The 72,089-nt window shown below is 34.0% G+C and overlaps 5 protein-coding genes and 2 long non-coding RNA genes across 10 annotated transcripts; 2 read left to right on the forward strand and 5 right to left on the reverse strand.

Annotated features, from left to right (window-relative positions):
* The first annotated feature begins 6,269 nt into the window (after positions 1-6,269).
* LOC125656225 (ubiquitin-like modifier-activating enzyme ATG7) lies at positions 6,270-22,822 on the forward strand. 3 transcript variants are annotated; one of them, XM_048886837.2, is made up of 19 exons: positions 6,270-6,580; positions 6,898-6,952; positions 9,316-9,433; positions 10,145-10,222; positions 10,355-10,471; positions 11,096-11,236; positions 12,660-12,748; positions 14,059-14,180; positions 14,523-14,613; positions 14,727-14,871; positions 15,447-15,605; positions 16,966-17,017; positions 17,293-17,429; positions 17,755-17,919; positions 18,470-18,585; positions 20,161-20,245; positions 20,567-20,647; positions 21,687-21,806; positions 22,571-22,822. In XM_048886837.2, exons 1-19 carry the CDS (start codon positions 6,409-6,411, stop codon positions 22,619-22,621), a joined length of 2,094 nt encoding a protein of 697 aa, XP_048742794.2. In that variant the 5' UTR covers positions 6,270-6,408; the 3' UTR covers positions 22,622-22,822. The 3 variants fall into 3 exon arrangements, with proteins under 3 accessions (XP_048742794.2, XP_056000498.1, XP_048742795.2); XM_048886838.2 differs by having other exon boundaries at positions 6,446-6,585; XM_056144523.1 differs by lacking the exons at positions 20,161-20,245; positions 20,567-20,647; positions 21,687-21,806; positions 22,571-22,822 and adding an exon at positions 18,150-18,220.
* Positions 22,823-30,166: 7,344 nt separating this feature from the next.
* LOC125655863 (uncharacterized) lies at positions 30,167-31,910 on the reverse strand. 2 transcript variants are annotated; one of them, XR_008797017.1, is made up of 5 exons: positions 31,836-31,910; positions 31,533-31,632; positions 31,091-31,247; positions 30,714-30,947; positions 30,167-30,625 (listed from the first exon to the last, which is right to left on the reverse strand). XR_008797017.1 is itself a non-coding variant. In XM_056144524.1 (4 exons), the coding sequence occupies exons 1-4, from the start codon at positions 31,906-31,908 to the stop codon at positions 30,774-30,776; spliced, it is 504 nt and encodes a 167-aa protein (XP_056000499.1). In that variant the 5' UTR covers positions 31,909-31,910; the 3' UTR covers positions 30,167-30,773. The 2 variants fall into 2 exon arrangements, 1 of the variants encoding a protein (XP_056000499.1); XM_056144524.1 differs by having other exon boundaries at positions 30,167-30,947.
* Positions 31,911-36,516: 4,606 nt separating this feature from the next.
* On the reverse strand, positions 36,517-38,947 carry LOC125653689 (uncharacterized). The gene is made up of 4 exons (XM_056144525.1): positions 38,666-38,947; positions 38,323-38,410; positions 37,878-38,044; positions 36,517-37,715 (listed from the first exon to the last, which is right to left on the reverse strand). Exons 1-4 carry the CDS (start codon positions 38,727-38,729, stop codon positions 37,600-37,602), a joined length of 435 nt encoding a protein of 144 aa, XP_056000500.1. The 5' UTR covers positions 38,730-38,947; the 3' UTR covers positions 36,517-37,599.
* Positions 38,948-42,984: 4,037 nt separating this feature from the next.
* On the reverse strand, positions 42,985-46,631 carry LOC130048173 (uncharacterized). The gene is made up of 2 exons (XR_008797018.1): positions 46,240-46,631; positions 42,985-45,384 (listed from the first exon to the last, which is right to left on the reverse strand). It is a non-coding gene; the product is annotated as an uncharacterized LOC130048173 (long non-coding RNA).
* A 4,534-nt stretch (positions 46,632-51,165) lies between these two features.
* LOC130048174 (uncharacterized) lies at positions 51,166-56,311 on the forward strand. Its single transcript, XR_008797019.1, has 3 exons — positions 51,166-51,316; positions 55,394-55,449; positions 55,898-56,311. It is a non-coding gene; the product is annotated as an uncharacterized LOC130048174 (long non-coding RNA).
* LOC125653684 (uncharacterized) lies at positions 54,184-57,204 on the reverse strand. Its single transcript, XM_048883247.2, has 4 exons — positions 56,916-57,204; positions 56,595-56,688; positions 55,939-56,105; positions 54,184-55,768 (listed from the first exon to the last, which is right to left on the reverse strand). The coding sequence occupies exons 1-4, from the start codon at positions 56,983-56,985 to the stop codon at positions 55,458-55,460; spliced, it is 642 nt and encodes a 213-aa protein (XP_048739204.2). The 5' UTR covers positions 56,986-57,204; the 3' UTR covers positions 54,184-55,457.
* A 9,535-nt stretch (positions 57,205-66,739) lies between these two features.
* Positions 66,740-68,936, reverse strand: LOC125653685 (uncharacterized). Its single transcript, XM_048883249.2, has 4 exons — positions 68,788-68,936; positions 68,467-68,560; positions 67,825-67,991; positions 66,740-67,668 (listed from the first exon to the last, which is right to left on the reverse strand). Exons 1-4 carry the CDS (start codon positions 68,849-68,851, stop codon positions 67,358-67,360), a joined length of 636 nt encoding a protein of 211 aa, XP_048739206.2. The 5' UTR covers positions 68,852-68,936; the 3' UTR covers positions 66,740-67,357.
* Between the last annotated feature and the right edge of the window lie 3,153 nt (positions 68,937-72,089).

A 72,089-nucleotide genomic window follows, 5' to 3' on the forward strand; every position in this document is an offset into this window, starting at 1 on the left:
CCTCAGCATTCAAGAGAAAATGTTCAGCTGAAAAAAGGAACATTATATGAGCAAGAAATCGATGTAAGCTACTGACAAACAAGTGTATGTTAAATGGATTTTAACAGCACCATTTAAATTAAGCATTTTGCAAATTCTATGGTCGTTATAACGATCTAGTTTGCCATTACAACCTGTAATTGGGTCAAATGCTGTTTGGTGTGTGTCATACCAATTGTTGTGAATATTTAGGCTACAATTCTGAATAATAGTTTATAAGTTTCATACTTCATCGTTGATGAGCATATATGTTTGTAATGAATGACTTCTTATTCCTAATATAAAAGTAATGCGTGATCGTGATAGATGAATGACTGCATATCTATACAATTTATCGAGTTATGCATATCTGCTGCATATGTCCAACCAAGGATATACTTTTCTATTTTCATCACAGGCCGTACTGTCGAAATGATTGAACTTGGAGTTACGAGAGTGAATGACACATTACAGAAATTTATCAAGCCTGTTGGAAACATTTCCACAAAAGCCGCCAGCGTCCATGACAACCTTTTTGAGGAAGAAGGGGTAAGTGCTACCAACAGCAGATATTTGCATTCGATAAGTTTTCTACTTCTTTTGAACACAATGCACACCATTTTGACCCCCATCCAATTGTTAGTAAATATGTTTTATCATCAAACATTTCAACAGATGCTGTTAGTCGTGCGCATGCTTTTTAAAATATGTTTCACTTACAATTCTGGCAGGAATTTTTTCCTTAAAGGATACTTGAAGAGGGAATCTGAAATGCAATATGCAGGTCATTACTATTGTGCAATTGTATACTAGTAACTCTAAGATTTTACCAAAGCTTGTAGGCAAGGTGAAGATAACGAACAGTGATCAATCTCATAACTCCTACAAGCAATACAAAATAGATAGTTGGGCAAACACGGACCCCTGGACACACCAGAGGTGGGATCAGGTGCCTAGGAGGAGTAAGCATCCCTTGTTGACCGGTCACAACCGCCGTGAGCCCCATATTTCCACAATGTTACATCTGGCTATCATATACAGTCCAGTATTTCATACAGAGTATATCTACAGAAAAAAATCAAAGTCTTTACAAGTTTTGGTTCATGAAGATGTCATTTCTGATTTTATGGATAATAAAATTGTTGCATCATATTTGAATTATTGTCACTTACAACTAGATTATAAGAGGAATGGTAAAGATGATACAGAAAACTTGTTGGTGGAGAAGATCAATGGTAGAAATATTTGCAGTGTTCTGTTACTTCTAAAAGAAATCAAGATTTATTTCCCCTGAGAACTGTTCTTTTTTTTTTTCTTCTTTTTTTTTTTTTTTTTTTTTTTTTTTTTTTTTTTTAGATCTTTGGGTATTGTTATCTCTGTTAATTAGATTCATCTCCAATATGATGTATCATTGGTAAATATACACTTCGTATTTCGAAATCAAAATTATGTATAAATTCTGTCAATAAACTACATGTACGTATTTCATTTTATTCATATTTTCAAAGGAAGTGCAGTGAAAATGGTGGTACTTTCGAAAAAGAAATATATATGATGTTTTACAACACTAATATAATTTTATATTGTCAAATAGAATATTTAGCACACTTATTTTGCTTTTAAGTAAAAAGAAAATAAATCAGATATACAAATTGTATGAAAAAAATAATTCTCATAAAAGGCCAGCAGTATAGATAAAAAAAAATGCTTTTACTCAATTTTAATATTCATACTTAAATAATGCTTATTTTGCAACGTACAAAAAGATTTTGCTTAGTCTGTAGAGGGTTTCTTAGCACTTGCATAAAATAAGGAATCTATAATAATATATGAAATATCATCAATGTATCTACATGTTGAGTTGAAGGTCTCAGGAATATATTTCATCATATCGTATAGAAGGTTATTAAGTTTGGCATTGTCCAGGGGTCCGTGTTTGCCCAACTATCTAATTTGTATTGCTTGTGGGAGTTATGAGATTGATCACTGTTCGTTATCTTCACCTTGCATTGAAAGAGTATAAAAATGGTTAGCTAATACAGGTACACAATATGTGTCGATAGGAATTTCAACAGACTGGTGTAAGGTCTGATCTACAAACTCTCATATGTATTGTCATGTGGAACTCCCGATTGTTTTCTATCATAATCAGATCATTGCGTAGAATCAGAATGTCTTCGATAAAAACATGTTTTAATAACTAACTAAAAGATGTAGTTATCCCACAATTTCAAAAGTGGGACACCCTTTGTCTATTCTCTAAGAAAACATAGGCATTGAGTGTAACAAAACCGTACTTTTTGCAATTATTCATTAAAATTTATTAAGAAATCTTTGAAACTTTTGAAAATCCACATTCGAATGATATCACGTTTAGAATATGCTGTGGAACAGTACACATCTGATACTTCTCCTTCACGACAACTAGCACTATCCGTGTGAAGAAAAAATACAAAGACTAAGTGAAACATTTCCTTAATCCATTAATTAGTTTCTTGAAATCATAAAACAAGTGAAGGAACAGTGGTCAATGAAAGGTGGAAATAGAGAACAGGGATCAATCTCAAATTTACTATAAACAATATAAAATTAAAAGTAGGGCAAACACGAAACATTGGATATACCAGGAAGGAGTAAGATATCCAGGAGTAGAACGAATTCCCTATTGCAATCAGAAGATGTTTAGAAATGAGGGTAAATATATGGAATTGCAAATATCGTTCATTCAAAATGACGCCATCATCACTTGTCTGATGTATATTTATGATAATGGCACTAAGTCATAAATGTTCAAACCAAAAACGTCAACCTTCTCAATCCTACTAAGAATAATAAACCAGACAAAGGACAACAAACAAGAACCCCTGCACATAGTAAAGTTATCCACAAACACGGACCCCTGCACATAGTAAAGGTATCCACACACACGGACCCCTGCACATAGTAAAGGTATTCATAATTGCATAAAGAATGATCTAATCATATATGGATATCAATCACATGTTTAGGATTTCGAAGTTTTTCAGTTATCAATACTACATGTACCTATCATGCTTTAAAGATTTGAACATTTCTGATATGCTGCTGATATGATTGGTGCTAAACATTTGTTTTTAACTGGACCCCTTATCACATTGTGTTGCCGTGTTTTAGTCTGCATGTGGCTACCTGTGCCAAACTGTTCCATCATTTGAAACAAAACGTGGATTTAATATATATCTTACACCACCTTCTTTGTTGTGTGAATATTTGTCGCCTTCATTCATTTCATCTGATTCATTGAATGTATATGATTTAATATTGATAACGTAATCTGAATCAAATTCACTACTGTCATCATAATGTTCTGAAAAATCTTTATTATAATTTAAAATTGCATGTTTCTCTCAATCCTCCTCATATAAACTGACTAGCTAAATTTCAAACAAGTCATTTACACTACAATATTAATGGCAAAGCAAACGGTTGGTTATAAGTGCCCTCACAGTCTACTTGGAATATTGCTCTCCCTTTTCCGTCGAGTCGGAAAATACAGGATGTAATACATCACCATGTTGGGGATACTCTTTGTTAAATATGGCTGGTAAAATGTGTCGCCTGTCGTTTGCACGTTGTGTGGCACACTCTTGTTGTGTAATACACTGGTACTCGATTGACACCTGTGACGTGTAGAAGTTTTCATATCATATACCATTCGTTACCAACTAAACCAGGTTTAGTACATGTTTCACCTCTCCTACAAACGATCTTTTGGGTATACCAAATAATTTGGTACACCCCAAGTCCAAGCTTCACGGTTGGGTAACCGTGCCATTGTATTTATAATTATTAAATCGATAATTATCAATGATTGGTAACAATCAAGAAGGGCGTCGTGCTTTCTGAATACGGTGTGTAAGTTACCAGAATTGGTATGGAACATTAGATATTAAAACAAAAACGAAAAAATGTAGGTGGCTTGAGTGAGACCAACAGAAACAAGAGATCAGACATGCTCTATCTAAGATATTCTCTCTCTCTCTCTCTCTCTCTCTCTCTCTCTCTCTCTCTCTGACATATCTGTTATACCCAATCACTAACACTTCATGAAAATAGTATAGGATGTGTACTCACCATCGTGTGTGCAGGCTTCGGTCACAAAGCAATGCATCCAGCAATCTATCATTTGAAACAAATTCAAAAGACACAGGGAGTTTTATATCACTGTATTAGCATATCTGATCCGTTTTTGTTGGTCACCAAATATCCTGTTTTCAAGATCATTTTCAGAAATGATATCTAGGAAACGCATGGAAGTATTTTCTATCAAGACCGAAAATGTCCAAGAGAATAGTTTTAGTAAGTTCTTAACTTTAATCCATTTGAAAAGACATGGCAGACACTCTTGAAACATGGATGAAGATATATTGAATGTGAAACCTTATAATACTTGAAAATTACTCACTGTGCACCATCACCTGCATGGCTGTTGAATACAGGTAAACTCCCCTTGAGGGCTCAAATTATCAAACCCAGCCAATACAAAACTGCACCAATGAAGATAAATGTTGATGATCTTGATTAAAGGATAAAAAAATACGGAAGGGTTATGATAAATGAAATAGAGACCAAACTGAGTTTTCATTTCTCGTGTGAAACATGTGCTAAGTATGTTGTTAAATTTTTCTCTCGCCACTCGATTTGGTCCTTCGCTTCGCTTGGCACCAAATATCTTGGTACTCGAGAAAAGTTTACCAGCGTATACATAGTGAAAAATATAACCTTGCATGCTTGTTCTGCGTATGATCAGTTTATATACTGCCAAACAAGTTGATGTCACAAGGGTTTCAATAAACTAGTCTCGTTTAAAGTCAGCATTTCGCAAATTCTATGGTCGTTATAATGATCTATAGTTTGTCAATACAACCTATCATTAGGTCAAATGTTGTCTGACGTGTTTCATACCGATTGTTAGGCCGCTCTTGGCACACTGGTTTTGACTTCGGATTTCTCCGTTTACCTGATCAAGATATAGGGCTAATGGCGGGTGAGACCGATCGACAGGGCATGTTTACTCCTCCTTGGTCCCTGATCTCACGTCTGGTATATCCAGGGGTTCGAGTTTTCCCAACTCTCTATTTTGTGCTCCTTATAGGAGAATATAACATTCATCACTGTTCGTTATCTTCACCTTTCATGCTACAGGAAGGGATATATCTATGCATGGATGAAGGGATGTTTACTCGGCTAAAAAATATTACAGTACGTCGGTAGAAATGAAGGGATTTCAATTTCATGAGAGTTTTTATATATTGCTCCTACTGAGGGTACCATGCTGATTGGAATATATTTCATGTATCGGGTTAGATTTCATGTCAAAGTATACCGAATTGAAATTAATGTGAAACAAAGTCTAAATTGTGAGTACATAATCAAAGAATCCCTTTATTGAAGAGAAACGTAGGTGCCCAAGTAATCCGAGATTCCTCTGACTCTTAACCCCGCTTTTATTTTGTGACTTCTGCGGGGGAGAGTCAGAGCGGACTCCATGTATTGAAAAGTGGGAATTCAGCGACACCAGCTGGTGTCGCTGCTTTACCTACCTCTTACAACTTTATTTCGCGGACCCATCTTCCAAGACGCGAGGATTCAGTTATCGGAAGATTGTTCTACAAATACATCATGATTAATACGATGCTATCGCCGTTTAAACGACGGAATTTTGTGTTTACATGTGCTGACGTCATGCGCAAAGAAATCAAATGGCGAGGCGGCGACCTAATTCAAGTGACGCTCCATTTGTCGGTGTTAGGGCCGTTTAAACGGCGATAGCATCGTATTAATCATGATCTTTTTATAGATTTATCTTCCGTTAACTGAATTCTCACGTCTTGGAAGATAGATCCGCGAAATAAAGTTGTAAGAGGTAGGTAAATGTGGAGTCCGCTCTGACTCTCCCCCGCACATGTCAAATATAAAAGCGGGGGTAAGAGTCAGAGGAATCTCGGATTACCAAGCTGTTAATTTACTCGGGTAAGGATTACTAGATGCACTATAATTCCAGCTAGATCACAACTATTGGACATGCTATTAATACAGGAAATGCAAACAAAAGTTCCGGAAGGCGCCAACGCTCTATTTAAAGGAGAAGAGAAGCATCTATTTAAAGGGTCCTACCTTAGGGTACGAATTAATCCTTCTCCATAGGATTAAATATTGCCCACGTGTGACAGGTAGCATGCAAATTACTTATGTCGACAAGCAGCTTTTTTGTTGTTGTTAGAAATGCAACTTAATTAAGTTGACATGTATGCAAAATAGATCTTTATGTTGGCATCGTATCTGATTTATTGCAACTCGCCCGAAACATTGAATGTATGAACTGTTTAAAATTCCCAACGCAATCACGTGATGTACAAAATGTCGGCGCCCATGGAAGATAAAAAGGAACATAAACAACTCCAATTTGTGTCATTCAGTAGTTTTCTGGACTCTGGATTTTGGCATAAACTTTCGGAAAATAAACTTGATGTCTATGGCTTAGATGAGAGTGAGAAAGAGATCAAAGGATTTTACTACAATGGTAAAGTTAGTATAGGGTGATAGATTCGGATGGTTGATATTCGTGACTTCGGACCATCTGTAACTATCCTAATAAAGAAATATATAGCATGTAACCTAGGGTACAAAAGTATCATCTCAAAATGGAGTCCTACAGTTTAGCACTTGATAACGGTAGTAAAATAACGACAAAATATTTCTGTATGACGCTTTCCTTTAAGAACCCGTATGTTGTGACATACTTCATGTCATATGGTGCGAAGTGCACAGAGGTACATTTATAACAGCACTGTGATTTTTCTCGGATAGCCATAACTGAGCTGCGTTCCTTCTTTTCAGGAGATCCGGCGGGGATGCCTTGTAGAATGAATGTAGAATTTACAGCATTTGAAAAGTAAGACTTTAATATGCTCTATAGTAAAGTCTGCAGAATCTAAGCTCAATGCCTGGTCAGTGTTGTATGATTTGAAAACAGACTTAATCCTTAGCTTCTGACAATCAATGCTCTCTGTTACAATGCCTACATATACATAATTTGACAAGCTAAGGTCCATGGTGTGTCAAAGATTGAACATCATGAGGACTAAATATGATCTAAATAAAAAAATATATTGTCTGTTTCCCTTTTGTAACTCCTTTGCCAGTTTGATTTATGGGTAGGTAAGAAGGGAACATATCTATACCCTGTACATCATATGGTCAAGAGCAATGAGCATAAATGCATTTCAGTTATATGTATATTACCAAAAATCAAATTTATTTCAGCCAAGCTTCACATGAAAAAAAATATTCTTTAAAATGTTTGGCCGTAGGCCTTATGATGACAATTGGTTTGAATGAGAGAATAAGCCTTAAAAGATCTTTTTGTTTTAAGCGGGGTATTTTTCGGTATCAGGAGAAGTCGCACACAGGAGAACTTGTACCCAGACATTTGGGTACAAGTTCTTAAGAAGTCGTACCCGGTAATGACTTCTCCAGGAAAACTTTTAGTAGTCAGGTACGAGTTCTCTAAGAGCTAGTAAGAGAAGACGTACCCTTCAATATCTGGGTTATGGGTATGAGTTCTCTTGGAGAAAAACTTTGACATTTTAACAAATAGAAATGTGGATATGAGTTCTCCTAGAGAAAAAACTTTGTCAATTGTATTATAAAAATTTGGGTACAAGTTCATCCGGAGAAAAGGTCATTTTTTTTTCTCCAGGAGAACTTGTATTCAGGTTTCTATATGATGAAATGACAGTTTTTTCTCCAGGAGAACTCATACCTAGATTTTTATGACAGAAATGACAAAAAAAAATTTCCAAGAGAACTCGTACCAAAATATTGATGGGTATGACTTTTCTTGGAGAACTCGTGCCCAAGTACAAGTTCTCCTGAAGAAGTCGTACCCAGGTATGACTTCTCATGGAGAACTCGTATCCAATTTTTGGATACAAGTTCTCCAGAAGTCATTTTTTTCTTGGTTGGTAAAAAACGGACATAAAATTTGAATTCAAGCTAATGTTTTCAACATTTGCTTTAAATAAGGGGTCCCTTGGTATTTGTCATAATTTAATTCTCTTTATCTTGAATATGAAGTGATGCAATCATTCAGCTTGCATTAATTATCATTCAATTTCAAACTTTTTATTGCAAATTTTTTTTTAAACATACATACAGTATATGTAAATACATACATTCTACAAAGAAACTTGTACAAAATGTTTATAACAAGCTACCAAAGGTATATGTATATATTGTTTTTTGTTTGTTTGTTTTTTTGAGAGAGAGAGATGCATACAGTCATTATCTAATATATTAAAGGTACATATATATTGAAATTTATTTTCTTTTTTAAGAAAAAAAAACACTAAATTTTTGCAAAACTTACCACTTGTTCCTTTGTATGTGATAGACCTGATCCATACACATCCTAACCCACTCTAACTGGACAGTAGGGCTGGGACGATTCAGGTTCAGCTCAAATCGGTTCGGTTTCGATTCTGAACAGCATGGTTCGGTTATTTTCGATTCGGTCATGTTAGGTCCAATTTATCTAATGACAGCACAAAATTTAACAATTTTAATGAATAGCATTTTTGATTTGATTTGATTCAAGTTATATAACTATATGTCATCATTTGTAAACATCATATCTATTTATGATTGTATTTTATAACTTTGATAGAAAAAGGAAAACACTGACAGTCTATTAGAATTTGTTATATTAATGTGCTGCATAAGTTTTGGATTATTAACTGTCAAATCTGTGTCATTACCTACGATGTTGATTTCACTCCACCACTCGTCCACTGACAGAAATGCTATATGTCATGTAAAGATAAACTGCAATGATCTTACGGACCATATTCTGTTGGTATCTGAGTGGTGAAAATGCTAACTCTCAACACAGTAGTGATTTAAATCTCTGTTGCATAAAAAACCACATGTTCTGCACATCACTCGGACGCCATATTTGTTGTTTTGGTGTATGTAAAATCTTAACTGAACCAAACCGAAATCCGGAATTTGTAATCGGTGGATTGAATCGAATGGTATGAATCGCGGTGCACTGAAATTTTCGGTGCACCGCACAGCCCTACTGGACAGCTATTTCTTTTTATTATATTTGGAACTGTTCTGCACAGATCAAATGCACAAACATGATCTAATGCAATTACATTTGGTATAAAGTGTTTGAGAAAAATGCTACACTGACTTATAAAGGGGTTATCATTGAAACATCAATGAATGTGAAGAAAATATCTGTCGTTTCAGAGATGCAAAGACACCACATAAATGCTTGCCAATGCCTGGGATGCTACACAATACCAACACCATCGACAAATTCAAAGAATGTGATAAGAAAGATATGTTGAATCAGGCAGGGAAAGGGGTAAATTGTCTATCTTACTGTAAAAGCAGTGATTTTCATCGAATGTCTAAATTTCCTTCAGGTTTCATTGATCAAATGATAAACCAAAGCCCAGTATAAATTGAAAGGTAGCTGTTCATGAAACTGTCATTAGGCAAGAAAAAAAAAATGAAATTCAATCCTCACAATTTAAATCATAATGAAAGTAGAGTGTCACACAAAGTAATTCTCTCTCCATACAATATATGAAAATGAGACTGCAGGGAAGATAACTCTTGATCGCTTGTCTCATTCATGATATCTACACCCGAACACCATGCTTGTAAAAATTATGAAATTTAACAGCCCAAAAATAGGACTTTTAGAATGTGTAACAAGATCAATTCACAATCAATAAATAGCTATCAGTAAAACTAGGATCTATGATTAATATTGTAGTAGTTGGGAATATTTGGACTGTGGATATCGGCCTGGATAGCTCAGTAGTTAGAACACATGACTAGTAATGAAGGGATCCCGGCTTTGATTCTGGGTCCAGCCCAAAATGTTGTCCTTTCTTGTACATGTATATTACAACATCATCAGGGTGCGTGTGACCAGAGATCTGTTCAGTTTTCTTCCAGAGAGCTACATCTTTGCAGCTGTGATATTACATGAGCATGGGTATAGAAACAACACTGTCAAAGATTCACACAGATTCCCTTAAATCCTATGATCTGTTGTTTTTTCCAGATCTGGGATGCGATTGTCAGTGGAGAAGCATTGGAATCTCCTGAACTTCTCTCCAGATTCCTCCTCCTAACATTTGCTGTATGTTATATACAAATTTTCTTCTGTGTTACATATTTCATTGTATGTTTGATGGAAGTTTTGAATATTTCAGTGCTTATCTAATCATGTGATGACACACCTGAATCAATGAAACTACATGTTAAATTGTAGGATTTAAAAAAGTACCATTATTACTACTGGTTTTGTTTTCCCTGCCTGTGTACCCCAACTGATGTTACCTTGAACTCAGGGCCAATCAAAATCAAGGACAAATTCACTGCAGACCAGGTGCGATGTTTCTTGTCTAAGTTTGTTCTGTTGGTATATCGGGGTTTTAGTGACCCCTTTTTCTGTTGTATATACATGTATGTACTGTATGGGGGGAATAAATCGCGGTGGAAATTTTTGCTATATTCGCGGTCTAGACAAATCCACGGATTTAGGAAACCGTGAATATTTTTATTTTTATTATTCTGTAATACACAATGTGTATTATGGGGAGGGGGGGGGGGCTTATAGTGATTCAAATCCGTGAAATTATGAACCCACAAAGGTGTCTAAACTGAAAAAAAAAACGCAAAAATTATAACCCGTGAAATTATTCTCCCATACAGTATTATATTAAATGTATTATGATGTACATGTAATGATCGGTGTACATGTATATGGTATGTGTATGTTTTACACATTTTCTGTTGCACATGTAATGCTAAGTGTATGTGTTCTGTCATTGTAAACTGTGACTACACATTTTAACTTTATCATCTTTGAGATCTGGACATTCCTGTAGAAATTGATAGATTGTACATGTATAAGAATTTCGAGAAAAAAAGAAAAAAAACCACTCATACAAGGAGATCAGGGTATACTTATTCTTTGTGTTGTTAATGGTTATATGTTTATTTTTGGAAGGTTGGGATGTTTCTGCAAGCCTATGATGAATTCCAAGGTCAGCAAGAAACCTATCAGGGATATTTCATCACAGTTTATTCCCAGGGAGGATTTGTTATAGACAATGTAAAAAATATGATCCTATATAACAATACACACGAGGTACGTGTTTTTGTTAAACTCTTTTTTTTTGTTTTTTAATACATTGCATAGACATATGTAATTTACCATCTGTAATTTTATTACAAGTAATTTACCTCATGTAATTTACCACCTGTAATTTTATGCCATGCTATTTACCACATGGAATTTATCAAGGCATATGTAATTTTATCACATGCATTAACCTACCACTTAATTTTATTGCACGTTGTTTACCAAATTCAGTATAGTGCAACATGACTATGTATGTGTATATACATGTAGATGTGTGTGTGTGTTATCCTGAATTATTTATGATACCTGAAGCATAGAATCCAGAAATTTTTTCATTGGGGTGTCAACTGCTGACTGTAATTTTATCGGGAGGGGGGTGGGTGGGGGGTCGGCCTATACTAAGGGATTTATGCTAGAACTGCATAATAATAGGCAAAATAATGTATTTTGGTCCCATTACCCTGTGTAGCTTTGCTTGTGCTAGAAGTTGATTTTGTTTCATACATGATAGTAAGAATAGAATGGGTTTATTTTTCATTCAATTCCCAACATACCGGTAGACAAAATAAGAAAAATATTAACACATGAGAACATAAAATATCAAGGTATATACATGTATTTGCATTGAGTTAATTGATATAGCTCTGTATAAAAGTAGAATTTCAAACACTTTTTTCTATTTTCATCTGGGCGAGTGGTACTGAATGGTGGTAAACATAAAATTTAACTCCCCTTCTACTGCTCAAAGTGAATCTCTTTACCCTGTTTAATATCATCTGTCTGTATCACTAAATGTGTCCCGTCAACAGCCTGCAGGCCATACATCCTTTCATGTTGCCTTGTAGTTGTTTACTTTCAAAATTCCGCATGCAACGTCACATGATCATAAATATTTTGAAATGGGGTGTTCACTATCCGATTTGGAGAATACATAATTATAATGTAAATAGGAAATTAGCTTGGTTACTTTTTAATTTGATTGTGTTAAATTGCATCATTTGCACAAAGTGTATAACTTACATGTATATACACTGTAGCTTGATATAAAACACACGTTTTTTTATTCTTTCGGTGATATACAAAGAATAAGGCATCTATAATAACTTTAAAAGGAGGCACATCATCGTAATGGCTGACTTCCATTACAATATGAATATCAGCAATACTTGTATGTTCATTTTAATCTAAATGCCTAGCTGGGTAGCTCAATAGGTTTAAATGTCGATTGCTGATTTGTAGATCATGGGTTCGAGTCTGGCATGGGTGTTAAATATTTTTAGGTTACTTTCTTTAAAAAAAAAATTATAAATAAGGTTAATTTCATAAGTTTTCAATTTCAAAATATTTTTCTACATATGTATATGTGTCTTCCACTTTCCATTCAGATAAGACTGATCAGGAGTTATTCCTCCTTAATTGTTACTTACAGATATACTTTGGAGTGTGTGATCCCAGCACCATTGAAGATTATCCTGGTTGGCCACTCAGGAACTTTCTAGTTTTAATATCACATCACTGGTATGTTAGCGTTATGACATAATATTTACATTTCCGATATATATATCTTTGCCAGTTGAAATGAAAGCCATTTCCTCATGAATGTGAACAATGTGAATATGGATCTTAATAAATACAGTTCTACTATCTTAATGGCTGGGGATATTCCAACAGAAATGAAAAATAATGTAGTAGTTAAGGCTATATGGACCATGGATATTGGCTTGGGTAGCTCGGTGGTTAGAGCACCTGACTAGTACATATAATTCAGGGGGCCCAGATTCGATTCCAGGTTCAGCCATAAATTTTATCCTTTCCTGTATATTACATCTGGTGCCGTTTACCACACCGGGACTTGCAGGTTGTCCTGCAAGGGGCAACAGAATCTGGGTTGTGTGTTTTCAAGGACAAAGATTGTTTAAGGAAGGAGGAAAATGTAGTAGGTAGGGCCATATGTATGGACCAGAGATATTGACTGGCATAACTCAGTGGTAAGAGCACCTGACTAGTAATGCAGGGGTCCAGGGTTTGATTCTCATTTCAGCCATAAATTTTTCCTTTCCTATTTTACAAATGTAAAATACAAATTTATAAAAATGGATTTCATATTTGAAAATCCACGAGGGTATGACCAGCAACACTTCACGCCAGCGTACTTTTCGTGAAGTGCTAACACCCTCGATGAGGTCCTCTGGTGTAAAGCATCACAGTTCATGCACTCTTGTATTTTCAAAAAATGACTTTCATTTCTGAAACAAATCAAATTGATAAAAGACATCCACCCGATATCACATCGCTGGTGTGTTAGAGAGTTGTGATACAGTAAATCAAATTGATAAAAAAAACATCTTCCTAATATTAAATCACTTAAACTTAGGGAAAAATGATCTTTACCTAATACATGTGTTATTCCAGTCTTTGCTGCAATCATGTCGAAGTACAAGCCCATAAACAGTTTCCACCAGGCCAAAATAATATTCTACAGAGCAAGTTTACTAGCCTGACAAAAACTCTGGTACCCAGAGTCATTCGGCTAGTGGTACCAGTTTATCTCAATGACTGAACTTGCTGTCATAATGTCAAACTAATAAAAATATCTTGATGTAATATTTTTTAGTTGATGTGGATGTAGTGTTAACGAAGTAATTTATAATTATTTGAAATTGCTATGTTATATGATATCACTGATATTATATTTGAATTTTTTTAATGAACAGATTTATTAATGCATCTGTAATAAACCTTTTAACTAAAAAAAAAAATGATATAATTTTCCTAATTAGAATATAAGTAAGGCTGTTCATATATTGTATGACTTACTTTTTTTGCAGGAAAGGTGACTTGAAAAATGTAAATATATTGTGTATGCGAGATAGAACTCGAGATGGATCCCGAGATATCTCGCACAGTCTCGTACTGTCCATCAGTATTCCGGAAATGAAAAGTTTAAATGGTAAGAAATCAAGGCATATGATGCATTGGCTGAAAGTGAAAGTAAAAAACATGTAGTACCGTATATCATATAGGAGCGCATCATAACATGTTGAAAAACCTGCACATATGTGAATATGTACCTTTCCAATGTTTTTGCTTTTGATATTTTTACAAACTGTAACGATAGCCATTTCCTCATGAATTTGCTGAAGTTGTGAACAATACCCATATCAATCTTAATAAGTAAAGTACATCTATCTTAACGACTGGAAATCTGACAGAAATGAAAATAGAATGTAAATGTAAAGCTAATTTCATTTTTGAAAACACGTAGTACATTGTCTTTATCTGTTTTGTACAGAATGTCCAAAATGTGTAGGATGGGAGAAAAATGAAAAACAGAAACTAGCCCCAAGATTTGTGAACCTCAGTGCAACAATGGATCCCACTAGGTAAAACAATATTTGTTTATATCTATATATTGGAAAGAAGTACACACACACACACACACACAAACACATGGGATTCTCAGACAAAGGGGAGTAACTCATCCCTTTTCTGACAGGCTTGCTGCTTCAGCCGTCGACCTCAATCTGAAGTTGATGAGATGGAGACTACTACCGGAGCTGAATTTAGACCGAGTATCAGGGACCAGATGTCTACTGTTAGGAGCCGGCACTCTCGGATGCAATGTGGCAAGGTGTTTACTGGTATGCTTCAAACCAAGTTCTCACAACATGTGTTTTTTATAGACATTGCTGCTCTTCTAGGGTAAATAAATAAAACAACAACACACATAACATGAATACTGAACCCTTCGTTTCATCTCATTTACATGTATTTCCATACAAAATATGTGTATTATATTTGAAGGTGTAACAAGTTGTGCCTATTTTTCAGTAATCCATTATTAGTTATTGTGTATTTACTGACTGTCTATGGAAATGTATCGGGTTGGAAGCCCATAGATGGCAAGGCAAAGCCAAATTTATTTCAATAGACAGTCAGTACTACATTGTATTTCATTCTGTGGAAGACCATACCATGACAGACAATTGTGAGATATCTCATAGCTCTGTTGTAAATTTTCAACAGAGTCTGCCATATTACCTTCTTTATTTTTGCTACTCACTGGCTATAGAAGTATAGCTGACAATCATGTGACACATTTTATCCAATGACAGAGTGACATGCTAGTCTACATTAAAAAAGAAAAGGGTAAAAAAAAGAAGATTGATATCTTCGACTGTGAGTGAATAAAAGAAAAACATTTTTCTCAATGTAGGGTTGGGGAGTACGAAGCATAACTCTTGTTGACAATGGTAAGGTCTCATACTCCAACCCAGTACGCCAGACCTTATTTGTGTTTGAGGATTGTGTAAAGGGAGGTAAGCCAAAGGCGGAAGCAGCAGCTGAGGCACTGAAGAAAATATTTCCTGGGGTGGTGAGTTGTGAAGATTTTAAAATCTATAATGTAAGAGTAATAACCAGAAATATGAACATTGAGAAAAATGACCCGAATTTTAGCTCACCTGGGCTGAAAACTTGGGTAAGTTTATTCTGATGTCTGTTTGTCAACTGTCTGTAAACTTTTTTAATATTTTAAACTTCCTCTCAAGAACCACATGACCAAGTGTGTTGATTGAAAAATATCTTCCCAGAACCACGAACCCAGAAAAGCTAACATTTGAACAAGAGCTTCCTTACACATGTCTTAATAAACATGAAGATTCAGGTTTGTTCACAATGTGAAACCAGAGACAAAAGCACGGTCACAAAAGCAGCTTAAAAGTTTTACCTATTGTAGTAGTTAGAGCTATGGACCTGGGATATTGGCCTGGATAGCTCAGTGGTTAGAACACCAGACTAGTATTGCAGTAGTCTCCGGTTCAATTCTCGGTTCAGCCATAGATGTTCTCCTCTCCTTTATACTACAGTCGGTGCCATTAATCACTCCTTCACTGTAGGTTGTTCTGCCGTGGGGCAAAAGGAATTGGGGTTGTGTGTCTTCAAGGGCCAAGACAAATTAAAACAGGGAGGAATGTAGTAGATAGGGCTATACTGACTGTGGATATCGACCTGGATAACTCAGTGGTTAGAGCACCTGTATAGTAATGGAGGTCTCAGGTCAATTTACGCTCCAGCCAAAGATTTTCTCTCCTATACTCACCTAGGAGTAAAAATTCTTTATAGATCTTCTTATAAACCACAATGGTACAATATGTCAAATTGATGTGGATTTTTTCTCAATTATGTTCACAACATGACCCCTGAAATATGGATGGGACAACAAATAGGGTTTATATTTTTACCTGGAAATACATGGAACAGTTACAAGTGTATATTTAGAATCTTCTCAAAAGTCTGTGATTAAAATAAATATGTACGTTAAGCACTCTATGTAGTGTAGATTAATTCAAGTGTCAATTTTAATTTGCTCACACTGTGTCCTCCGGGGGCAGCCAGGGTCAGGGCCATAACTGTGATATGTCATACATGGGGAAATACAATTACTCAGGTGAGCGATGTGGCCCTTGAGCCTCTTATTTGATATTTTCCTGAGCCATAAGATGAAAAATTAATACAAACATGCAAACTTCTCGCCTGAGCTCAATAAAACATTTTGAATGGCTTCTTACATCATTGCTGCGTTTTAACCATATCAGTAAACTTTGTATTTACTCCTGTGAAGAATTTGTCATCTAATAACTCCTATTTGTTTGATTGTGATAAAACACTCAAAATATCAAACATGTATTTTTGTAAAGTATGTTCATGGAAATGCAGAATGTCCTAATTTTCAGGATGCCAAAGGAATAAGTCTGTCCATTCCAATGCCTGGCCATGCAGTTCCAGGTACTTACATTACAATGGTACTTGTAGTTAGTACAATGGTACTTGTTGTTAGTACATGTAGTTAGTACTAGTGACTTATAATCTATCTTCCATGGCTGTTTTCTATTGATTATGCATGTTGTGCATGGTACAGTTCACATTCTAATCGAAACGACTCCTGGGCAAATTACTAACAAAATTAAAATATAAGTGAAAATGACTGGAACACTGGAAGTTTTCCTGTGATATATTTAAATTTTTTAAATAAAATAAACATTTGTATGTGTTTTATATAGATAGTGCTATAGAAATTGTACAGAAGGATGTAAAAACACTCCAGGATTTGGTGAATTCCCATGATGCAATATTCTTACTACTGGACACAAGAGAAAGTCGATGGCTTCCTACACTAATGGCAGCTGAAAAGAAAAAGGTGAGCAGATATATGTACTTATCTTTTAAAATACTGTATACAGGGAATATTCCACTCCGTTTTATTTTCGTCCCTTTTGCCCGCATTGTCAGTGGGCAAATTTTAGATTGGGTGAACTTATCTCCCTTTTAATCAGCTGTGTCTGGGCAAATTCAAAATGGAGTGAAACTGTCAGCAAGTGTAGTAAGGCGAAAATAACACGGGGCAAAAATAACCCTGTATACAAGATGTTCGAAATAATACTTTTCCTTGTGTTATTTTGTCATTCATCCATATATGCTTGTATCACAAGTTCACTGTGATATGTTTTATGTTTGTGTTACAGATTGTGATATGTTCTGCCTTAGGGTTTGACACATACCTAGTCATGCGTCATGGAGTGAAGTCAGACGTTGAGGAGAGAGAACCAGCACCTCTTTCCTCCTACACCTCAATACCAGGGGACCAGCTAGGCTGTTATTTCTGTAATGATGTTGTGGCCCCGGGAAATGTGAGATTTGTCTTTTGTGTTTAACATGTGGTTATTGTAAAATCACTGATCAGGTACACCCAATACATGTATTCATTTTAGTTTTTCATTATATTCAATCCATTTGTGTGATTCTATCACTGATTGGATAACCTATAGCTTTATCCGACACAATCATTTCCTCTGATTTAATGTATGTATGTTCAGGACAGTTTACTTACACTTAACAGTGTCTGGACTTTGTATTGTAGTCTGTAAGGAACCGGACTCTGGATGTAAACATCATATAATATAACAATGTCAGGACTTTGTATTGTAGTCTGTAAGGAACCGGACTCTGGATGTAAACATAATATAACAGTGTCTGGACTTTGTATTGTAGTTGGTAAGAGACCGGACTCTGGATGTAAACATGATATAACAGTGTCTGGACTTTGTATTGTAGTCGGTAAGAGACCGGACTCTGGATGTAAACATAATATAACAGTGTCTGGACTTTGTATTGTAGTCGGTAAGAGCCCGGACTCTGGATGTAAACATCATATAACAGTGTCTGGACTTTGTATTGTAGTCGTTAAGGGACCGGACTCTGGACCAGCAGTGTACCGTTTCCCGGCCGGGGATTTCTTACATGGCTGCTGCTCTAGCTGTAGAACTTCTGGTGTCCATACTGCAACATCCACAACTGTAAGTCATACCGAGTTCTCATCCTTCGAGTTACGCAAGTTATACTGAGTTCTGAGATTGTGTAAGTCATACCGAGTTCTGATTCCTCGAGTTACGCAAATTGTACAGAGTTCTGAGATTGTGTAAGTCATACCAAGTTCTGATTCCTTGAGTTACGCAAGTTGTACAGATTTCTGAGATTGTGTAAGTCATACCGAGTTCTGATTCCTCGAGTTACGCAAGTTGTACCGAGTTCTGAGATTGTGTAAGTCATATCAAGTTCTGATTCCTCAAGTTACGCAAGTTGTACAGAGTTCTGAGATTGTGTAAGTCATATTAAGATTTATACATGTTCTGATTTCTGAGATCAGGGAAGTCATACTAAATTCTGAGATTGGCAAGTTATTTTGAGATATCAGACAAGTTATACTGAGTTTTGAGATCGGAAAAGTCATACCGAGTTCTTAGGTCAGACAAGTCATACTGAGGATGTCGGAAAAGTCATTCTGAGGGCTTTCTTTACCCACTACAGTTAGTTCCTTAACCTTCTATGTATTCTATACACAGATGTGGATAAGTCCTCAATGTATTCTATACATGGGTGTGGATAAGCTCTCAATGTATTATATACACAGATGTGGATAAGTCCTCAATGTATTCTATACATGGGTGTGGATAAGCCCTCTATGTATTCTATATATGGATGTGGATAAGTCCTCAATGTATTCTATACATGGTTGGGAATAAGTCCTCAATGTATTCTATACATGGATGTGGATAAGCCCTCAATGTATTCTATACATGGATGTGGATAAGCCCTTTATGTATTCTATACATGGGTGTGGATAAGTCCCCAATGCATTCTATACATAGATGTGGATAAGTCCTCAATGTATTCTATACATGGTTGTGGATAAGTCCTCAATTTTTTTCTATACATGGATGTGGATAAGCACTCTATGTATTCTATACATGGATGTGGATATCCCTCAATGTATTCTATACATGGATGTGGATAAGCCCTAAATGTATTCTATACATGGATGTGGATAAACCCTCTATGTATTTTATACATGGATGTGGATAAGCACTCTATGTATTCTATACATGGATATGGATAAGCCCTCTGTATTCTATACATGGGTTTGGATAAGTCCTCAATGTATTCTATACATGGATGTGGATAAGTCATCTATGTATTCTATACATGGATGTGGATAAGCCCTTTATGTATTCTATACATGGGTGTGGATAAGTCCTCAATGTATTCTATACATGGATGTGGATAAGTATTCAATGTATTCTATACATGGATGTGGATAAGCCCTCTATGTATTCTATACATTGGTGTGGATGAGTCCTCAATGTATTCTATACATGGATGTGGATAAGCCTTCAATGTATTCTATTCATGAATGTGGATAAGCCCTCTATGTATTTTATACATGGATGTGGATAAGCCCTCTATGTATTCTATCCATTAATGTGGATAAGCACAGTTGTAAGGGGAGGTTTCACTTTGTATGCTGCTGTTAGTTTTAGCTTTACATGTATTTTCTCTTTTTTATTTAAACATTTAACATTTTGATTAAACAGAGGAGAAGCCCCAGCAGACTCCAGCGCTAATGATGAGCACCTGAACAAGGAATTTGGCTGTTCACTCGGTCTAATTCCACACCAGGTAATATAAAATAAACACCATGCATGTTTGTCAGAAGATTGAATTGGTAAATATTGTCTTTTGAAGTAGATAAAGAAAAGTGTGAACCAACTTTACTTTCTTTTGATGTATATGTAATATCTGCTGATTTGTGCAATGTAACAACCCAATTTTAAAAAAAAACATGCAGGCTTTGAAAGAAGAAAAAACCCAATTCAAAGTACATTGAAAAATGTAAAAACATGTCATAATTTCTATTAAAGTACATTGTAAAGCAAAACTCCAAATCTGCATTATTTTCAAACTTCATATGTTAAAGTGAAAGACATAACTTTATTTCAGATTCGTTGCTTTATGTCCCGTTTTCAACAAATCCTTCCTGCCTGTAGAGCATTTGATAAATGTACTGCCTGTTCTAAAACTGTGAGTATAAGGCAGGAGCACATTGTGTTTAAACCCCTCAAATTTAACGTATGCATTTCTTCACCTCAAGTTTGATAATTTCATTTCTACACCTCAAGATTGATCATTACATTTATGCACCTCAAATTTGATGAATGCATTTCTACACCTCAAGATTGATCATTACATTTATACACCTCAGAGTTAAAAGGGCATTAGCTGCCATTTTGTTGCCTAATATTGAATTCAATGAAAATTCCTCTTTATCATATATTTCAGTAATAAGACCAGTATTTAATTATTGCAAACACTTTTTAACTTCAAAACAAGCAAATGTTAAACTTATCAATTTCAGATTATTATTGTACACATATCCTCTATTTTTTTTATCCATATCAAATTTCTCTGGTGTGTTATTCATCCTAAGTTATCATGGCTGGGGTTATACACCTCAAGTTTTATAATTTCATTTATATACATGTACATCTAATTTAATTGCATTCATACACCTCACATTTAGTATTTTATTAAATGTACCAATGCTAGGCTCACCAGTTACACAGTTTTATTAATGAATTTACTAATACATGTATCTCCATGACATTTGATAGTGTCTATGAAAGAAAACTTATGATTAAAGAAATAGTATAGCATAGTTTGGTGATTTTTTTCTCATCTCAAATCATATTCCTTTCTATTATTTTAAAAAGATAAATGAATGACATTTATCAACTTTAAAATGATTGGATGTTTGTAAAAAGTTACACTAGGAGCCAACTTATACATGTATAGCAGGTTGAATTTTTGTCCAGGAAACAAATTCAGGGGACATAATTTAAAGATTATAATTATTTTAAACTTGGAAATAAATACAGATGCATAAAACTGTTATTATTTACAGGTAGTGACTTGTATGAGTAATTTGGACTCTCTTTAATTCTTTACAAAAACTTGAAACAAAATGACCTTTACTATCCCTCTAAAGTATTTGAGAGTTATTGATGACATATATGAATAAATATCCATTATCATTCTCTTGGCATTCACAATTTAAATGTAGGTGATACAGCAATATAGGGAAGATGGCTTTACTTTTCTACGGAGAGCGTTTAACGAACCTTCCTATTTAGAGGATTTGACTGGACTGACTCAGATGCATCAGGAGACTCTAGATGCTGAGGTAAACACCAAAAAAATGAGGGATTAATTTTAAAAAAACCCAGAAAAATAAGGCAAAAAATTATAATTGATAGTTTCTCAGGCAAATTTTTTATTTTTTAAATTTTGATGAGGCAGCTCAGGTTTTTTTTTTTACTTGGCTGTAGCATGAGTTATCTTTCCTTTTTATGTGGACTGTAGCACAAGTTACTTTTTTATTTCTCATGGATATGTTTATATAGAGTAAGCATTGAAATTTTAATTTTATTTTTATATTCAAAAGAAAATATAGCTTCACATGACTTACTATTTATAAAGTGTATACTATTATTCTTAAACACTTGCACTTAAATGAGTATCCATTCAATAATTATTTCATCAAAAATATACTTACAATTTGATCAAAACCTTCTGAAAGTTCTACATAAATATCTGTAACACAAGAGTTACCTCATTTACATAAACGTTTAAAGAAAAAACAAATGTGGCGGTGCCTGAGAAACTATTGATTAATTTTTATTGGCCTAAAGGAGACATAAACGTTTAAATAAAAAACAAATGTGGCGGTGCCTGAGAAACTATTGATTAATTTTTATTGGCCTAAAGGAGAATTTGTCTCTCAGCTATTAATGAAACAGACAAACTTAACACATTCAAATTTCAATTGGTGGATTGATTTTCCAATGAGATATTTACGATATAGTAAAAATTATCAATCCTAGGTATGCCTGTAATCATCAAATTGTATTTTGTATTGCTGAATTTTCTTGTTTTTATACCTTGAAGGTTTGGGGATTCAGTGATGATGAGGAATGTAACATCATGGAGCTTTCTTGATGGTGGATAATGAACTGTTCTTTATGTTTTATTTAACATGTGTAGCCAATGTACAATTTGTCACTTATTTATTGCAAATTATTCTTTTATCCATATTTATGAATGAGAAAAATATACAGTGGTATAATAATAACTGTGTACTTGTGTTGCTTAGAAATTGAAAATGACATTTTATATTTATTATAGAAATGATCCAATGCTTCAATAGTGTTTTATTTCCCCATATTACAGACTGGACAGACATCTATTTCTGATACTTATATTGATTAATGATATAGATTTTAAGTTATTATATCAAGTTTAAAGTTCAAAGGTATTATCGAGAATTAAGGTAGCTCCACTCTCATATACATGTAGCATCATAGGTCTGCAAAATCTTCATTTCATTGAAGTATGTGCGTGATCAAAATATATCTTTTTGAGAAATTTTATACATTATGTGCTGGATATGATAAAACAAAATTGGTACACTATTTGAAGCTGAAAAATTTGTGTTTTTTAATAAAGAATCAATTTAATAACTTCATGCATTACAATTTAGAAAATGTTTTCAAGGGCAATAACTCCTATGCTGGGATGATATATGTATATTTTATAAATTAGCTGTTATTTGAAATATATATATATATATATATATACATACACACACACATCTGTGAATGTGTGTCTGACATCTTTATAAAGGTGGCAACATATACATTTTCTTTGGTTATCAATTCAATTAAAGTATATAAAATGGAAATTATTATATAGTTTTTTTTACTTTGAACCATTAATATTGATAAGTCACATGAGGATGGAGCTACCTTAAAGCTGTATGGGTCATGAAAAAAATGTGGAAATTGGTACGATTTTAACAGTTCCTTAAATTACTGACTTATTATTGGTGAATGTGAAAGTTTTGGATAACTTAAAAATATATAAAATGACAAATTAGTACTACATTGTAATATGTATGCTACAATATTGATTTAATTAGCTTTCTTTATCAATTGTCACACAGATGATGACATTCAGTTAATATTTTGTGTAAGGTACAGAAATTTTATCCTGCTTGCATACAGTATTTGATAGTTTTAATGGTCCCCTATACCCCAGAGTTATTTCCATCTGTAAGAGTTTTCGCATCTGAGATTTGGAGTACTGTCAATTTTTGGGGGATTCGAAGAGTATTTTTGATTTCTACATTGAAGGAGAATTAAGAAATAAATTATTGACAAAAAGACTGAATTTCTATGCAAAATTTCGAGTAAATTAATGTAGATTTTTTTTAAGAATTGGTATCTGTTTGGAAAAATATTAATAAATTACAACATTTGAAGTAGTTCCAAGTCCCGACTACTTGTATCATAGATTATAAAACTGAAATACATGTATAGGAGTATAAAAATAGAAGATATATTGGACAAAACAGAAACTTTGATATCATGCAGATTTAGAACTTTTTGATTAATCAATCCTTCCACCACAAAATTTAGTCCCTACCAAACAAACCCTTTCAAATTAAATTGGCACAAAATTTTTCACTTGGATAGGGTTCAGCAATAGATGTGTAATATATCTGCACCAATGGGATCAGTATTGAACCAGTGAATACTTCGTTGTAGCATCCTGCGCAGTTGTGCCGAAAAGCGCAGGAGCTAACTTCCTTAAGTGGTATGATTCATTGTTTTAAAAAAAAAATATGTCTGCATAAAAGGGTGGGGGAAGGGAACCCTTTTGTCCTATTTAGATCATTGACTGCTTGCCTCTAAGGCACTCCTCTCTTGCTTTAACATCTTGCGACTACCTGGTAGTACATACACATCCCCAAACTAAGAAAAGAGAAGGGGAATGTTAGCCCCACACGTCTTCTACAATTGTACTTTTTTCTGATGTCATTTTATCTTGATGATTTTCTTCAAAGATTTATGCTGGACTGTCTCCCTCTTTAAATTTCTGTATTCACTATGGTAATTATGCATGTAATAAGATCAGATTAGCTAAACTGCTCATTAGAGTTGTCTTCCCTTGGTGGTATTGAATGACCTGTAGAGTTTCTCTAACCTGGCCAAGTGGTCACTGGTCCCTCCCTATCAAGTGGTCACTGGTCCCTCCCTATCATGTGGTAACTTTTACCTCCTTATCAAGGCAGAGTGATAATTATACGAACTCTTGGTAACTTTTACCTCCTTATCAAGGCAGAGTGATAATTATACGAACTCTAAATCTGCCCCTACCCTCATGGGCAATGGTGGAATACCTACACAACCCCAGTTTGAGGGTTTCAAATCTTAGTCTGGGAGCTCTATCTCACCCCAGGGCCCCTTTCATTTGATCTACAAAGATTAGGGAAAGGTCATCAGGATCCATTTTAAAATCCTACAATGTCTATGTGATAAGAAAAATAGCAAAGTACCATGAACTTAGACTACTCACTGTCATCACAGACCTCCTACCTAAATGGGAGGGGATATCCCCTACCCCAAACAAGTGGCCCCTCGGTTTCCCCTCCCATGACAGAGTAGAGATGTGTTTTGACACCTTGGAGCCACCAGGTGATACCCCCGAAACCCCTAATCTTACAATATATCATGAATGTTAAACCTCTGTATAAGCTAAGGTGCTCTGATAAGTGTGATTCATTGAATAATTTGTTTCAAATCAAATATTGTTCAAAGTGTACCCAAACTTTTGATGGTTTTCCTTAGTAGCTTCTATTGGCTTATTGACTGATGGTGAGTGGCTGACCACTGGTTAGTGACTGCTAGCTTATTGACCGCTGGTTGTTGTTTTTTGTTTTGTTTTTTAATGATGCATGTTCATTTGATTAATAGGTCACTCGACAAGTGTCTTTGAAATTAGCTAGAAAAGAAATATATTTTTCATATTTTTTTTTTAGATATGGTGCCAAGGTTGGGGTCCCAGGATACTCAAATTATATATACCGATCCTTAAGTACATTAATGTAATAAGTACATTGTGAAATAAAAAGTCTATGTTCATTCCACAACTTTAAGAAAACGAAAGTACATGCAGTGTATGTACATCATCTCATGTCAGGAAAAAAAAGTTTGACTTTTTGTTGTTGTTTATTTTTATTTTATCTTTTTAGTTTGAAAAATCATAGGGAGTTCCCCGCTTTTTCTTGCTTGAACAAAGTTAATTCTATCCGCTATGGTATAAAGAAATCTGCTTTAGAATCGCATAATGTGCATGCTTCGTTGGAGGCACTTTAAACTTAATAAACTGTAAATGTGGGTGATTTAAAATTCAAATTGTAGGTGACATTGAGTCAACGGAGTTCTGCAGATTTTTAGACAGGATATGTGTGTCTCTTTATTTTCCCCCACACAGTGATGGAGTCAAAGTGATGCAACACCCCCCCCCCCCCCCTGGGTTAAACAGCGTTTTTTAAAATGTCTTTCTTGGCTCTTCAACCCTCCTTTTATGGAAGAAAAGGTAGACACTTCGGTCACTACCCCCTTTGACAATTTTTTGGATCCGCTCCTGCCGGATCCTCTAACAAAAAGATATTAGGAAAGATATATACAGTATATACCTGCCAGGGGCGGGGCTCTGACTAAGCCTCCTCTACGTATACATACTGACGCTCGTATTCTCTACAACACAGGGATATGAATATTATATTATTGTAAATATTCATAAAATAACAATGTACCTCATGAATTGCCATTTAAGGAGAGGGCTTAAATAGACTATGCCTGCTGCCCGATCCCATTCACTTTGTGAATAAAATATAGTTTGAATTAAATAAATTGCCAGTTGTCCCCTCATACAGTGATATGCATATATGTGCATTGAATATGTTTTAATACATAATTGGAAAACGTCAAGACATCCCTGTATGCTTCACATACTAGTAAATAAAATAAAACTGATAATATTATATACATTACACAGTAACACTTACTCTACAGTAAAACTCTAAGGGGTAACGCACCGCCAATCTAAAGTCTATAAATCGTGACCTATAGACACGTTCACCTATTACTTTACGTTCCTCAAATAGTGAGTATATTTTATTAGTGTTTGAAACTCGCTGTAAAATTAGCTAGATCTGCAGGGATGACTGCTTGTAAAAATTGAAAGCCCTGTCAAAGACCTACTAGCCCTGAGAAAATAATTGCCATTTTTGAAATTACTTTCGTCAATCACTATATCTTTTAATTAAAGCTATTAGGTGACTACATGACTCGGGTTTCCATAACTAAAAGCTCCTGTCAGATTATATATGATTTTATAATCCCCCATGTAATGGTTGGTGGTATTGATTGTATATTAGCCCCCCCCCCCCCTCCCCCCCCATCCCCCATCCCCCCGGAAAAATGGCTATACATGTATATACATAGTACATGTAGATCTTCCCCCACGGCAATGTAACTACATGTATATCGTATAGGTTTTTCCCCACAGCAATGTAACTATATCGTAGGTTTTCCCCCTTTTATAGCCAGATACCCCCCTCCCCCGGGAATCCTACTATATAGTAGATTTTCCCCTCGTATATCCTTCCAGTTACTTTTACGGCGGACAATTCCCATACATATTCTTTCCATTCTGAAATGAAATTAATCCGTCTCTGGCTATTCATTTTTTTATATTCTAAATGAAGACTCTGAGTTAATATCCAAATTCCCTTGATTGGGATTTTTGGAAATATTCATTTTTCAACAAATATAATTTCATTCAGTCGAATGTTATGTAAAACAATCATATACATGCATATCTAAAAATTTAAATGTAAAATCAGAATATTTCCTACTTGTAAAACAACACCTATTTAGGCAACTCAGAATTTTTAAAGTTAAACAGATACATGTAAGTATTTATCGTGCGAGGAATCAAAATTGTCTCTCTCCATTTGATTAATACAGAAACTTTTCTTACAGATAGTGGAGTAAAACTCTGTTGATTGCCTACCCCCTGATTCCACATTGCCGCTACCAAGGAATCAATTTTCTATAAAATTAGAGGTTTTTGAGAGGAGACTCCCTCCAACTGTTCTCGGGTCATTGGTTGATTAATAGATGTGAACATGTTATCGATATAATCGTAGATATTCCAGACGGAGCAACTCCCGGCTGTACTGTCAGTACTTTGATTCATACATGCATGTATTCGTTTAAACAATTTCTCAACAGCTGATTTATTTTTGAATCTGACAGATGGACAACGTCATATATCTTATTCCCATATACGAAGAATATTCTGGAAAAGTTTTGATTTTTAACATGTACTCCTATAACTTTTTTTTAGCTTCCCTGAGCTGAAAGTTTAAGTGAGCTTTTCTGATCACTTGTCCGTCGTCTGTCCGTCTGTAACCTTTCCACATTTTCGACTTCTCCAGAACCACTGGACCAATTTCAACCAAACTTGGCAGAAGACAACCTTGGGTACAGGGCATTTATGTTCGTTCAAATGAAGGACCAAGCCCCTCGACAAGTAGAGATAATAGAGAAAATACATGATGGACGACTTTTAAAAATATTCTTCTCCATATTCAAACAAAATGGAATTTGTTTAAATAAAGGGCCATATGACCTGTACAAGGGAAGATGATAATTACATCACATAACGAAGTTTTAGTTTTTACCTTTAATTTTTTTTTCCTGAATCAAAGTACTAGTAAAATGATACAATAAAAAAAGTCATGTACATTTGCTCAAGTTTGTTTAATTGCTAGGAACTACTGCTCAGGTGAGCTATGTGGTCCATGGGCCTCTTGATATTTTTAATTTTCATATAAACATTTTCAGAAATTGTGTGATAGAATCATTCAAATGTTAAACATGCAGTCCTGTAATTGCATCCATGTGGATTTCTCTCTGATTTGTGGATTCTATTTTGATAACATTCTTTTACAAAAATGAAAAAGCGACTATTCTTCAATGTTTCGAACTCATTTCTAGAACGCAACTGGAAATCCCAAGAATATTCATCGGAAGGTGAATATAAGAGATTCACCAACTTTCTGTCTAATCTTTCCCTTGTAAAATGTCAGTGCCTTGTTACTTGAGGAGCTGTGTTCGGAACATGAATTAAGTAACTGTTCTCCGATACGGTTTAAAGTATTAAATCCAAAATATTCTCATCCTTTGGTTAAAGTATTATAGTTATACAGCAAGGTGTACAGATAAAAAAAATCGAGTGTGCGTTTTGCAATATCATTTTTAAAGCTATTCTATGAAACACAAAACTTTCTTTCTTATAAAAATGGTGATACTGAATAATGTGATGCCCTTTGGAACAGATGGAACCAATTTTTTTCATCTCTCTCTCTCTCTCTCTCTCTCTCTCTCTCTCTCTCTGAAAGAAATAAACACCGTATATTATGAAGATACATGTATACCATGAACTATTTACAAAATGTTTGTTGAAAAATAATAATAATAATGATGATTTGAAACAAATAAAAATAGATAAACATATTGCTATTAGTCTGTGTCCATCGTCTGTCGTGCGTAACAACTTCTTCTCAAAAACTACTGGACCAATCTTTACCAAATTTGATATGTAGCATCTGTAAGAGAAGAGGACCAAAAATAAAAAATAAAAATCACAAACCCCACCCCCCATCCCAAGGGGCCTTAATGTTGAGGTAAAAACTGTAAAACTGATGCATTTTAAAAAAAAAAAAAACCCATCTCTACTCCTAGCCAAATACTAGACAAATTCAGTATATAGTAAATATGGGTAAGGAAGCCTCTTCCAAAATTGTAAATTTTATGATACTTGGGGCAGGACTGAAGTAATGCCTAGTTGCGGGAGGGGGTTGTAACATGCTTTTATTGTTAAAATACTTTTAGTATTTACAAATTCAAAATCTTGCTTTATTCTGAATGAAATTAAAAACATACATAGAAAGACCATAATTTATCTAACATATATGGGGGGGGGGGGGGGGGGGGCTGCTATACCACACTGGTATGATAAGTATATTTGATATTACTAAATATTGTTTTAATACGTCCAGTTGGGAATCTCTACAAAGTAATGTGTTCGCCCGCGACTAGATTTATGCTTCTCGGGCACAGGCAATTGTATCGCTTGGGGTCGAATAAATTACGGTGTGCTACTGAATCGACCCAAATTGATTCAATTACCAGTGGTCTCGGGTGGTTGAGCGCACGGTTATCTCAAACACTGATTTTATTTTAGAATTTTACAGAATTGTGTGAAATTACTTGTTAAATTGTTTATGGACCACATTCGAAAAAAAAATTGAAATTGAATATTCATGATACATGTACATGTAAATACAAAATAAGTAATAAAATGTATTTTAGCTACGCTACATGCATGTGTAGTACTTACTAAAACGCGATGGAAAGTGAAAATCCATTCAGAATGCTACATATGTATGCAAAATCTTGGCCACAAACTTGAAAATAATAATAAGAAAAATCATATAGAAATTGCATTACATAAGGTTGACATTTTTAACTGGAATTACAATGTTTTCAACTTGATCATCAATACTCTTGTTGTATGCACTACATGTACAGTGTGTACATTGACATTCCGAAATAAGAAAAACACTACTCAGGTTATAAATTTATATACCATTTTTTTTAATTTGCATAATACATTTTTAAACCCTTTGCTCAAATTATATACTGCATAAATGCTGGTTAAAAAAAGAGAATGCCACAATACTGTTTATGTTGGTAAGTAATGACTTAATACTCTCATTTTTCATATTCCAACTGAAAGCATTTAACCACAAACCAAGAAAGTTCATTTTCAAAAGGTTCCACCATACATCTCATTCACTGCGCACAAAGTTCTACACGTACATGCACGTGCTAAGTTACTGTTGACGAAGCTGAGGGTGATCCTGTTGGTCAGCTTGGGAATTTCTGTACACTTCACGCTGGTAAAACTACATGCAACCTTGTGTCCGTTAGGGGACAGTTACTGATCGCAAGGGATTCTTCAAGTACAAATGTCCACCAAGTTATATTCGCGCTGGTTTCCTCTTGCTTAAATCCATATCCAATGCTAACAATTTTAAAATCATTGTTACGGATTTATAAATTGTCATACAATCAAAATGTCATGAAGTTATAATGTAAGATCTTCGGTTCACCTTTCCAAGTTCCTAGAATATTGAGGAATATCATTGCACACCATTGGACCTCTTTTTTCTTCAGCGTTTACCTTGCAGCGCCCGCATGCTTTGAAGCTTTGCTGAGAAGCTCTTTGAAAAATGCTCTCTCGGTCGCCCGATGACGTTCGGCTGCCGGGTGGCTTGGTTGTAAGAAGGTGGATAGCCAGCCTGGGAACTCCTGGAACCGTTTATGCCATTCGTGAAATTTGGGGGCTGAAAACAGAATATTTCATTATATAATATCTCCAATTAATATACCCAAAGTCATTACCGTTGAGTATTTTGAAAATGTTACGAAATGTTTCATCAGACAATACGCGATATTAGAATGCACTAAACACTGATATGACAGGCACCCTCGGATCTATGTAAGACACTCCTGGTTGATCTGGCATGACAATCACTCGGTGGTGGTTCTTCCGCTTGCAGATTCTAATGTATACAAAGACCCCTATGAGTAGAAGAATGAAAAATCCCAACGAAGCCCCAACAACAATCCCACCTATCACAGAGCTGTAAAACAAATTCACAAAAAATATCAATTACAAATATATAAACTCCAAATCAGGAGTCAATTACAAATAAATAAACTCCAAATCAGGAGTCAATTCTGAGGCTTTTAAGAGATAAAACCCCGGATATTCCACTTGAAATGTGTTTATGATTTTGTGTATTTCTATTTTTATGAGACAAAAATTCAAGTACAGGCTATAGGATAATGAGAAAATTCAATTTCGGCATTGACATCCATTACTAAACAGCTGATTATCTCTGTAAATGAAAGGAAAACAATCTTACCTGCCACCGCTGCTGGAATTGGAGGAACTACTATATCGGTAATATGAGGACCTGTAGGAATAATAGTACCTATACCTCACACAGTGGACAGGGACACCACCTAAAAAGTATACGGATAACATTTAGTCAATAACATTACACATCGTAAAATCCAGAATATTGAAATGAGTGTATGTAAAACTTATACGGTACCAATTTTGATGCACCAGATGCGCATTTCGACAAATAATGTCTCTTATAAATATGTGTTTATTTCTATATACAACCAAATAAACAGTCTTTGTTGAGAGAGATAATACTTACATCCTATTATAAATAATATCAAAGTAGAAAACCATACAATTGTCTGTGTCTCGGAGCCCATTTTTATTGACATGAACTTCCAAAATGTACCTTAAAACCAAAACATCGATAGATATACTGGTAAATCGTATTTAAAAAATTGACACGGCATTTTAAATCCCTATTTCGCAACAGTTTTGCTGGAATGAATATTCATCCACTAATTCTATATTTAGGATAAGAACCTGAAACTTTTCCAATGCTTCTTTAAAAAATCCCCTTAATTCACATGTCTTTTATTATGCTGTTTATTGATCTGAGAAATTGCGTGATAATTGGAAGTGATTTGATTCAACACATGTAAAATGTAAACTATCATTTTGAAATGAATAGTCAGAAATCTGAAAAAAATGACTACATTATATTGCATTTAATGAAAACAATATTAGCGGGCATTTTGTTGTAAAATTGTGATTTACTATTGAAATGACAGATGAAATTGACGTTGATAAACTTTTGTTATTTATTAGAAAACCTATCCAGGGGTCTTAAGTGAAGCAAAATTAGATTATTGTTTTACTGAAGAAAAATTGATCTCTATATACTAGTAATGCTGTATATTCAATAGAACCAAAATCTTTATTTTGATAAAATCCTAAAGTTAGTTTTATTTTCATCAATGCCTTTGGTTAAGGTTACATACAAAACAACCATAATAGTATATTTTACAACATTGTTTTTCTCGATCGGATCTAGAGTTAAAATTGCATTAAATTTCAATGTTTTTGGTATTTCCCCCACATTTTTCATTTCGCCACAAAACGTTATGCAGATAGAGAATGTAAGCTCACAACTTTTTAATTAAATATTTTGATGAATAATTGCACAAATGTCATTTGATATTTTACTTTCTGGGGAAATGTAGATTTAGACTTCTGGAACTACCGCGACGATAAAAAGAAAATATAATATTATATGCGCATCGTGAATCAAGTACAATTTCAGTATCACATCACAGAAGCCACAACTGACTCCATTCTTTCATGCATGATGAATATTCATTAGTTACACAAATAACTTTCCATTGTTGAATTCTATCTAGAGGGGTTACGGGGGTCGCCCCTTCTTTGAATATTGATGGGGATTTCCCTTCACATTTTACAAATGTATATACTACAATGTTTGAGCATATGAACATGAACTCATGATACAATTTAAGGTATTTAATGGATCGTTTAAACACCTCTTATGAAGTATGATTTTACCCCCGAAAGAGTGATACAAGCTTTCAAGCATTTCATATGATTTTTTTTGTGATTGATCCCGGAATGATAAAAAAGGGTACTTTGTTTGCAAATACGGTTCTCTAGAGTCTAAATTTTCCTTTTGATTTGATGCTTATATGAATATTTGCCTAAGCGACTCAGATAGACGTTCTAATTTTGTAATTAAAAAAATGAAAATTTAAAATGTTATTTGCTCATATTTTTTTAAAATATATGGATCATTTTTTTTAAAAAGATGTCAATTAGAAAAGAAGGTATGTCAGAGAAACATATGTTTAAACTAGAAATTGAACTGAAATGGTCAAAATTCTGAAATATTAGGATTATTCAAATTGATAAAGGAAAATAATTTCTTGATGAACAGTACATACAGTTAGCAACAATATGAATATTTTCGTAATTTCTGTCAATTTTGATCGGGATCGGTACTTTTTTTTCTCGTTTGGATACAGTGGTTATATCTGAAATTTGATCATTTCGTTTCAATTTCTTTATATGATATATTTCTTCGATATATCTCTTTTCTAACTGACATGAGTTTAGAAGATTTCATCGAGAGATTAAAAAATATTAAGAAATGTTTTCAATATTCATAAATATTTTTTCTAAAAAAAAAATTAAAACGTTTATATTTGTTAATAACGAGACGAGTGTTGATTATGTACAGTGGTATAAGTAGCAGGACTTTATAGAGCAGTATAGATTCGGCCAGGGAACCATTGCTAGTAAACACTGTGCGATATCTAAGGCTAGGACGTGCTGATGTGCGGATGGAAAAAAAAAATCATTAAAACATGTAGTGGAAATCCCATTCAACACTCTTAGTCAGCTATTGGAAATATTCCATGGATATTATGACTGTAGGAGGCGCGCTTCGCAATATTCGGTTCTGTATTCTTGATACAAGCGCCATTTCAAGCTAAGACGTACGGTACGTGTTCCGTCACGAAAAGACAGATGTAACGAAGAATTTTGACTGAGATCGAAAACTTACCCGGGCATTAGACTTGAAGTGAAAGTCGCAATTCTTTTAGATATGACCTTGAAAATGGAGGCCACGTATTGCAATAAAGAGCCCTCATAAATGGTTGGCACGCTACCTATAGCTACATATATATGTACATGTAGATGGCGTGTTTTTAAAAGTCAGATATTTAGAAATAAATTTCATTTTTAAGTGAACTTCGACACTCGACACTTCAGGTTGGCATGCACATTGTTGTGGCCTTATATTGTTGTATTCTTGCATCACCGTCTCTAAAAACGAATAGATAATAATATGTAAAAAAAAAAAAAAAAAAAAAAAAAAAAAAAAAAAAAAACATCCTGGTGTATAAATTTTCTCTATAAATTTGTCCAAACATACTTCCAAACATTCATGAAAGCACTATGCGAAACAAAAATTCACAGCTTGATTTAAACGATTTTGCGTGTTGACCTAGCTATGTTAGTTAGCCAGTGCAGTTGCGAAACATATTGGGAATTTCTCTGGTCAGTCTCAGTATTTTCTCAGGATGTTACAGATCTACAGCTCTGGTCGCTCCCAATATTTTACCAAAGAAATCCGAGTCTGCAGCTTCTGAATGTATTGAACTTCATGTAAATTTATAAATAGATCACTGGTTCCGTCTATCATGTGTTTTAATATAGATATTTTCTCTGAGTATAAACTCTGATTTCATAATTGAAAATTATTCATTTAATTAATTTCTATAACTACTGTCTTCCCCGTGATGTTTTGAATTGATGCTCTACTATGAACGTTGTGTGAAGTGTGTAATTATATGTTTGGTCAAACTGTATATGGCCTCTGATATGATGGGTACATTTCCCCGAGAAGTTAGTTGAAGATTTGCGAAAAAATTCAATTAAATTCTTCATGACCTTTGAACGTTAAGCGAATTATTTATTACGAACACATACGGTGTACTAGACAATAACTCGAGCATGCATGGGTGGATAAAATATAAGTATTGCGAATTTGGAAGTAAACATCAGACACTAAAGTTTTGAAGTCTTAACTAGTTAAATATGGGAAGTACATGCATTGTTATTAATTACATGGGTATTTGTTATGATTTGTTTATGAAAATGGAAGTTGTATACTGAATAATGCATATAATTTTGTGATGTCTCCATTTAAGTGAAATGGTTTTGAAATCATATGCAGCTATCCTTTCATATTAAGACATCTCTTCAAATCATTGAACATATTCCTAAGCGCGTTGAAGATACATGTAGGCTAAATTCAATAATTAAATATAGATTAATTCAATTCAGAAATAATTTATGTTTTGTAATATTTGAACTTATTTTTGATTTGTTGGACCCAACTTCAAATTATTGAACACAAGTATAAGTAATCAAAGATAAATTTTGTTCAATAACATATTCATTGTATATAGCTTCAATTATACACATGTAATCGCAAGTTGATTCAATTACATGTAAGTAATATCAAGTGAATTATAGTTATGTCCGATTCAATTTCAGATGAGTTCAAATAGTGAAAAATTAAAGATGGTTTTATTTAATTCATAAGTAGATGCACTTTTGTGGATAGGTTATAAACTATAAACATCTAGTTTTAATTCAATCCCACTTACATGTATCTTTAATTCAATCAAAGGTAGGTGAAATCATTAGACCCGAAACACAGCAGGGGTTTGTACCAGCATTCCCAAAAACGTTGCAAAAGGAAAGAGTAGCAGATTCACAATGCCAATTCAGACATTTCTCGATCCTCAGAAGTGTCTTAAATGTACATTTCAATTAATATATCGACTTGTGTTAGGAAATTACCCTAAAGATGAAGTATAAATATATATATTGGATACTCCATGGCTTGTGGTTGGATATGATTTTTATCCAACGAGTTGTATTTTCTATCCCCGAACCTTGCTGTTCAACTTGCATTGAAGAATGATCTTTCCGTAAAATTTAACGGTGAACTAATAACTGATATTCAACAAAAATCACAACAAAGAGGAGTAACATGTATGTATATACATGTTGGTAAATGAGGAATCGCCGCGGAGTTGATAAATTCCTCGCGCTGATAGTGAATCGGGAGATTTTCTCATTCCATTGCATATGCCACTTTATATTTAAATTTTAGTAATGAAATAGAAACGTGTATATATCAATGAAATATTGGAAATGACCCAACACTAATTTGAATGTTTTTGTGATTTCTCCTTCCTTATAAATTGATAACAAATAATTTAACGAAAATGATGTATATGTGTTCTTTTAAATTACATGAAAAACGGAAAAAATAATCAATTTTGACAACTATTAAGTATATAACCATATGTCATAGATAGCCTTGCTTCAAAGGAGGATAAATCATAATTCACAGAATACATTTTTATTCTTAAAACTACGTAATTTAAAAATACAATCAACTTGTGATAGTAGTTTCAACATGATTTAATCAGTAAATAAATAATATCATTTTTCAACCACATGTGACTGGACCTTGTTAGCGAGTTCATTTGGTTACATAAGAAATGAATTCGTTATCCAGGCCCCAACAGGGATGTACCCCGAGTTGTATTCCACGGGTGTATTATATGTATATCACGTTTATTGAAACGATGGATCAGTCTCATTTAGATAAAACAATATCAAATTCAGTGCATTTGGAGAAGATGCGACACATTAGCAGAAAAAAGGCAAGCAGAGGCGTGTAGAATTTGTTTCAAATGGCAAACATTAAAATGAAATAATGCATGTCCCACCTAATTAATAGCAATTACATCAGCATAAACACAATCACATTCAACATTGTGATTACAGATTGCTTGTAATGTAAACCTACCATACATACAATTTTGAAACTGTAAGTATATCATAAATTGTATATCATCGAAACTAAGTGACCATGCAAAATGATACACTGTAGATGAATTAATTGTTTTCACCATAAACCATTGTTCCTTTGAAATGTCAAAATATTGCACATATACATTCCACTCTTCAACGGTACTGGATGTCATTCATATTTTCCCCTCCCTTTTCTAAACACTCTTACAAGATTGTTTCACGATTGCATGTAGTTAATCCGGATCCGCCAGGGTGCATTTCGCACCTCTTGTTCGATTGTCTGGGAGATAGAGTGCAGCTGAGGACTATCCTTTATGGTGAGGTAAGGTTTATCCTTAGTTTGGAGGTATTGGTTGTCTTTGATTATTAAATGAGATTTGTCCTCTGTTGGAAAATGTTTGTTGTTATTAACGGTGGTGAGAGGTCTGGTCTTAGTTGGAAAGTGTTGGTTGTCCTTGATTTTGAGATGAGATATCTCCTTGACTCGGATATGTGGTCTCTCCATGGCTTGTAAATGTGGGTTGTCCTTGATTTTGAGATGAAATCTGTCCATCACTGGAAAGTGTTGGTTGTCCTTGATTTTGAGATGACATTTGTCCTTGACTGGGAGATGAGATATCTCCTAGATTTTGAGATGAGAATTGTCCTTGGTGTACAGGTGTGGGCTGTCCTTAGTAGACATGATGCAACTCTTCTTCACCACGAATCGCGGGTTGTACCTGGATTGAAGGTGTGGAATGCAGTCGGGTTGAATTCGGGTCATGTTGACCAACAGTTAGACGTTGTGCTAAAAGAAAAATGTCGCTCACATTTATTGCTACGAATCCTTGTAAAAGAAATTAATTGAAACTCATTTACTTTGATTAATTTGTAGATGTTGTATACTCTTTGATCAAATTTGTAGAGGTTGGATTTATAGCAACGAATGAAAAGCGCATTTATTAAATACCTGCATCGATGTAGGAGACAGGTGGTTGAGCTGGCTGGATAACCATTCGTCCGTGGTTTGTTTTCTTGCAGACTTTAACTATTATTATCGTCACTGAGCACATTAAGATAGCAAATCCAGCAATCCCGCCGACTATACCACCAGCCATTTTCCCTATTAATTTAACACTGCAAGAAAGGATTTCGAAAACGTCATAAATCGTCCCCTGAACTCCAATGCACATATAAATCTTGATAAATATAGTACCGTTTTCCCGACAGAAATTAAGGCAACATATGAATATAGTAAACACATTTCAATTTGGAAAAACTTTTCATGAAACGCGAACATTCAAATGAAATTTAGTTCTTAACTGAATGATGGAAGGGTTTGACTAACAGGAAAAAGTTCAACATTCCCTGCAATACATGTACATCAATGAAAATGTAAAAGCACAACTACATACCTATCATAATACTGGGTATTTCCGTAGTAAGAGCAGTAGTAGGAACGAGAATAAGAGCAGTAACTACCACATCGAACCGGTACAAAACCTAAAAATTCAAATCACACAACAGAAATTAAATAGAAAAATAAGAATTAAAATCACACAACAGAATTTAAATGGAGAAAATTATCCCGCAAATATTTTTAAAATTTCTTTTTCAAAATAATTTTCACTAATTTAAAAATTCGAAGTATTTACTGAATGAACAACATAATAACAAATTATAGTTATCACCATTGCTATGAATGAGGATGATGATGATGATGATGATGATGAAGATGAGGAGGAGGAGGATGCTTACAGCTAATCACAGCCAACAATGTTATAGCGGAGATCCATCGTACATATACATTCTTGTTCTCCATAGCAATTCTTTTCAAAAGAACTTTTTAAAATGTCGCTTATTTCTATGACTGACGATCTAATTCGTCTTTCCAAAGTCATGTGGTAAAGTTACACGAGGATAAGTTTTATACCCGTATATGTAACCACCGTGTGCTGATTTAAACTCTCCATTGGTGTAAATGTAGGTAATGAATATTCATATTGCCAATATTGTGTTCGTGTAGATAAACTCTATAGAGTTAAAATATTCCAGAAGAAATTCCACGGAATCAGAATTGTCGGTGCTCTCAATGTCATTGCATATTGATCATGTCTATTTTCAGAATTCGATAATAAATTAACCAAGATTCTGTAATGATTATAAACACTATTGTGAAATGGAAGAGATAATGATTAAAACAATGCCTGTAAAGAAAAGTTCAGTTTACTCTGTTTACAATGTACAATATTTCATCATGTTTCCTAAGTGTGTACACTGTACGGTAATCAAAGTAATATAAATGTACAGTTAAGTATGTTCAATTCATCAATGCTGAAGCCACCACAGTTTTACTGTAGCAACGAAAAGGAACTGGGGATTTCTTTTTCTTCTTCCATAGCTTTCTGTGATCTTTTTCACGATGTCTGATGCCAAAAGTAATGACGCTTAATTCAAAATAATTTGCAATGTATCCTTATTAATGATTGAAGTTTAAACACACACATACACACACACACAAAAGAAAGAAAGAAAGAAAGGAAGCAATGTCTCAAAAAGTGCTAACTAGTATTCAATATACATATTTTACATCAGCCACAATGTTTTTAACATATACGCGCACACAAATTAAAAAATAACCTACTAAAGTCTCAAGGCTAAAATTGCGAACAATTCCTAAGTTTATGTGAATTATATTAATCGCTGTTTGGGGCATATTTACATTCTATTTAGAAACGCAATAAATGGCTGACAAACTGTACACTTTTATTTGAGTGTGTTAAAAGTTAAAATTCACTACATAATCAAAAAGAAAATATACACCTAGAGTGAAATGTATCTAATAAACATGGCGTGTACGACGCCTAATGACACAGAAACCAACCCGGAAGTTATTTCTCGTATCGATCAGTGTTCCGCTCTAAAAATTTATTTACACGATGTACTCTATTCAAACTGAATCAATTCAAACAATCCCACTCCGAATGTGAAGCTAGTTTATTTTCAATGGAACGTTTCTTTGATTATAGAATACATCGATGCATATTTGTTTATAAAAGGAAAGCTACGCTGCACATCGGTATTTAGAAACCGTCTGAATTTGTTTTTGCCAGAAGAATATAAAATAGGTCAAGCATATCGGCAAAACGGTGGTTCTAAAGTAGTTTCTTTAGACAATGTTTGTAAACAGGGTACTATGCTCATGCGCAGATGGAAAATTCCAAGCGGGGAAACCCCGATCTAAAACTGTACCCAATCGATTTCAGTGATTCACAATCGACATAATTATGTACACTTGAAAAGTGCAAAATTATTTACATTTTTGAAATAACTGCATGGAACTCTAATCTTCAAATAATATATATCACTAACAAATTAAAAATGATAAAAGAAGAATGTTGCGGTATTAATATTTTTTTTGGTTTATTATCAATTATATATATACATATACATTATATGTATACATATATACCTGTTATCAACGTCGGAAAATTGCAATTTTCCTTAAACAGCAGTATCAAATTTTCGCGGAAACTAATTAAAACGATATAATATTAATCATAACATTTTCATAAAACTGTTTCTTTAAAATAAAATATACAAATTGTTCGTGAAAAGTAAGGAAATCTATCACTGAAAACAGAGTTTGGATTCAATATTTTGAAACATATAATTGATTATTCATAAATAACTAAGACGTTTGAGATATACTATGGTTGAAAAGATTTATCACATTATCTATTGAAAAACATGACATTCTTCCGGTGAAGATATGATTATTTTCCAACCTATCTAAGTAAGCACAATTTCATGTGTTCGTATCATTATTCAAACTTAAAACCAACAGTAAAGTAACACTACACGTTCTTAAACCTTTCTGTGTATGTAGACAGTATCCAGGAAAAAGTAATCGCCAAAGCTTTGACCAGTGATCTGTACGGCGTACTTAGTGAAAATAGCACTTAACATTTATACGGGGAGTTATGCTTTGCCTGAAAAAAAAAAACATGAACCAACTGAAACATTACTGATCACCTATCGATCCCTAGGATCCAGAGAAGTCAGCTCCGAGTATACTGAAAATATGTTTGTTTGTTTGTTTGTTTTTTGTTTTTTTTTGTCGCTTCTATTAAAAACTATTGTGCAATATATCAAAAGGAAAATGCGAAACTTAAGTATGAACGTCTACTTCACAAATTGAATCCTGTCGAAGAACAGTTGACCCAAGATACGTCAGTGCGTGAAATGAATCAAACCTCAAAGCAAATCCTATAATACCAACAAAATAACAAAAGAAAATAAATCAGCGACTTGGTGCTTAAAACTAATTTGTTACAGAATTGGTACTGCTTATGTCAGTAAGAAGGCAACGTTGGAAGACCTTCAATTTTTAATGCTCAACGGAAGAAAAAGAGATTGTTCCCCAGCAGACATATTGACATTGTAATGACATTTATATATGGTTTATCATTTATGTTGATAATATTCAAGAAATATGTAGTGACCATAACTATATTTTTAATTCATGACTAAAATCCAAATGACAATGTGTCTAAATTGGGAAGAATTCTCCTGTTTGGTGTAAATAATTTTATAATTTATATTTTCTATTCTGTTTAGCAATTTTCCAATTTCTACCGTCTCTCAATATTTACAGTGTGGGGTAGAAATAATCGACATAATGGTATCAAAATTGACCAGTTTTGTGTTTGCGTTTAAGTGTAAGCCCTTGCCATTACATTATACTTTTCCCGACAGCGTACGGTAAGCGGATTTTTATGACCCCTCCAAGATGAATTCAACAATATACCCGTCTTGTGGGGATATCTCGTTGAGTAACTCTCCCAGGTAATTACTATTGGGGATATAACTTGTTAACAAATCATCCGACTTGCATTAGTCTAATAGATTAACGTCTGTATCGACGTACAACCCATTCTCTTATTATTTGTCGAGAAAGCTGTACGTTTTAAACCAAGCCCACGTAGTGGTAAAAGAATCTTAGAATATATTGGTTCATTGTCGAATGAAGTGAATAACGAGTTATTACTCCATTCTAAACAAAATACGTCACGTGAAACGACGTGGAAATTGCCAGGTACTATTGTGCGATCAAAGAGCATTTGAAAAAAAAAATCGGCTTCAGATTCGTGAAGGAACTTTGTCTTACACTGTTGCACGTCCAACCTTTGACAAACACTTTCCAAAATGCTGTTTAACAGAGTTTTGTTAAACATCGCAAACCTGGATTTTTTTTTCAATTTCATAATAACTAAAGTTACCTCCATACGAGTTAACTTCCGTTATGGAGATTAACAATTCACCTGGGCTTACTATGTGCAACGAAAGATAACTCGTGTATAGCGCGAAATTTGTGAGATGTTTAATATCTAGCCACCCCTACAGTGTCAACAAATCGTATCTGTGAGCCTTATAACTTGATCAGGTAAACGGACAATGATAGGCAATTTAGAATAAGGTTATCAAATAATCCAAACAATACCTGGGATTCCGTTGATGCAGAGCTGTGTCTGCTGTTCATACCCTTACCAAAATATAAGCCCTCTGGCACACAGTTGCTGCAAATTTGCAGCGCATTTGCGGCAAGTTTGCCGCAACTAGTTGCGGCACATTTGCCGCAAGTATACTTTTCGTATGCAAATTTTTCCTCTGGCACACAGTTTGTGGCATAGTTGCAGCACACACTTCCTGCACACTTCTGGCACAGTGTGCGGCATATTTGCCGCAAGTATACTTTTCGTATGCAAATTTTTCCTCTGGCACACAGTTTGCAGCAAACTTGCGGCACACACTTGCTGCACACTTTTGGCACACAGTGTGCGGCATATTTGCCGCAAGTATACTTTTCGTATGCAAATTTTTCCTCTGGCACACAGTTTGCGGCACGCTCTTGCTGCACACTTCTGGCACACAGTTTGCGGCAAACTTGCGACACGCTCTTGCTGCACACTTCTGGCACACAGTTTGCGGCAAACTTGCGGCACACTTTTGGCACTATCTGCTCGAAATTAAGGGATCCTATATAAACTGTCATATTACAAAACAAAAACACAATAATAATTCAATTAATATAATTTCAAGAACAATGACATATCAAGTAATTAACATATTCAAAAATACTAATTAAAAAAAAGAGAGATTCAAAAACAGAAATGACCAGGTTCTTGTAAAATATGTTATCTATCATAGGAACAACAGTAGAAACATACTGGAAAAATGACAAATTAAAGGTAGAATTTTTCAACAAAAAAAGAAAAAAAAAAAGAGAGAAACATTTTTAAAATGTTAGATGTAAATCTTCAATGTTTTTATAACATCTATAATGTACAGGGTTTGGAAAATGGTAAGTAAAAGCTGAGTTGGTTTACATAAAGTACCATGCTTAAAAAATGACTAAGTTCAACTTCACCATGCACATGTAAATTTTTCAAAGAATGCCTGATCACTTCCGAAAAGACACATGCACATTTACAATGCTTCCATAACAGCTGTTCAAGGTCTGAAGAATGTCAAATAAATGCTGTAAGAGGAGTTGATTACAAAAAATAGGTACCAACTATTCAGGAAATGCTTTAAAAAAATGACAAAGTTCAACTAAATGTAATTTTTTGAAAAAAGTCTGATCACTTTCAAAAAGACACATGCACATCTTCAATGTGTCCATAACTACTGTACAAAGTTTGAGGAATATCAATTTAGATGTGCACGAGTTGATCACACAAAATAGGTACCATCTATTCACGAAATGCATAAAAAATAACAAGTTCAACTACACGTAATTAAAAAAAAAAAAAAGTCTAATCATTTTCAAAAAGACACATGCACATCTTCAATGTGTTCATAACAACTGTACAAAGTTTAAGGAATGTCAAGTTAGAGGTGCATGAGGATTTGATTACACAAAATAGTTACCATCTATTCAAGAAATGCTTTAAAATGACTTAAGTTCAACTACATGTACATTTTTTTTTTAAATGTCTGATCACTTTCAAAAACACATATGCACATCTTCAATGTATTCATAACAACTGTACACAGTTTGAGGAATGTCAAATTAGAGGTATACGAGGAGTTGATTACACAAAATAGATACTGTCGATTAAAGAAATGCTTTAAAAATGAGGAAGTTTAACTACATGTAAATTTTTCAAAAAATGTCTGATCACTTTCAAAACGGTACACGCACATCTTCGATGTATCCCTAACAACTGTACAAAGTTTGAGGAACATCAAGTGAGAGGTGTGAAAGGAGTTGATTACACAAAGTAGGTACTACTAAAGGGACGCTATTGTCGCTTGCCCACCAGTCATTCAGCATTTTATAAACTGTTTGCACATTGTGCAACCCGACCAAAAATATAAAATATAATTATAACAAGATGTGAGAGAAAACTTAAAGAAACTGCAACAGCTTCTAATCCACAAATATTACATTGTGCAATGTTAAAAAGTTCTCGGTGAAGTCCTACCCTGGCCATGAGAGTACATTTTATTTGGAAACTGCTGCATAAAGAATTTCTTTCAAGATCGAAGAAAAAATATCAACCCACTGTGGCACTTTTCTGGCTTAAGGTCAGGTTGTGATTTAAATAGATTTGTGAATTTTGGCCGTTTTAGATCAATCATGTCAAATGAAAGTTTTTAAAAAATAAAATCCTTATTAAACTAGCAAGTGCTATACAAATGATGCTATAAATGCTAGAATTGTATATACAATTAAGACAAAGGAGTTGACATGATCTTAAGGACATGTAATTAAAAAGGAGGTCTATCATTTGCATAACATGACTATGTGCATCAATAACAGGTTTCAGCAACATTTGCAGACAAGAATGAAATATATTCAAAATTCACACATGTGAACTATGCACTTTTCCTCAGAAAAATCTGGAGACAATCTACATGAATTTTAAAGTCAGTACTTCTGAGTACTGTGAAGGACTTTATATTCTGATAAATTAATACAGACTTGTGGGCCCTTGTTAGGGAGAACACTGTAAACATTTACACAAGTTTCTCCATCATAGATGAATGGGAGAATAATATGACTATCTCCATGCTGTCTGCGCCTTAGAATCAAAAACATGATTGAATTCTGGACCTTCTTCTAATCTTCCACTTGTTCAGTACTTGGTCATCACAATCACATATTGTCCGCAACAACTCTACTGTCCCATCCATTTGTTGTGATAAACTGTAAATAGTTTTTCGGTTAAGACAGAGTGCCTTTACTCACAAATACATGTAGCAGTGTCATCAGATTCACTTGGCAAGTGTGTATAAATTGAAATGTCATTCTTTTTTTTAAAACTAAATAACACTAAGTAACTTCATTAGTGATTTATACACATTAATCCAGGCCTGCATGTTGGAACTCTCAGATATGGCAAGTTGAAGACAGCCTATCAACACACCATCACAACTTCTGTATCTTCACGACTATCATGAAATATATTCTGAAAAAGATATAAAATTGTAAATAATTACGAGACACCATTGGCCATCCTATATACAAGTTTGCAAGGCGTCTAACATAGGAGGAATCATTCAGGGGTGTGTACATGTAATTACCGTCGCCCGACACCTGGGGCCACCGATTTTCAAAGCCGAGAAATAATCAATGTTGCTTTATAGCCCATTGGGCTAATAAATGCAATATTTAATGTACAACTGTTAATATCATGCTGACCAGACTTTACGTACAAATTAACTTTATTGCCAAGACAAGATCTTCAATCCATTTTAATAACGTATATGCATTGATGGAGTGACAAAATTGAGATTCTGGAGGTCACATCCCTGATCATAATGCAGTTTAACTTTTCTAACTGGACATCTGGGTTCAAATCATAAGCATTTGAATAAAAAAAATAATCAACCATTCATTAAAAAACACCATTTACTGAATAAACTATTCAGTTTTGCAAATATAACCCGAGTAGAAAGTAAACAAAAAATAGCATAATTATTACGGAAATAGGCCTAATTATTTGTTTGTTTTTCGGCCTTTTCCCCTCTCTCCATTTTTTTTAAGTGCCTATATGGTCCTGTCCAAATGTATAAGAAAAAAAAATCCGCGATGGCTACGATAATGCAACTAGAAGGAGTATAATCTATTCTCATACAAAGGAAATTAAAAAAAAAAAATAAATTCCACATAATTTCAAAGAATTGAATGAAGAATGTAAATTTATAAACGTAAACACTGACTTAAGATTTGACGCAACAACATACAATGAGCGATGGTCAGTTTCGTTTTGAACAATATATTACAGAGTTTATAACTATAAGATAGACAGTAAATCACTTACTCAATGATTGGAAGATTCTCCTCAGAATATCTGCATCAACTCCTGTTCTCGATTCATGTTCAAGATGTTTACCGGTATAACATCATGGCGTCTGTTGATATCAACTTTCGCGCTCAGCATATAATATTGAGTGAATCCCACACCCGACGCATTGAACCCGATCTCTATTTGCGATGCATAGAACCGTAAAGCTCCATGAAGACCTACTTTGGTATACAGCTTAGATTATTCTAACTTAGTATCAATTAGCATTCCACACACCAGAATAACGTACCTGGATAAATTATACGATATAAAGGTGAATTTTTACCACTCTCATTTGATTAATTTCAACTCACAAATCCAGTATCTGAATTGTAATCAGTGTTCAGATATACATGTAAATAAAGAAAAGAAAAGAAATGTCTCTCTCTCTCTCTCTCTCTCTCTCTCTCTCTCTCTCTCTCTCTCTCTCTCTCTCTCTCCCATTGATTTAGATATAGATATTTTTTCTTCACTTTTTTTTTAAATTAGATTAAAATTCAGATAACTGTGCACTTACTTATTTTAAAGGGGCATTAGCTGTGAAAGTGATGACAACCATTTTCTTTTTTTCAAAATCTCTCGATGATATTGAAATACATATTGATGACTAGTAAGAACATTTATTTTTTATTATGTACAAAAACAAGAGAATTAACCCTAATAAAACTACGTTAGATAACCGCTTTTAATGTAAAGAAATATATACGAAAGATGTATTCACTGCACCCAAATCAAATCATTTCTCAAATAAAAACAAAAACAGCATTTACATTTTGCTGACAGAATGCAAAGGTAACTAAAGAATAATTATACTGTCTTGCAAGACAATAATATTCAATCACCAAAATCACATATTCATTTAGAGGTTAAAAGGTGTTTGAAATAATTAAATACAAGTGTAATTATTACTTTAATATATATTAACTATTATAGGGCAACTTTCATTGAATTCAATATTTGGTGACAAAATGACCGCTAATTCCCATTAAGACAAGAAGATGGAAGGGGTACGCAAGAAATGTTGCATATATGTTCTATTATAGAAAATGTTGTGATGGATATATTGAAATGGCTCTTTTATTCTAAATATTCAAGAAAAGTCGTGAACTTTGGTGCCCTTGCTGTTTCAGTTCTAAAATTTTAAGGAAAAAGTTGTGAACTTCCGGCACACGATTCTGAATACCAAAGAAAAAGTTGTGGTGCACTTCTGGCACACAGTTTTGATTCTGAATACTAAAGAAAAAGTTGTGGTGCACTTCTGGCACACAGTTTTGATTCTGAATACCAAAGAAAAAGTTGTGGTGCACTTCTGGCACACTGTTTCATTTAGGAAAAGTTGTGGCGCACTTCTGGCACACTGTGCCACTAGTGGCACACTGTGTGCTGCTAGTGGCACACTGTATGCCGCTAGCGGCATTAGCTGCACACTTCTGGCAAACAGCTCTGGCACACTGATTTGTTTGCCGCAAACTTGCGGCAAATTTGCAGCAAACTTTACATTTTGGTAAGGGTATCCAATGAAAGTCAAAACTCCTCACACAATCCAACCTAATTATAGACCACCAGCACATGTGCAAGTATTGCAACAAATGTCACCTAAGAAGTCATTGTTGGGTAAAGCTAAGTACTACTTCTCCTATAGCCTCTAGTCAAAACCTTAAGTATACACTCAACATTCAACCTATACAAACATTAAGTCAGGAATTGATTGATTGTTTTTAATTGCTTAACGTCCTTCTCGAGAATTGTTCACTCATAGGAAGACGTCATCATTGCCGATGAAGGACTGAAAACTTTAGACCAATGTTCGGGGCTTACGACCTTGGGCAGGTAGGGATCTTTGTCGTGCCGCACCTCCTGTGACATGGGTTCTCGGTTTTAGTTGTATAATACGAAAGACCGCCCCATTAAATCACCACTTACGACAAACAAAGGGTACCGTATAGCGGGTTTATTCCGTGGGTCTAAAATTTGGCGATTTGCTGGCTGAAAGGTATGCTAATAATTTTAGCGGAATAAATTTTGGCAGACAGGGAAATTTTCGCGCTTTTAAATACTGAAGCCACAATTAAGTGTATATTTAACGATAGGAATTTTGGCGGAAAGCTATTTAATCGCTAATAAAACCAAAATTATAACCCCGCAGAAAAGCCGTTATACGGTACTAAATCAGATCTCCACGGGAGGAACAGCAATTGATCAACGTTAATGAGTCCTTTAATTCTACCAATCAATATCTTGTTTGAACTCGAAACGGTTGACAGGGGATGGTTACTCCTCTTGGGCACCCGATCCCACATCCAGTGTGTCAAGGGGTCCGTGTTTGCATAGCTATCTATTTTGTGTTGCTCGTGGGAGTTGTCAGATTGATAAATGTTCGTCACCTTTCATAAAATACACCACAGAGTTCTCAACATCTGTTTCGTATTTAGATATTTCATTTCATACCCAGATCAGGAGTCATGTCCCTCGTCATGTTTAGAGATGGAGTTCACCAAACTGATATTGCCCACGTTTTTTTGAATGCCTTGCAAGGGGGTCTTTACACTATTTTTAGACAAAGCGCAGAACACTTTTCATAACGAACATTTAATTAAGATCAACTGATTACTTAATTGGAAATTTGTCAAGATATTGGACTTTGCAGCATGCGGCGGATGCCTTCTTACATATTTCTCTACAGCAGGTACTTGTTGACGAATGGTCGAAGTTTGATATCTGAAGTTCGCCCTAAACTTATGCTGATTTTCAGTATCTTAGTATCAGGGGCCTATAATGAGTCTTCTGTCATTTGATCACTTTATATGAACTTGCTACACCATCCACTTCTGAGAATATCGATGTTGATCATCGGCATTGTACGAGCAACCATTTGATTCAGACTCATCAAAATGCAAAAATCACAATGTCAAATATTTTTTCCACTTCATAGTGTATACACTCGCTTATTCTAACTATTGATATCATTGTTCAGTGAATCATTTGATTAATATGTAACGCCATGACAAAACTGCCAAACAGGCTTAGCGATTTATGGTGTCAGCATCATTGGATTGGTTTTTCTCTTTTTCTTTGTATTTGTTATCGTATTTCCATTTGGCTTCGTCCATAACGCATTCGAGCGGAAATCCTGAAGGCTGCTTCATTTTGAAGAACATGTAAACATACTGAATACCCCCCCCCCCCCCTCATACGACTCGACGTCGTATTTCTCGATAAATTGATAGATTCCACAAACTTTTTAAAATGTTGTACACCATTGACGTTGCTATTTGAATTTTGGAAGCACACCTGATGACCTGTGGTTGATCTATGTTTTACAGACCATGCAAACACACTTTGAATCTTATTGTTCACTCATGTTTTACACACTTACAAGAAGTTAATTTTTTCAATTTGAATAAGAAATCAATGGGTGATAAAATTGTGTCAAGGGATTGATTTGAACTGTGTTGTCCATGATGATGGTGGGATGATCGCCTGGGTAGGGAAATACTTTCTCGTCCATGGATAGAGACTGTTAAAGTCGTGATACTCTATGGTTTCGTCTTCTACGGCTTTGTATTGTAATTTGATGGCATTAGTTAAACCACTGGAAAAACTTTGATTTTTTTTCAAATGAGAAGTAAAGATGGTATGAATTTTCAACCAAATAAATATCAGTGAAAAAGCCTCTAGCGGGACGTTAAACAATAAAAATACAACCAACCATCAACTCCAATTCATGAAATGACGAGCAAAAAGGAATAGGCTCCATCATAAGACAAAGAAAATAGTTTGGGCGAACTTGAAATAGTTATCATTGTAATGAGGAATTCTAGACATGATCGCAGAATCAAATTAATTATCCAACTGATTGATAAATTTGTATCCCCTTGTAAATCATGACATATTGCTAAATGTATTTCAAAAGAAAGAAACAAAAGGGCGGAAATCTCACATGCCGAATACACCAGGGGCCCGTTTTACAAAACACCTTACGAAAAAAGTCGCAAATCTCGAAATGTATTACATAGGTATTAGTTTAAATGAATGAATTAAAAGGTTCCTGTTACTGAATTTTCAGAGTTATTTTTTCACTACTTTACATTGGAGTAAATGATCTGACAATAAACAAGAAAATTCTAGTATGTAAAGTCGTAAGTTCTTTTGTAAAACGAACCCATGACTTGCGAGACCATGTACCTTGGCCCCCTAGATCAATGACTTGAAGCATTCATTATCAACAAGGAAAAGGTCCGTGATCAGTCAAGTGTATTAGACTCATACAAAACACCTGGTGTTGATGATATAAGTCCTTGGATTCTAAAAGCAGCACTCCCATTTCTTTACAAACCATCAAAACTAATCAACTCATCTTTTAAAACATAACCGTCTTCCACATATTTGAAAACAAAGCACGTATGAACTGAATCTCCTTTTTTTGAAAATAAAGAGTCCCCTAATCATAACAAGCCATTATCATTGACATCAGGTGTCTATAGATATTCTAAAATATTTATTCAATTTTGTTGTTGATAACAATTTATTGTCTGAATTTCAATAAGAGTTTTAACCAATGGAGTCAACAGTTAATTAACATACGGAGTTTTATGACAAAATGATATCAAATCTTGACAAACACAATGATTTGTGACATATTCAGAGCATTTGATAGGATATGGCATAAAGGTCTGATACATAAACGTAAAATATATTGTATATTAGGCAATATATTAGACTGGATTGAAAATTATTTAACTTATGGACAACAAAGAGTTCATATTGAGGGATTCTCATCTACCTTTAAAACTATTGATGCAAGGGTCAGTTATATATAACAGAGCAACAAAATAGTCATGCAAACCTAGCACTCCAATTTCATTCTAATGGCACCTGGTGTAATCAAAATACACCTATACAAGGCAGAGACTCACTGATTGAATAATATTCTTTTATTTTTTAACCTGTTTTAGAATATGGTGTTATTGTATGGGACAGATGCACATAGGAATATACAGACTTATTGGAAAAACTTCAACAAGAAGCAGTCCGTATAACTACGTGTCAAAGGGTGAATTCTTCTCTAACAGCTTTGTATAATGAATTGAAATGAGAAGCATTATCTTCCAGATCTGCTAAATATTAACAATCTCAATATACAAAATCATAAATGGCTTGGTACTGAATGAGTGAAAGAAATGTTACATCCCTTTTCTCTAGTTCAGTAATCTACATTTTTAAGGTAGTCCCTTCCATCTACTGTGCACAATAAAGCCATACTATGATAGCTTCATCCCATCGACAGTATAATATTATGAAGTTTACTCAGTGCAGATATAAAACATTTATCATCTTTCGCAATTCATAAATAAAACCTAAAACATTGCAATGTAAGAAAATGCCAAAAATATTTTAAGTAATGTAGTAGGATAACAAATAGCCACGGTAAGCTACATCACTTAACGAGCAGGAAGCTCTCATAGGACTAAGACGCACCCTAAGTATGTCTTTGGAGACGTCTTAATCTTAAATCAGTTTCTTGAAGCTTTCCTAAACCAAGGTCTTGCCATAAGTTCGTCCTAACTTTTGGACAGCCTTACCATTGTCCTAATATCACCATAAGTTTGTATAAACATGGATGTAGTCTATATGTTGATGCAAAGAGCTCATAGATATCATACCATGAAATAATGTTTATCTAATGTGTTTCATACCCATTGCCAGACCGTTTCTGCACACTGATTTTGACTGCGGATAACTTCGTTATAGTATAAGACATTGACAACTTGCTACAGTCCTTGAATTTCTCCAGTTGAAGAATTCTGGTTCCTCTTCCTACTCATGATAATACACCAATGAGCACATTGACAAATCAAATTCAGATTGGGTTAACTTGTGTTGGACAGTGGCATTGCGTTTCTAATTGGTTTTGCATTGTATTCATTGTAAAAAAGAATATTATATAATAGCATTTGAAACACACTTGCATGGGTTCAAGTATCAGAATATTCGTTCACTTTTTAAAATTCATCCTAAGAAAAGTGAAAATGACGAGCCGTGATGAATCTCATAACTCCTATAAGCAGTACAAAATAGAGAGTTTGGCAAACACAAACCCCAGGATAAACCAGAGGTGGGGTCAGATAGCTAGAAGGAGTAAGCATATTTGTCGACCGGTCACACCCACCGTGAGCCCTTTATCTTGATGAGGTAAACCGACTTATCTGTAGTCAAAATCAGTGTACCAAGAACGGCCTACATGTAACAATTGATATGAAACACGTCAGATAGCGTTTGGTCCATTGATAGGTTGCATTGACAAACTAGATCGTTATGACGGCCATGAAATTTGCGAAATGCTGATTTTAAACGAGAGTGTTGAAACACTTGACTCTTTGTAATTAACCACTTGATGAAAGGTGAAGATAATGAACAGTGATAAATCTGATAACTCCTACAAGCAAAACAAAATAGATAGTTGCGCAAACACGGACCCCTGGACACACCAGAGGTGGGATCAGGTGCATAGGAAGAGTAAGCATCCCCTGTCGACCGGTCACACCCGCCGTGAACCCTATATCCTGTTCAGATACAACACGTAGAATACTCCACAGAATGTCATACCGGTATTTTTTTTACAAGTTGAATGATACCAACTCAAAAGTTAGGGAATATGGATCAGAACCACCCACACCCCACTCTCTAAGATGAAAATACACTTTCAGTAGACATAATCTATCCATATTGCGTGAAGTTAGAAACCAAAATAAAGAAAAATAAAATGAAATTGAATAAAAAGGAAATCCCGCTAAGTTGATAGGCAACAAAACAAACAAAATATCAAACAAATACGTATAGATATTTTATTTACTGACATTAGAATTGAAGTTAGTTTATTTTCAAAATTGAATCCATCCACGAACCAAACGTAAATTATTAGATTTTATTAATACAGAATGAAGGTATTGTTTCTATAATATCTATTAATTCGTAATATATTTATTTTTAGGAATGTGATTACACAAAGAAATCGATTAAAGTTGTCATTGCTAAAATATCTTCGAAAATCTAGCGGCGTATTGATACCTGGTGTCATTTATGTATATCATGAGAATCTCAAAATAGTGCAATAACATATATTTATTATACCTCAGTATGAGAATTCTATGCAACGCGTAATCTGATTGGTCTAGACGGTCACATGCCAGGGATGACAAAACTTCATATCTCCCTCTCAAACATCATATTTCCCTATAATATTTACCCCCTGGGCAGCCTCGTGTATTTTCCATAAATTTAACGTCAAGGTAGACGAAGGGTATTGTGACGTCACAATAAGTCCGAGTCATTCTATTTTCATAGTTCGTAAGGCACAAAATATGCGGGTCTCTGATACACAGTTGAATGCATGGTTTTAGTTGATACAAAAACAAGCAAGTAAATCGGCATTCAAGGAGAATGGAAATACAAAAACTGGTTATCACTTCACTGTATTTCGTTGTTTGTACCTTCTACCGTAATACGTTGATGGCACGGTGCTACCGTTAGAACGATCTCAGCTATATAGATGAGCGGACTCCAATTTCAAATGCACTTTTGAGTCTTGCTTTGTTTCGGTATAATAAACAATTTATTGCATGAATGTTCGGGAGATATGAAGATTTATTCACCCAAGAAAAATCATATTCCCCTCAGGCGTTGCCCTCGGGGAATATGATTTTTCTTGGGTGAATAAATCTTCATATCTCCCTCACTATCATGCAATAAATGTATAATGTAAAAGAGGAAACCCAAGAGTTGACAGAATTTCACGCCCCGATACTTGCTCATTCGTTATGTTGCCAATGGGAATATTTTTTGCGATTTCTCCTTTCTTATAAAGTGATAGTATATATTTTCAAGACAAGGATGTGTTCTTGATTGCATGGAAAATGAATGCTCGATATAGACAACGTTTAATTACACAATCATGTCATGAATGATCTGAAATTATAATTCCAAGAATTCATTTTCATTCTGAAAACTGCGTAATTTATTAATACAAGCTACTCAAAACAGTAGTTTAATTAGTAATTGTTGATCACACATGGGACCTAGATAATTAATTCATATGGTTATATATTGAATAAATGCAGTACTCATACCCGATCAGGGATTTTCAAGGATTTACCCCGAGTTGTAGTTCATCAGTGTAATACATTTATATCACGTTTTTAAAACGATGAACTAGTCTCATGTACATAAAACATCAAATTCAATGAATTTAGACAAGATGCGACAGATTAGCAGAAAGGAAATTCCAGCATTTGAGTGTTTGTCTGGAATTTGTTTCAAATGGAAAAATGTAGAATTGAAATAATGCATATTATACCTAATCAAAAGCAAATTCATCGACATAAACACAATAAGATTCAACATCGTGTTTACACAGTGGTGGTATAGGAGAAGTAAAATACATCCAATTCTGAAACTGTATGTGTATACAATCGAAACACGCTCTCGAAACCTGCAAAATGGTAAATAAACTGATCGTTTTCATTATAAATCATTGTTGTTTGAAATATCGAAATATTGGAAATATTGGAACTATACACCCTACTCTACAATGGTTCCTGGTTCTATTTTAATTCTTTCGCCCCTCCTCTTATAGAAACGTTTTAAAAGGTTTGTTTAAAATTGCATGCAATTAATTCGGGAATCTAGAATGCACCTCACATCTTTTCAATTCAATATCTAGAAACTAGTCGAATGACAACTACTCGGGTCTTCTCAGCAAGCTCAGGGAAGGTGTTGTGACTGTATCACGTTCACCGCAAGCATATTATATAGAACGTTTGTGCAAAATGGATACTTCCAGTCACATTGTAATAAGATTTTCTTAAACTGAAAATGGGGATATCTCATCGTTTCTAGCATACATTTATTGTAAAAAAAAAGGACCGTAAATATTTCCATAGTGGTAGTTTGATTTGATATAAAAATGGAAACTAACATAATTTATTCGAAGTTGTTTTCCGCTTGCCGGAAAGACCCAAGAATATGCGAGTGGGAACTTCTCTTGTCTGAAAGATGGAGTTGAGCTAATGGCCATCTTTTAACATCATTTTAGATATGTATTACTCCGGAGATTTTTTCCTTGATTTTTCAGATTACATTTAGATGTGTCCCTTGGGGAGTGTTGGTTGCCATTAACTGTGGTGTGAGGTCAGTTCTTAGTTGGAAAGTATTAATTGTCCTGGGGTTTGAAGTGAGATCTCTCCGTGACTGGGAGATGTGGTCTGTCCATGGTTTGTAAATATGGCTTGTCCTTGATTTTGAGGAGAAATCTCCTCTTGAGTGGGAGATGTAATCTGTCCTTGTTGGGCAGGTGAGGGCTGTCCTTGGTAGAAATGATGCAACTCTTCTTGACCATGAAGCACTGGTTGTACCTGGATTGAAGGTGTGTGATTTAGTCGGGTTGAATTTGGGTAATGTTGACCAGCGGCCAAACGTTGTCCTTCAGATTCACTAGATGTGTTTTGTGCTGAAAGAAAAATGTTCTTCACATTTATTGCTATGAATTTGTAAAAAAAAAATTACCTTGAGAATCATTTTCTTTGATCAAATTTGTAAATGTTGTATATTCTTCAAATAAACAATTCATTTTTTATAGATGGTGTGTTCATAGCAAGGAATCATAAGCGCATTGAATACCTGTGTTGATGTGAAAGACAGGCGGTTGAGCTGGGTGGACAATCGTTCGTTCGTGGTTTGTTTTCTTGCAGACTTTAACTATCATTATTGTCATTGAGCACATGAAGATAGCAAGTCCAGCAACCCCGCCGACTACACCACCAACTATTTTTCCTATGAATTCAACACTGCAAGAAAGTGTTTTGAAAAGCGGTCATGAACCGTTCTCTAAACTCGACCCAGAATGAAAATTAATTACGGGTTACGTTCTGCATTACCAGATTTAAGTAAATGATACCTGAATGTGAGTTGAATGTATAATCTAGTACACAATATCTATATTTCCAATGCTTTTACCTTCGATATCATTATCAATTAAAGTGACAGCCGTTTTCATATGTGTGCGTATGGATCTTGATACATATACTATGAGATTTTAACGGTTGAGAATTCCAACAGAAATTAAAGCAAACTGTACATGAAAAAAAGAATTCTGACAATACTTGAGAGTATGAACAGCAATGCTTCACCAGCATACGTTTTATGAAGCGCTAATCCGTAAATGACATTTATTTCTTAAACGAATGAAATTATGACTAACACGAAAACAAATCCCAGCATTCCCTGCAATACATGTACATGCATACTAGTAAAGGTGTAAAACAACAACTACTTACTGATCATAATAATGATGGGTATCGGCGTAGTAAAAGCAATAGTAGTAACCAGAAGAATAATAACAGTAACTACCACATCGAACTGGAACAAGACCTAAAAATTTAAATCATCAACAGAAATTAATGTAAAAAATATCACACAATTCTTTATTTTTTTTTTTTTGAAAGATAATTTTAATTTAGAAATTCAAAGTATTGTCCGAATGAACCCCATAATAACAAAATACTGTTATCATCATTGTTATTCATGATGAGGATGATGATTATGATAATGATGAAAATGATGAGGATAAAGATTATATTGATGATGATGATGCTTACAGCCGATCACAATAAAGAATGTCATAGCGGAGATCCATCGTACATATAAATCCTTGTTCTCCGTCGCCATTCTTATCAAAAGAACAAATTTAAAAAATGTCCCTTAGTTTCTTATGACCGAGAATCTTCGTCTTTGTACAGACATGTGGTAAAGCTACAGGAGAAGACGTTTTATGCACGTACATTTAGCTACCGTATTTTGATTGATATTGAGATAAATATCCCCATTGGTGTAAATGTAGGTAATGAATATTCATATTACCTATATTATTGTCTTCGCAAAAATAAACTCTGAAAGGTTTTAAAGCATCCCAGACTTAGAATTGTCGGTCTGCTGAATTTCATCACATATTGCTTGTGTCCATTTTCAGAATTGGATGATGCATTAAGCAAGATTTAATTAAAGGTTGACTTTGATTCTGGGGGCATATTATACAAGCTTAACCTTGTTTGAGTCAGCTTACGCATTATAAAAACGCGTAAACTGGCCCAAACCATGTTTTACTCGTACAATATGCCCTGAATTAAAGTAAGTCATTATAATTTATTACAAAAGACAAAAGCAATAATCTTCTTTTATTAAAATGTACATGAAGTTTGAAAAACACAAGTCACTTGAGCCGCACAATGACTCACGTCCATGTAGCAACCACGACGAAACGTCTAGCTGTAATGACAATCATCTTAGTTCTACCGACCCTATTTATCAAAATTGTAAGCGAGTTGTGAATTTATCATGCCAGAGAGTATGTGTAGACTATGTATGCAATGCGTATTTTGTTATCCTTTAAAGATTGACTTTTTAGTCGCTCATCTCCGACAGATTGAGAAATTATGGAAAATTGTATTCTTTAAGTTTACCGAAAATAAGTCTTCACATATAAGAAAACACAATGATTTTCGGCTTTCAATTCTATGAAAATATCTAAATGAAAACTTACTATTGCATGCAACATTGTCGCTAATAGTAAATACGACACAAGAAAATATCTATAACCAAGTGGAAAATCGCCATGTATATGACATCATATGATACAATGTGACACTTGATTTTTTGGCGGATCAAGCAATAAACAAATTCTCCCAGTTTCCTTAGTGAGAAATGTTTTTCAAAATGTTACGGGCAATGGTTGCATGGTGGATAATTAATTCGAATATACTATCTTTGATTTAATTATTTATTCCACCATCATACAGAGAAAGATGTTTTAAAACTGTGAATTGCGTACAAGTAGATTATATACATCTTGCTTGACAACGGGAAAACAATCTGTGTAACAGACCTAAGTATATTTTTGTACACCTTGACTTTCTATTCCATAGAAGACTGAGAACGGTGCTGTGATGTCAATATTGATAAAAAATTCCAATAATTACAAAGATATGTTATGTTTACTATGTTCAAAATTTATAATATTCCATCATCTTTCATGTCACGACTGCATGTTTATCAAAGTCATGCAAATATACAGTTAATCATTTTCAATACATTAACACTGTGTCAAAGGCAAAACAGTTTTACTATAGCGACGGATAATAATTGGAAATTTCTCTTTCATTTTTTCATATTTTCGTCTTATTGATGATGTCTGATGACAAAAATAATAACCTTTTTATTCAACATAATTTTCAAAATATTATTACTAATAATTGGAATTTAAACAAAATAATCTAAATTCTCAAATGTGTCGTAAGTTACATGTACGTGCTAGTTAGTATGCAACCCTGTTTCAATGGAAATACAGATTGTGCATATCCTGCAATGTTTCAAAAACCAGACACACTCCATAACACATTCGCCCGGAAATCCCGAAACCTTCTTGATTTTCAAGATATTCCAAGAACCTCACACGATTCAACGTCGTATTTTGACTCCTCGGTAAATTGATAGACTCCCTAAAGTTTAAAGTGTTATACCCCATGGACGTTGCTATTTGAATTTTGGAAGTACCCCTGATGACCTGGCGTTGCTCTCTGTTCTACAGAACATGCAAATACACTTTGATTTTGATTGTCCACTCATGTTTTACAAAATAAAAACTTTATTTTTCCATTTGAATGATAAGAAAGCAATGGGTGATGACATTGTCTAAAGAGAATGGTTTGAACTGTGACATGTCCACAATGTTGTGACAAGTCCTGAAAGTGTTCCGTGGGTTCCCCCGGATTGGGAAAATACTTGTTTGTCGATGTATACAGATTGGTAAAGTCGTAATACTCTATGGTTTCGTCTTCTGAGTCTTTGTACTGTAATTTAATAGTATTAGTTAGATCACTGGAAAAACCTGGAAAGGCGTTTTTAATTGAGAAGAAAACATCGTATGAATTTTTTCGCAACAAAATATGAGTGAAAAACCCTCTAGCGGTACGTTAAACAATATACAACAAAGCATCAACTCCAATTTGTAACCATCAACACCAATTCATAAAAATGACGAGGAAAAAAGGAATAGGCTCCATCATAAGACAAAGGAAATAATTCATATCACTGGGAATAGTTTGGGCGAATATAAAATAGTTATCATTGTTGTGAGAAAATCTAGAAATGATCGCAGAGTCAAATCAATTACCCAAATGATTGACAAAGAACTAGAGCCACTAAGTACCAAAATTGACTCTTTTGCCAAAATAAGTGAGACTTTCGCAGTTGATGCTTTAAGTGTGATAGGTTATATAACAGTTTATTTTATAACAATATCTTTTCTAGTTTTCGTTTTACAGTCGTTTAAACTTTGTTGTATTTCAGCGTGAAAACTATATAACGTCATGATGCTAACGTTATGAGAATTAATGCATACAAATGGGCGCATAGATTAAAGATACTTTTGGATTTATTCTTGTTGTAAATTACAACTGTTAAATTCTTAAAATATTAGGAAGTTCTATATTTTCTATGATGCTCATATTTGAGATAGATTTGCTCTTTCCTACATAACACTAAACAAAGTTTGCCCACTGTATTAATTGCATCATTTTAGAACAAAAGGTAGTGTAATTAAGAATATTTAATTATATGACACTTAAATTAGAATTATCAATCATTGCATAATGCATTCAACTTTGCATTATACAAAATTTGCATGATCAAGAGAGAGACTTTACCACATCACTAGAAAAGTTAGCTCACTAGCGAGGCAGTAAAAGTTCCCCATTTACTATCTGCTGCCCAAATTTTTAAATATGTGGATGAAAAATGCATTCAGTCCTTTATTCATTTTACTTTTATAGACATAAAAAGTAGTCTTCATTTTCATCATTCATTTAAACAAAGTTTATAGTAAGTGGCCTCAAATGAACCAAAACCAAAACGTATCTTTCAAATTCTCAAAAATTCTCAACAATTAAGCAATTTTATGATGTGCCAAAGTTAATTAATAAGCAAGGTATCATTTTAAAATATTTATCGGAATATAAATACGGATTGGTCACTGATCAAATTCCATAAAGCCTGAAGGGCTATATGGAAAATTTGATCACGTACCAATCCGTATTTACATGTATATTCCTATAAATGTTTTAAAATTATACCTTATTACTTATATTTTTGATCGGTAACATTGCTGAATTGTGTTAACAACATGTTTCCATAAATTTCACATTGTTGACCTGCACAACGAAGCATCATGTATGTTCAAAATGACGAAAACACAAAACAAAGTTTCATGAAATGAAGAACTGTTTTAATTATTAAGACGTTAAAAAGCAAGTATATCAACATATACATTAACTAAGGAGTATGAAACGCGAAGACTTCCTAGGCACCCGATTCCATCCCTGGTGTGTCCAGGGGTCCGTGTTTGCCCAACTATCTACTTTGTATTTCTTATAGGATTTATGAGATTGATAACTGTTCGTTATATTCATGGCTAATTTTAGGGGGGAGGGGTATGATTTAAACGGGGGTACGCAAGGTTACACTTACAGTTTTGATGCGCTTTCACTTTTGAAAAGTGAAGATGTTGAAGACCGACTTAGTAAGATATTATGTGGATATTACAAAGTTAACAGGAGACTGAGGTGGAGGAACATGAAGAACAGGGTGACCGTCGTCAGGTGTAGGCAAATCTTTTATAGACAGGACAAAAGAACGCAGCTCTGATGAATCTCCAGAAAGAACTGTACATCGCAGAAAATGTGGAAGTGCACCAAGGTTAGGGACGGTTTGGTTTTTTTTCAATATATAATTGTAGACAAACATGAACTCACTGAACGCTTCTTTTGACTCGATAACTTTTTGTAAAAGATTTTTAACGACGCCTCGCTTCAATGTCCCGACATAAACTTGGAAACCGACTTCAATAATTTTATGGCTGCTGTGGCTCGGAGGCAGCGCGGTGTGTAGGTCGTAATGGACTTTGAAGACTTATCGGCCATACATCCTGTGATTGAACGTTTTGCTAAAGCCTTATGTCATCGTCTAGCAGAAGCTACAATTCCGCATCAACGATGACCAGGGTGAAGTTGTAGCAGACATCATTTTAGACATACATTAGTAACTAAAGACATTGTTTACAGAAATGCTTTTATGAATTATTGATGAAAGTCCACTGCTTGGAATACAATTAAAACCATAAATACATTTTGTGATTTTGATTCATCTATTGATAGACTTCTGTAGTAAGTTAGAGCGATTGCTAGATGTGTATTGCCTTAGTAAAAGTAATACTTGTTACCTACTGTTAACAAATGTTCATACGCACTGCCATGACCTCTGTTGACCGCGTAGTGGATTTATGTAGTGCTTAATACGTATTGCTCGTATTAGTGTTATATAGGAGAATACAGTTGAAAATGATGATAATAATTATGATGTAATGGTGTTCTATAATAGATTTTACTTGATATTGAATTGATTCCTTCCAAACATACTTTAACTAAATATTATCATAAAATTACAAGTATTCATTTAATATGTACGTTTGAATAAATGAAATAAGTATATTATTCCCCCCTCCCCCCAAAGCATTGTTGTAAGTAATAATAAAGCTTGAAAAGGTATTTCCTTAATAATATTTCTAAAAGAAGTATGTTGTACATATTTCTTTTTGTCACAGAATAGAAAACCAAATGCCAGTTTAAATAAACACGACAGTGACTTAGATCTCTAACATTTTCGTTTAACTTAAAATGAAAAATAGAAATAGTGCTCACAGCTCGCCCTAAAATATTTTTGCAAATATGGGCAAATTAAAAGGTGTACATTATAAAAATACTTTGAATATTTAGGGCGAGATGAAACTAGTATGGCAAAAACTTTGAAAAATAACTAGTTTATGGTGAAAACAAATGACGAAAATACAGTACCATATCCGGTTCTAGTATGTATACAGCTTTAATTGTGCCCATAATTTCAATATCTAACATGTATTTGTAAACTCCGGATTCTGATACGTATTTATGACACCTATACTCTTATTCAACATTTACTTTTATTTCTATATATTTTAAGGGCCATATGTTGGGGTTAAGTTCCTTGTTTCGCCTTCTAAATTATGACATATTGCTAAATGGTTTTCAAAAATAAAGAAACAAAACTCTCCTTCCCATTCTTAAAATCTTAGTATGACAAACTTCTCATATACCGAATAAAGCATGGACCAGTTTAAAAAAAACTTAGGAAAAAGGGATGCTTCTTAAACTGTTGGTTTAAATGAATGAATAAAGACGTTTTTGTTACTTAATTATCCGCATTATTTTTTCACTATTTTACATTGGAGTGAATTACCTTACAATCAACGAAAAAATTCCAATATGTAAAGGTGGTTGTAAGTGGTAAGTTCTTTTGTAAAACGAACCCACGACTTACGAGAACATGTACCTTGTCCTTCAGATCAAATACTTGAAGCATTCATTATCATTGAGAAAAAAGTCCTATATCAATCAAGTATATTGAACGCATATAAAACGCCTGGTGCTGATGGTACAAGTCCTTGAATTTTACAAGCAACATGCCCATCTGTTTACAAACCAACAAAACTAATCATTACACCCTTTAAAAGACAACCGTCTTCACATATTTGGAAACAAAGCACATATAAACTAAATCTCCTATTTTTGAAAATAAAGAGCCCCCTAATCATAACAAGCCATTATCCTTGACACCAGATGTTTATAAATATTCTAAAGATATCTATTTAATTTTGTTATTGATAACAATTTGTCTGAATTTTAATCAGTGTTTTTTTATATATTAATACAAAATAATATCAAATCTTGACAAACGCAAGGATTTGTGGCATATCCAAATCATTTGATATAATGTGGCGTAAAGGTCAAATACATAAACGTAAAAAAAAAATGGTATATTGGGCAATATGTTAGACTGCATTGAAAATTATTTAAATGATAAACAACAGAAACTTTATATTGAGGGATTCTCAAATACCTTTAAAAGTATTGATGCGAGGGTCAGTTATGTATAAAAGAGCATGCAAACCCAGCACTCCAAATTCATTCTGACAGCAACTGGTCTAATCCTAATACACCTATACAAGGCAAAAACCCACTGATTGTATTTTATATTGATTTTGTTCAACTTGTTTTAGAGTATGGTGTTATTGTACCGGGCAGATGCACATAGGAATATACATAATTATTAGAAAAAACTTCCAGTATAACCATTGGTCTAAGGGTGAATTCTTCTATAACAGCTTTTTATAATAAATTGGATTGAGAAACATTATCTTCCAGATGGGCTAAATATTAATTATCTCATTATACAAAATCATAAATGGCTTGGTACTGAATGAGTGAATTTTTTTTAGATCCCTTTTCTCTAGTTCAAAATTCCTACAATTGTTTGAAAGGTAATCCCCTTCATCCATTGCGCACAACAAGGCCATACTATAATAGCTTCATCCCATCGACAGTATCAAATTATGAAGTTCACAGTGCAGATATGAAACATTTATCATCTTTCTCAATATCTAAATCAAAACTAAAGCTTGCAATACCAACATGCCAACAATATTCCACGCAATGTCGTAGGATAGAAAGCATCCACTGTCAGCTAAATCTTTAAACCAACAGGAAGCTATGGTAGGACTAAGACGAGCCCTAAGCATGTTTTTGGAGACGTCTTAGTCTTAAATCAGTTTCCTGAAGCTATTCTAAACTAGGGTCTCGCCATAAATTCGTCCTTTGGAGCAATTTAACTATTGTCCTGATATCACCATACGTTTTTAAGATCATGGCGGTAGTCTTTATGTTGATGCAAAGAGCTCACATATACCATGAAATAATATTTATCTGACATGTTTCATACCGATTGTTCGACAGTTTTTGCACACTTATTTTGACGACGGATAACTCCGTTATAATATAATTCATTTAGAGACATTGACAACTTTCTACATTACTTAAGTTTATCCAGTTGAAAATTTGGTTCCTCTTCTTACTCACGATGATGCACTAATAAGCATATTCACAAATCAAATTCATATTGTTTTGACTTGTGTTGGATATGATATTGATATTGCGTTTGTAAGTGGTTTTCCATTGTATTCATTGTAAAAAGAACATTATATAATAGCATATGAAACACACTTGCATGAGTTCGAGTATAACAATATTCGTTAATTATTTAACATTTATCTTACGAAAGATGAAGATAACGATAGTGATCAATTTCATAACTGCTATAAGCAATACAAATTACAGAGTTTGGCAAACACAGACCCCAGGATCAACCAGAGGTGGGGTCAAACCGCTAGAAGGAATAAGCATATCTGTCGAACGGTCACATCCACCGTGAGCCCTTTTTTTTTTGATCAGATAAACCGAGTTATCTGTAGTCAAAATCAGTGAGCCAAAACGGCCTACATGTAACAATCAATATGAAAACGTCAGATAGCAGTTGACCCATTGATAGGTTATATTGGCAAACTAGATTGCGAAATGCTGAGTTTAAACGAGACTGTTGTCGCGATTGACTCTCTATTATTAACTACATGTACTTGGTACAACACGAAGAATACTTCTCACAATGTCATACCGGTATTTTATCACAAGTTAAATGATTCCAACTCAAACGTTAACGAATATGGATCGGAACCACTCCCACCCCCTCTCTAAGATGAAAATACACTTTCAGTAGACATAATCTATCCATTATCTAGTGTTAGAAACGAAAATAAAAAAAAAAATGAAATAAGATTGAATAAAAAGAAAATTCCGCTAATTTGACACACATCAAAACAAACAAAATATCAAACAAATACATATAGATATTTTATTTATTGACATTATAATTGAAGTTAGTTTATTTTCAAAATGGAATCCATCCATGAACCAAACTTGATTTATTAAATTGTATTAATACAGGATGAAGGTAAATGCATTGTTTATATAATATCTATTACTTCGTATTATATTTGTCATTGGGAATGTGATTACACATATAAATCGATTAAAGTTGGCATTTCTAACGTATCTTTGAAAATCTAGTGGCGTATTGATAACTGGTGTCATTTATGTATATCATGAAAATCACAAAATAGTGCAATAACATATATATGTAAAAGAGGAAACACCAGAGTGGACAGGAGTTTACGCCCCGATAGTTGTTCATTCGATATGATACCAATGGGAATATTTTTTTGGGATTTTTCTTTATCAAATGATAGTAAATATTTTCCAGACAAGGATGTTTTCTTGATTGCATGGGAAATAAATAATGAATTTAAACAACTGTTATTTACACAACTAGGTCATGAATAGTCTGAAATCAGGATTCTAAGAATTCATTTTCATCTTTAAAACTGTGCATAATTTATGAATACAATCAACTCAAAACAGCAGTTTAATTAGTAATCGTCGATCACACATGGAACTTTGATAACTAATTCCTAAGGTTATATAATGTATATTGAATAAATGCGTTATCCAGGCTCGTTCAGGGATTTACAAAGATTTACTCCGAGTTTTATGTCATCGGTGTTTTACGTATATATCATGTTATAAAATGATGAACCAGTGTCATTTAGATAAAACATTATCAAATACAATGAATTTAGAAAAGATGCAATACATAAGCAGAAAGCAAATTCCAGCATGTGCGTATTTGTCTGCTATTAGTTTCAAATGGGAACTATTGAAATGAAATTATGTCTGTCATATCTTATCAAAAGCAAACCCATCAACATAATTTGTTTACACAGTGCTGGTAATGTAAAAGTACAATGCATGCAATTCTGAAATTGTATGTGTATACCTTCGAAACACGCTCTCGAAAACTGCAGAATGGTAAATGAATTTATCGTTTTCAATCTAAATCATTTGCACTTTTGAAATATCGAAATATAGGAACTATACATCCTACACTGCAATGGTTGCTGGTTACATTTCAATTCTTTTACTCCTTTCCATGTCAACATGTTTTAAAAGGTGTGTTTAAAATTGCAAGCAATTAATTCTGGAACCTAAAATGCACCTCACAATTTTTTAATTCAATATCTAAGAACTACTCCAACGGTAACTCCTCGGCTCCTTCCAGCAAGCTCAGGAAGGATGTTTTGACTGTATTATGCTCACCGCAAGTACATTGTGTAGAACATTTGTACAAAATGGATGCTTCCAGTCACATTGTAATAAGATTTTCTTTAACTGAAAATGGGGATATCCCATCGTTTCTAGTATACATTTATCGTAAAAAAAAAACCGATATTAAACATTTTCATAGTCTTATGTTGATTTGATATAAAAATGGAAACAATCATAATTTATTCGAGGTTGTTTTCTGAGAGTGTGGGATGGGAACTGGTCTTGTCTGAAAGATGGAGTGAAGGTAAGGACCATCTGTTAACATCATAACTACATACTCGCAGTTTTATCTGATACAAGTTTAAAATGTGTATTTATTTCCATTCATTAGAGTTAAACTAATAAATTATCAAAAGACAGACATAGGTCATCACAATTTTTAAAATGTGATACTTACTTAAACAGAATCATGTATCACCGTCAGAAATTTGCACTTTTCCTTAAACAGCGTAATAAAAATTCCATACAAACTGGTTATGACGATATAATAGCATTCATAAAAATCTCATAAAACTATATTTTCATAAAAATATACAAAATGTCTATAAAAAATAAAGGAAATTTATTGTATTATATACTTGATAAAGAAATCAATAAAAACAAAGTTATTGCCCTTGTATTCAATATTTTGAAACGTATCATTGATTATTCATCTATAACTTAGACTTTTGAAATATTTTATGTTTAACAAGATTTTTTTTACAATAACTATAGGAAGAGACTCCAAAAAAAATTATATTCCTATCATGCATAAATCTAGATAAATCATTGATTTTGCAAAATCATGACATCACAGGAGAGTGGAATTACTTTAAGAGGTTTTCCTTGATGTTTTAAAATCACATTTAGATATGTCCCTTGGAAAGGTTTGGTTGTCATTAACTGTGGTGTGAGGTCTGTTCTTAGTTGGCAAGTATTAATTCTCTTTGATTTTGAAGTAAGGTCTCTCCGTGATTGGGAGATGTGGTATGTCCATGGTTTGTAAATGTGAGTTGTCCTTGATCTTGAGGTGAGATATCCCCTTGACTGGGAAATGTGGTCTGTACTTGGTTGACAGGTGAGGGCTGTCCTTGGCAGAAATGATGCAACTCTTCCTGGCCATGAATCACGGGTTGTACCTGGATTGAAGGTGTGTGATGTAGTCGGGTTGAATTCGGGTCATGTTGACAAGCAGCCAAACGTTGTCCTTCAGATTCACCAGATGTATTTTGTGCTGAAAGAAAAATGTCCCAAACATTTATTGCTAGGAACTTGTATAAAATACATTGAGAATCATTTTCTTTGATCCAATTTGTTGATGCTGTATATTCTTCAAATAATCAAATTGTAGATATTGTACTTATAGCAACGAATCATAAGCGCATTATACCTGTGTTGATGTGGAAGACAGGCGGTTGAGCCGGGTGGACAATCGTTCGTTCGTGGTTTGTTTTCTTGCAGACTTTAACTATCATTATCGTCATTGAGCACATGAAGATAGCAAGTCCAGCCACCCCACCGACTACACCACCAACTATTCTTCCTATGAATTCAACACTGTAAGAAAATGTTTTGATAAGATTTCATGAATCGTCCTCAAAACTCGACCCAGAATGATATGTTTCGCGTTACTATATTTAAGTTAAAGATACCTAAATGTGAGTTGAATGTAGAATATGTTATAAAATATTCAAATTTCCAATTCTTTTCCCTTTTATATCTTTATCAATGGTGAACTGATAGCCGTTTTCATATGAACGTGAACAATGGGTGTATGGATCTTAATATATATATATATATATATATATATATATATATATATAGTATGACATTTTAGCAATATTTTAGTTTCTGACAATACATCAGAGTACGACCAGCAATGCTCCGCGCCAGGATAATTTTCATGAAAATAAAGTCTATTTCTTAAATGTATGAATAAAATGTTTTGTGTCTAATACGAAAACAAATCCCAGCATTCCCTGCAATATATATACATGTATATCAATAAAGATGTAAAACAACAACTACTTACTGATTGTAATAATACTGGGTATCGGCGTAGTAATAGCAATAGTAGTAACTAGAATACGAAACACAGTTACTACCACATCGGACTGGAACAAAACCTAAATCATAAACAGACATTAAATGGAGAAAACATCCCACAATTTTTAAAATGATTTTTCAGGCTAATTTTTATTTTAAAATTCGGAGTATTTACCAAATTAACAACATTATAACAAAATGTAGTTTTCACTATTGCAATTAATGATGATGAAGATGATGGTTATTATGATTATGAAATGGTGAGGATGAGGATTATATTGATGATGGTGATGGTGATCATGCTTACAGTTGATCACAACAAACAATGTTATAACGGAGATCCATCGTGCAGATAAATCCTTGTTCTCCATCGCCAGTGTTTTCAAAACAACAACTCTAAAAATGACGCTTATTTTCGTATGAACGACGACCTTCGTCTTTCTACACAGATGTGGTATTGTTACACGAGGATACGTTTTATACCCTTATATGCTCGGAACCACCTTGTGTTGATAGATATTAGAATAAAAATTATCATTGATGTAAATGTAGGTAATGAATATTCATATCAGAGATATTGTTTTGGCGAAAATAAACTCTGAAGGGGTTTTAAACATTCCAGAATTAGAATTGTCGGTCTTCTGAATTTCATTTCATAATCATCATGTCTGTTTCCAGAATACGATCATACATTAACCATGAAGGAATGGCTTTAATTCTGGGGTAAAGTATACGAGTATAATCAGGTTTCGGGTCCGTTTACACATTATAAAAAGCGTAAACAGACACCCCCAAAACCTCCAGATTATACTCGTATGATATGCACCAGAAGGATAGCTATTCTTTATGATTTATTGAAAAAGACAAAAATACTTATCTTCGTTTATCAAACTGTACATAAACTCTGAAAAATACAAGTCAATTGTGCCGTGCAATGATTCACCTATCAACCACAACGAAACGTCTAGCTTTGAAGGCAGTCATTTTAGTTCTATGATGCCTATTTATCAAAATTGTAGATGTAGTTATTGAAGATGAATGCGCAAGTAATGCGTATTTTGCTTTTCTTTAAAGATCGACTTTGGAGTCGCTCAGTTCTGACAGACTGAGATATTACGGGAAATTGTATTGTTTAGGCCTACTCCAAAATAGTCTTGAAATATCAGAAAACATCAGAATAATTTGCAGTTCTTAATTTATGAAAATATCTACCTGAAAACGTACCTCTGCATGCAACATTGTTGCTAATAATACATCCAACATAAGAAAATATTTATAAGCAAGTGGCAAATCGCAATCTATAGGACGAGATATAATAAAATATGACACATGGAAGGTGGGAGATAACGAACAGTGATCAATCTCATGATTTGTTGGCTTTGTTAAGAAGCAGATCAAGCAATGAAGCAATCCTACCTTTCACTAGTGAGAAATATTTTTTTTTTCAAAATGACCAAGGCAATGTTTACTTTTGTTTTAATTAATCATTCGACTAGAATACACAGAAATATTTTTTTTACTAACAATCATTTGCGTACAAGTAGATTATATACGTCTTTCTTGACAATGGGAAACAATATGTGTTATTAAACCGAAGTATCTTATTGCACACAATGGCTTTCTATTACACAAAAGACTCAAAACGGTAATGTGATGTAAATTTAGAGACAAAAAAGTACTTCCAGAAGGTGGTTGTCATATCAAACCAGGTTAAACAAAAATAACTTGCGTTTCTCAATTATAATTTGACCAATGAGAGACTAGAATACAATAAAAATCAAATTAATGATGATTATGAAAAACGCCTGTGAAAAGGTTATATCATTGAAAACAATAATTATGAAGAAATGTTCAGTTTACTTGGTTTACAATATACAATATCTAATCATGTTTCCTGATTGTGTACACGCTACGACAACATGATAACAGAATTAACGTAAATGTACAGTTATTTATTTTCAAATCATCAAAGTTGAAGCCACAACAGTTTACTCTAGAGGCGGATAGGAACTGGGAATTTCTTTTTCTTCTTATCACAAAAGTAATGATTTTTTATTCAAATTAATTTTCGAAATATTATTTTTATTAATTCGAATTCAAACAAAATAATCTAAAGTCTCAAACGCGTTGCAAGTTAGGTGTTACATTTGTAGCTAAAATCTAAACCTGTTTCAAAGAAGATACAAGTTTTACGTACCCCGCAATATTTAAAAAAAAAACCACACCCCTACAACACACACACAAAAAAAATAAACCACTGAAGTCAAATAACCTTATTGTGTTCGATTTCAAAGTTTATGTGGATTAATTGATCGCCGTTCGGGACATATACAACGTGTTAATAGGTATTTCTGTATATCCATAGGAAGACAATTCATGGCTAACAAAGTGGACATTTTTACCTGACTGAGTAAACGTTAAAAATCACTGCATAATCGAAACTTAAAATTTACGCCTAGAGTGAAATATATATGATAAACATGGTGTGTACGAGATCTAGTGTGAAATGTATTTTTAAAAAAATTCTGTTGAGAAACTTAATGATCGGGCTACAGGCACAGACCTGAAATGTACCTGATAAACATGGCGTGTACGACGTGTAATGACACAGAAACCGACCCGGAAGTTATTTCTCGAATCGATCAGTGTCCTGCTCTAAAGATTTGTTTACTTGTATACTCTATACAAACTGAATCAAATCACACGATCCAACTCCAAACGTGATGGTTATTTTGAATGGAATAGTTCTTTGATTGTACACTAGATCATTGGGTTATATTTGTTTATGAAATAAAAGCAACACTGTACATCGGTATTTAGAAACCTTCTAGATCTGAAAGAAGAATATCAAATAGGTCAAACATATCGTTTCATACGTTTGTAAACAGGGTACTATATGTATGCTCATGCGCGGATGGAAAATACCAAGCGGGAAACCCCGATCTAAAACTGTTCCCAATCAATGCAAATGATTCACAATTGACATAATTATGCACATTTAAATAGTGCAAAATTATATACGTTTTTGAACTCGAAACAGTTTACACAGTAGTTGCACTGTTTCAAATATCTCCCTGACGTCGGAAATTTCAAATAAAGATTGTTTTCTCACTACAATTACAATTTATTTAGTCTCATGAAGCTTATCACATATCGAGTTAATCAGCCTGTTTACATCCACAAGGAATGGACAAATGAAAGGCGAAAGTAACAGTGATGAATCTCATAACTCCCACACGCAATACAAAATAAGAAAGTTGGACAAACACGGACCCCTTCATATGCCAGAGGTTGGATAAAGGGACTAGGAGAAGTAAGAATCCCTGTCGAACAGCTACACCCGCCATGAACCCTATATCTTGATCAGGGAAACGGAGTTTTTCACGTGCCCATATCCAAACATACAAATATAGAGACAGGGTTCAAAGAATGAATGGCATGACCAATTATAGGGGTACATGCAGTTTCAAAATGTATAATGACACATAAGGGTGAGTGTGGAAATATGATATAGATACCCTATACATATGTAATTCTTTTACATGAATGAGTCATATTGGAATTATCACAAGTTCATGTATATATCAACATATATACAAATACATAATT

The sequence above is a fragment of the Ostrea edulis genome, chromosome 7 (assembly GCF_947568905.1).
Source record: "Ostrea edulis chromosome 7, xbOstEdul1.1, whole genome shotgun sequence".
Classification (NCBI taxonomy): Eukaryota; Metazoa; Mollusca; class Bivalvia; order Ostreida; family Ostreidae; genus Ostrea; species Ostrea edulis.

Bases quoted from the DNA above. Each gene is read 5' to 3' on its own strand.
- LOC125656225 (XM_048886837.2), top strand. From the start codon at position 6,409: ATGTACAAAATGTCGGCGCCCATGGAAGATAAAAAGGAACATAAACAA. The intron at 14,181-14,522 runs GTAAGAAATCAA...TGTTTTGTACAG, and splicing joins GGAAATGAAAAGTTTAAATG to AATGTCCAAAATGTGTAGGA. The intron at 20,648-21,686 runs GTGAGTATAAGG...ATTTAAATGTAG, and splicing joins GTACTGCCTGTTCTAAAACT to GTGATACAGCAATATAGGGA.
- LOC125655863 (XM_056144524.1), bottom strand. From the start codon at position 31,908: ATGTCAATAAAAATGGGCTCCGAGACACAGACAATTGTATGGTTTTCT. The intron at 31,633-31,835 runs GTAAGTATTATC...TATACTTTTTAG, and splicing joins GATATTATTTATAATAGGAT to GTGGTGTCCCTGTCCACTGT. The intron at 31,248-31,532 runs GTAAGATTGTTT...TTTGTTTTACAG, and splicing joins AATTCCAGCAGCGGTGGCAG to CTCTGTGATAGGTGGGATTG.
- LOC125653689 (XM_056144525.1), bottom strand. From the start codon at position 38,729: ATGGAGAACAAGAATGTATATGTACGATGGATCTCCGCTATAACATTG. The intron at 38,045-38,322 runs GTATGTAGTTGT...CCTTTCTTGCAG, and splicing joins AATACCCAGTATTATGATAG to TGTTAAATTAATAGGGAAAA. The intron at 37,716-37,877 runs GTATTTAATAAA...TTTTTCTTTTAG, and splicing joins TGTCTCCTACATCGATGCAG to CACAACGTCTAACTGTTGGT.
- LOC125653684 (XM_048883247.2), bottom strand. From the start codon at position 56,985: ATGGCGACGGAGAACAAGGATTTATATGTACGATGGATCTCCGCTATG. The intron at 56,689-56,915 runs GTAAGCATCATC...TTAAATTTTTAG, and splicing joins ATTCTTTATTGTGATCGGCT to GTCTTGTTCCAGTTCGATGT. The intron at 55,769-55,938 runs GTATTCAATGCG...TTTTTCTTTCAG, and splicing joins TGTCTTTCACATCAACACAG to CACAAAACACATCTAGTGAA.
- LOC125653685 (XM_048883249.2), bottom strand. From the start codon at position 68,851: ATGGAGAACAAGGATTTATCTGCACGATGGATCTCCGTTATAACATTG. The intron at 68,561-68,787 runs GTAAGCATGATC...TTTATGATTTAG, and splicing joins ATTGTTTGTTGTGATCAACT to GTTTTGTTCCAGTCCGATGT. The intron at 67,992-68,466 runs GTAAGTAGTTGT...ATTTTCTTACAG, and splicing joins ACCCAGTATTATTACAATCA to TGTTGAATTCATAGGAAGAA.